Source organism: Pseudoliparis swirei, chromosome 18, assembly GCF_029220125.1.
Source record: "Pseudoliparis swirei isolate HS2019 ecotype Mariana Trench chromosome 18, NWPU_hadal_v1, whole genome shotgun sequence".
Lineage (NCBI taxonomy): Eukaryota > Metazoa > Chordata > Actinopteri > Perciformes > Liparidae > Pseudoliparis > Pseudoliparis swirei.
Window position 1 is genome coordinate 9075868 of NC_079405.1, and position 60948 is coordinate 9136815.

Here is a 60948-nt window from a genome sequence, read left to right on the forward strand (position 1 = left end):
ATTGCAAAAAGAAATGTACAAAAGCAAATCACCACCACAGCCCTGTGTTATGTCCCTCGCAAGGGTGTGTGTGTTCGAGATGAGAAGGTGAACCCTGAGATTTGGTTCATCAACGGTTGGCCATAATCCTGAATTGTGTTTGTTATACACAAAAGTTCTCGAGTCGGCACGTTTCCTTTGCCTGTGTTCATTCAATAGGCAGTTTAATTGAATTTCCCAACTCTGAATGATCTAAATGAACTACGCATGAGACAGCGAATGTATTTTGGAGGAAATATGATGCTTTCCTGCATATTACGGCGGGCCTGTGAGCTCAACATAATGTAAGTTAGGAAAACAGATGCAGAAAACAGATGCAGATAGACTCAACAGGAGCAAATAAAGAAAAATCCTCACCAACTTAACGACTTTAGAAAAAGTTGCTGCGAATAGAGAAGCTCGGTAACTGTTTCCAGGCATGACCGGAACGTGATGCCCACATCTGGGACACGCTTGTTGTCGTCGAGGTTTGTGGCTTTTGACATCATTTTACAAAACTATTAACTTCATAATCGACAACAATAAGCCCTACGTGGAAAAAGGTTGAAACCTGGAAACGGTTTCAATTCAATTCAGTTTAATCTGTATAGCCCAGAATCACAAACTACAAATGTTTCCTTTCTATTTTGAGGTTCTCTATTTGTAGAGATCTATTTTTCTAAAATGTGTCATGAAATTGATGAACCGGGGAAGATGTTTCTTCATTTGCATGTGGGCCGCCTAATATACAGTAAGTTTGTTTTCACCACTCTGGAACACGAAATATTCCCTGTTGTTATGTGACGTTAATTACACTGGCATTACACTTGTTTAACGTATAGTTCAGCATGCTCACTGCCAGCTGGACAATAAATATCATATACCTCATTCTGTTGCATAAGAACTTAGCATTTGAAAGAAGTAAAACCTTCTTAAGAAGAGCAGACTTACAACAATTTCCTTACATCATAATGTTTAATATCAGTTAAGAATTGTTTTCCTGAGCTCTCTGGCGACCGAACGCACTTACTAAGGAACTGGCAGAAGAGGACAGAGCGTCTGTCACTGAAAGGTCTGACGGAGGGCTTTTCAATGGCCTCTCTCCTGGATCCAGTTTTGCTGTTGCCGCACAATGTGAGAGGATGTGCCTTTACAGCTGTCCAAATTCTCTGTCACTGCTCACACACGGCTCAAAGCGCAGAACATTTCCACTCAGCTAACCTTAGAAACAGAATGAAAGAGACCATGGAAAGGCCTTCAAATAAAACTCCATGGTTCAAGTCCGTTTAAAGGCCTACAGCAGGAAACCATATAATATCAGCCACACCATTCTGCCACTTTAAGGGGTGAAAGTAAAAGGAGACTTGAACACATTTTCATCCCCATTTGAGGCTTTTCTCCTGTTCAAATTAAATCATCCATTTAGTTCATTAAATCTTTACCACCCCGCGGTGTTGTTCCTATTAGATGCTTGCATAATTAAATGTATTTCACCTTCTATCACCTCCAAATGCTGAAGCTGATCTACGGTGCAGCCACGTTGCTCATGCTGCCCTATATGTGTCTAGAAATTGGCAGAATTTCTAGTGCAAATGTATCAAATAGTGTGGAATCCAGCCCCGTATGGAGCCTCCTTCACAACATGTGCTTTTCGGATTCAATTTAAAAGAAAGAAGGAATTAAAATCGATTAAATGTCAAAGAAAACAAGAGCTTTCCTTCGATGCTTTCAAAATGTTCGCTGATCTGCTTCTCTCAGCTGTTCCGACGTCGAGGGCATGTTTCCTCAAACTTCACTGCCTGGCATGAATCCTAATGAACATGGCTCCCCACACAGTAAACAAATATTGCCTTTACAACAACAAAAACGCGAGTTAATTGATTTTCAGCATGGCATGATTTTAAATCATCAGCACACCAGTACATAAACGTTTGTTGGTTTAAATTGTTCACATAAAGCCTTCTGTGTGCTCATAAGCGACTAAAAAGACATTTAACAGCAGGCGTTCTTTGGTTTTTTTTCTTCATCTCGGTAGCTGGAGCGCACACCGGGTGGGAAGGATACTTTTGCCAGTTTTAATTACGAACAAATGCAGCATTATCTTGTGTACTGCAATTCTTACCCGTAGAAATCGTGTTTAATTAGGGAAACGCAACCTAAAATTTGCATTGCATTTGACATAATCAGCCAAAGGAATGAGGACGACCCAACAGGACAAACATTTCAATTTACCAAGCGGAGCATACAAGTGTGAACAAGACACTGGTGTGTCCTCCCCTGCCGGGAAAGAAGCAGTCGGGCAAGGTAAGGCTTTCTGAACACTGACAGAAGCAATCAGATCTGGATCTCGTGTCTCTCTAAGTGGTTCTACTACACAGAAATTTCACCAAGGACTGCTCTTAAATTTTGATGTTGAAACATAGCCAGATTTTTTTGCTTCCAGCTTGTCTTACATGCTTGGAAGGCCCCTAGAGAAACTACGGACGTAAGTGTACAGCCGTCATCATCCTGGCAGCGGTGACGCAGCCAGAGAATCAAAGAATGGGCAAAGAGGTGGTGAGTCAGACCCGTAATCTGGCAATCCATCGGAATAACAGCTACGAGCTGCGTCGGATGCCACACGCTGTGCTCGTTTCATGAACATCTCATCAGTGTGCCACCTCTTGATGTCGGTAAAGAATGGTGCAGCGATGACGTGTCTTTGGAGGCCACACTGGATGTTAGCATCGACCAGGTTCCCTCTGAAAAGATACAATGGGGTTTTCCCATCGGTATTTGGATTATTGCACAAAATAAGCTTCGTAGCAAACACAAGTTTATAATATGTACATGTTTTGTAGAGAGACAGATAATCGTCAAAGAACGAGGCTGTGAGGGCAGACTAGTCAAAGTGAGGGCAATGTGTCGTGTCATTCAACCCCTTGGTAGCAACCCCGTTTTTTTTAGACACTTTAAAGCAGGGGTGTCCAATTAATTTTCCCCGTGGGCCACATCCACAACATGGCCACCTCTCAAAGGGCCGGTTGTAACAGAAGTATATAAACGTATAAACTCCCCAACATATCGTGAAATAACTATCTTGTCATTTAATTATTGTTTATTTGAGTGTAGAAATATTGTACATAAAAAAAATATATATATATATTATAACATAAATCGATTTAATCGGAAACTTTCTAAATAAAAGCACGGTATAATTTTCAGAAATTTCTTGAAGAAAAGGCGATCGTATGTCTTTCAAGCCGTCAGGGGCCAGATAAAATGAAAAAGTCTCTAATATTAAAACATAAATCCATTTGAATGTGAAACCTTTAAAATAAAAGCACGCTATAATTTTCATAAATTTCTTGGAGAAAAGGTGATAGTATGTCTTTCATGCCGCCGGGGGGCACATAAAATGATGTGGGGGGGGGCCACATTCGGCCCGCGGGCCTTGTGTTTGACACCTGTGCTTAAAAAACTTCAAAATTATATAAAACATTGTCTTCAGCTTGTGTTAACCATGGTCTTTATTTCAGACATCTAACCAAAAACCTATTAAAAAAAAATTATAATTCAGACGAGGGAGTCGGAAGTGCAATAAAATGCCAACTCTTTTCTGATGCGCCAACCATAAGACTGAGGCTCTGAGCTGGAATGGATCAATGAGTTAGCCGGTGCACAAATCATAGAGTCGCACAGGCTTACAAAGAGCTGGCCGAGGACAGAGTGTGTGCTGCTCTGAGCGAACACAAATACCCATTCAACTTCTGTGGCAGATGCAGCTGAGCTGGGCGGGCGCCAGGGGGTGTGCATCTTTGCCTAATGTCCCTTCACAGAGCAGAAACATAGTTTGTTTTGGGCTGGGCATGGCCTGTTGGAGCTTTAATCGATGGTGAGATGCCTTAATACATATTGATAATCATACACTGATGGTAATGATAATAAACCACCTTTGTCACAGAGAGTAGGATGGATTATCCCGGGTACTTTTTTCCCTTTCTTCGCCATATTTCACTGCTGCTCTGAAACACCGAGCCAAATTCATTGGATTTTTTTTATCAAAGCACATATGGTGTTGCATTAACATTTGGAAGGTAAATCCAGAGTTATGAAGCGGCAGGAGCAGCACTTGGAGGCCCAATGTTGCAAAACAACTTAATGTCAGTCACTAATCTAGTTGCAGGTATTCAGAAGAGCAGAGCGCAATTAAATCAAATTGGCTTTCACACAGTTATTCAAATTAGTTTAGAATCAAATGCTCACAAACTAAATATGCTTACCTGGGCAGAATCGCCGTCTTCCCTCCAACTCCCTTATTGCTCCGATACAAAAACGCTGCAGGGAGGAGCTGGAATAAAAATGAATTTACATTTAAATCAGCTTGGTAGCCAAACAAAAATGTGATCAGGGTCCGCGCTTCTCCCACCGCCTAAATCAAAGTTCCGATGCGATGACACAACAACCCGTGAGAAGTTCCATGGCTTGTGTCTCAAGAGAGAGCGACGGTAATACGTTATTAACGTCCTGCCCGCGCTGCAATTACGCACCAATTAAGACCACAGGTGGTGTGTAAGGCACACGACCAGAGTCTGAGTCTGTTCAACTTCCTCCTGGAGTCGAGGTGCATGTCATGGATGAGGACGAGTGAAGGGCATGTGTGTGTGTCTGCAAAAAAAACACATTATTAATCAATTATTTTGCTTCTAATATAAAGATGTCGGACTGAAATAAATCCTCTTTATTATAAACATTCATCAATCATTGCGTCTGTACAATGTGGCATCGGTACAACTGTGTTGCTCTCCAGGATCATATTTGTATCGTGTGTGTGTTTGTTTGTGTGTGTGTGTGGGTGTGTGTGTGTGTTGATCCGGACTGCAGCTGCCTGACAGCGATACATAAATAGTTGTATTAGATTTGATGACTGTGTGAGGGCATGAGTTGTTTTGATTTGGGGCTATCGGTAAATTATCGTTATTATTATTGTAAATTAGCTGTCACTTTCCATGAATAGAATTATGCGAAATTGGTCGAAAAGTCTTCATTACTGGTATGATTATTTATTCCTCGAGAGGACATCATCACTCTTCTGTCGTGGTTGACAATGCAAAAATGCTGAGTCGGCCTCTGGATCTCGAACCACAGCAGCTGCTTTGAAAATTGTAATTGCAAGATTCCTATATTTCTCTGGGACCAAATTAAAATGAAACGTGATGAAGTGGGTGGTTTTGGATTAATAACATCAATTTAAAATGGTTGAGTCCACATTCGTTGGCAGGTGTCCAAATCGAGTTCAAAATGAGTTACTGCCATCGACTTTCATTCGAAACTCTGCCCATCTGTAAGATACAGCCGTTTTTTTTCGACAGGTTCAGATGTAAAACATCAAAGTATATCACAAAAGTGTGTTCCCATAAATGTTAGGAATAATACTGCATTTCCAGAGTCGAAATGTTCCTGCTCAGGGGCGAGGATGACAGAATAGGAAGTTTGACACTATATAGAGCTGAGTCTGACAACCTGAATCTGAAATGTCAGCCTCACTTTTACTGCTTTTTTGTTCCTCCTCAATTTTTAAACTCAGTTAAAATGTTCTCTTCCTTTTCTCTATATGCTTTTTGTTTTTATCTTGGCTTTTTTTTGTTCTTCCTGTCTGTCTCTGTATCTCCTGGTTCAGTGGAGTGGAAGATCGGTCAAACTACTCAATCCCTTCATACGGAACCGGATCTATTCTCCCTCCGTGTGTGTGTGTGTGTGTGTGGTCTCCATTATTTCAGCAGAGTCTCTAGTGGAGTGAAAGCAGGTCCGTCAAACAGACGTGTACATCTCATCCATATCCAATCAGACTATTTCTCTGTTTGATGTGTTTTCTTTGGTCCATGTGTGTGTGTGTGTGTGTGTGTGTGTGTGTGTGTGTGTGTGTGTTAGCGCAAGCAAGTCTTCCTATCCTTCTGTTTGTGTAGCTTCCTCTGTTTCTTCGGTCCAGTACACGGGGATCAGATCCAGTGGGAAGTGAACATCATGTTAACAGAGTGCAAAGCATCCGACGGAAGGCCAGTTGAGCCTAAGTGGGAGTGCCACTGACGACTGGGGGGGGGGGGGGGGGGGATGATCCGCTTCGTCGGGAACTGACACCCCAGGGTCCTGAGAAAATGTGAAGGAAATTAGAGCCAGTTGAGACGTACGGTGCGTTAATAAGTAGTTAATAACTCAGAATCAAAGATCAAAGACGATCTAGAGGTATTTAAGATGGACCCAGTGCAGATTAAACCAGTTATGAAACACACACACACACACACACACACTGTATCATCTCGTCACATGATCAAATACAGACTGGACATTGGACAATATCAACATCCTACCGGGCAAAAATACCAAATACCAAAGAAAAAATCATTTAATGTAGTTGTTTTTATATATTTATCGTTGTTCTACTTTATGTTCAATAAGCACATCATTTTCTTATCTCTACTGACTATTCAAACAAGCATATTTAACAAATGGCACCATTTTAAATTGAAGTTATCTTTACGGGCGTTTCTTTCCTCGATGGCAATCTTGATCATAAGTGATGATCCATGTGATCCGGCCCACGGGCCCAAGTGGAACCGCACCGTCTACCACGCCCATGACTAATATAGTGGATAGCGATGAGTGAGGACAAACTGGGAGATACCGTTATGTAATGAATCATTAGGTAATGCTTAGTCCATAAAAGATATGTAAATCGACTTGCTGCCGACTTTCTTTCCGAGTCATTCCTGATTAACTATGAATGAGCCACTGAGCGGCGCACAACCATTAACAATTAATTAATTACGCATTACTTTAAGGTGCAACATTCAAATTCCAAATGTAAAGCATTTATATGGCAGCAAACATCTTGTCGCCGTCTAAAGATGGAGTGGAGTACGGCGTCCTGACCGCAGCGTGTGCATGTTCAATCATAAATCTTCAATCTTCAATCATTAGTTACTTTTTTATGCGCCCTCAAGTTTAGTTTAGTTTAGTTTATTAAGGATCCCCATTCGTCTACACCGTAGTGGAGACTATTCTTCCTGGGGTCCAGGCAAAAAAACATTACAATACAATACAAATACATAAAATGCAGTACAGCATGATCAATTATCACAAAAACACTTAGACTTTGAAAACAACATTTACATAAAAAATAAAATAATAATACCCAAATACCTTAGATACCTAAAATAATAACCTAATCTACTATTATTTCCGTTCTGATTATTGCTGCCTTGGTAAAGTGATACATCACACCGACGACTGAATACACACTAAATGGCTGTTTCGCCATTTCTTCCTTATTCTGCTCGTTGTTTTTTTGGTGGTTGGCCAACAAGGACGTTGTGCGTTCGCGGTAGTGTGGATCAGGACCCTACATTTAAGGCGCAAACACGGATAATAAATCAAACAAAAATCAAGTAGGAATAACCAAGAATACAACAATATCATATCCTGTCAATCACATGTGCTCTCCTCAACCATGGAAGCAAAAAATATGATATTAAATCTCCTGACGGTCTTTTGAAAATATCACATAAATCAAAGTTCCTACTGATTCCGGTCTCTACTCTTATTTTCATATCTTTGATTTTAGAAATCATGACATATTCTCAAGTTTGTTTTCCCCATCCAAAAGTCACATCTTCCTGTATTGTGTTTTACTATTTCAAAGAATGTGCTGTTTACCAAATATGAATCTGGATACCATTGCTCAGACTTTTCTTTGAATTATAAACCATCACTCTGTGTTCCTCCTCCCACTGCTTCTGGCATCTTATCTTCAATCTGGGCTTGATTATATTCTTCATTGAAGTTAACTATCATAAAGTTTTTTTTTATGTGCCTATTTTATCCATCCAAGTATTTTACAAAAAATACTGCACAGCATAATCACAGTGGCTGCTTTTATGAATGTAGCTGATAATTCATGTTCTTCTATTCTAATGTGTGCTGGTATCCATAGAAATAGCACGCTCAGTCCCACCGTTCAATTCTGTGTGATGCCTGCAACCTTAACCCTAACCAGAAATCCCCAAAATATCTGCCTGTTGAATATCTCTCTTCCAACCAGACATCTCAGTACATTTAGCACTTTCTTATTTGTGTCAATCATTTTCTGGATGGGAAGAGCTCATGTTATAGATCATACTCAGTAGTTGCTAAGCAGTGTCTTAAGATGTGCAAAACTAAACAGAGTTGCATGTTGAGAGATTTTGCAAGAACACTGTTTTTTAGGGAAGGATACATGAAGTGATTACAGGATAGGAGGCTATGGGAAGACGTATGTGGAGTGTTCAAGGAGAAGAGGTGAGGAGAATATGGACATTGCTAAAAAAAAATAGAAATTGTGAGAGTAGTAGGCTAAGTCTGTATGTGTTTCTGTAATCCCTGAGTTTTTCAGTCAGGCCTTTTATTTCACTTCCTCTTCAATGTCGTGGCACAAAAAAGGTGGCAAGTGTGGAGGAGATCGCAAATGAGAAGGTTGTGAAGATGAAGTGCGGAGTAAATGTTGTAACTGCCGAGATCAGCGCGATGCGATGATTGAGTCGGGAAAAGGGAAGTGGAGATTCAAGTGTAAAATCGCTATGCAGAGGCAGAGAAGATGCTGCAAAGTCAAAGTCAAAGTCAAAGTCAGTTTTATTTGTCAATTTTCCATATGTGCAAACATACAGAAGATCGAAATTGCGTTTCTCTTCTGTCCAACATAAAGTGAATTGTGCAACATAGAGTGCAAAAATAGTAAAAAACATGTGAACATATAGACAACATAAAGTGCATAGACAACATAAAGTGCTAAAATAGTAAAAAACATGTAAACATATAGACAACATAAATTGTGCTAGCAGCATTCAGACATGTGAGTCTGAGAGAGGACGGAGTGGGAGGATGGGGAGAGAGTTCAGCTTCCTGACCGCCTGGTGGATGAAGCTGTTGGACAGCCTGGCGGTGTGAGCCCGGAGGCTCGGTATCTCCTCCCAGAGGGCAGGAGGCTGAAGAGACCGTGTGAGGGGTGGCAGGGTCCTTCACAATCGAGGTCGCTTATGGGTGAGGCGGGTGTTGTATATGTCCTGCAGGGATGGGAGGGGGAGCGAGAGAGGCACCCATGATCCTTCCAGCTGCCTTCACTATGCGCTGCAGGGCGTTCCTGCTGTGCTCTGTGCAGCTTCACAGTGATGCAGTTGGTCAGGATGCTCTCGATGGTGCCGCGGTGAAGGTGCACATGATGGATGGGGGCTCCTGCTTTCCTCAGTTTCCGGAGGAAGTAGAGGCGCCTCTGTGCTTTCTTTGCCAGCGATGTAGTGTTTGCTGTCCACGAGGTCCTCACTGATGTCCACCCCAGGAATTTGGTGCTGCTGACCTGCTCAATGTCCGCACGTTGATGGTCAGTGGTGGGTGATGGGTGTGGCCTTTCCGGAAGTCAACAACGATCTCTTTGGTCTTGCTGTTGTTGAGCAGGAGGTTGTTGGCTCTGCACCACGTGGTCAGAAGGTTGACCTCCCTCCTGTAGAGGGTCTCGTCATCCTTGGTGATGAGACCTATCAATGTTGTGTCGTCTGCAAACTTCACCATGTGATTGGTGCTGTAGCTGGTTTTGCAGTCGTGAGTCAGCAAGGTGAAGAGCAGAGGACTGAGCACACAGCCCTGAGGGGCCCCTGTGCTGAGTGTGATGCTGCTCGAGGTGTTGTTGCCAACACGTACTGCTTGTGGCCTCTCACTCAGGAAGTCCAGCAGCCAGTTACACAGCGAGGTGTTGAGCCCCAGCTGGTCAAGTTTGCAGATTAGTTGTTGTGGGATGATTGTGTTGAATGCTGAGCTAAAGTCTATGAACAGCATTCTTACATAGGAGTCTAGCTTGTCCAGGTGGGTGAGGGCTGGGTGGAGAGCAGACCAGATTGCATCCTCCGTGGACCGTTTGGCCCGGTATGCAAACTGGAAAGGGTCCAGAGTGGGGAGAATGGATTTGATATGCGACATGACTAGTCGTTCAAAGCACTTCATGATTATGGGGTCAGTGCCACTGGACGATAGTCGTTGAAGCAGGACGGAGTGGATTTCTTTGGCACAGGTATGATGGTGGTTACCTTGAAGCATGATGGAACAACAGCTTGTCTCAGAGAAGTATTAAAGACATCCGTGAAGACGACCTTAAGCTCCTCTGCGCAGTCTTCAGCACACGACCAGGGATGTTGTCTGGACCTGTTGCCTTGTGGGTGTTGATGGACGAGAGTCCTCTTCACGCTGGCAGCAGACAGGCACAGAACCTGATCGTGGGGAGGGGGCGGAGTCTTGTGTGGACGAGTGCTGTTCTGTGCTTCAAACCGGGCAACGAAGCTGTTGAGGTTGTTTAGCAGAGAGATGTTGCTGTCGCAGTTCTGTGGCGTGGGTTTATAGTCTGTGATGGTCTGAATGCCCCGCCACAGGCTGCGTGTGTCTCTGCTGTCTTTAAAGTGCCGGGTTATCTTTTTTGTTTAGGAATTTTTGCTTTCCTGATGCCGTGGGACAGGTTGGCTCGCTGTTTTCAGGTCCGTTTCGCCCCAGCTCTGAAGACCCTATTTCTAGTCCTCAGCAGCCGATGGACTTCTGTTAGCCACGGCTTCTGGTTAGCCAGTGGTGATGGTCTTTACATGGGTCACATCATCAATGCACTTGCTAATGTAAGAAGTAACAGTGTCTGTGTACTCCCAAATGTCTGTGTGGTCGTTGTATGTGGCTGCCTGTTGAAACATTCCCCAGTCTGTTGAGTCAAAGCAGTCTTGGAGGGAGGCCCCTCTGGCCACGCCTGTACCTGCTTCAGAACCGGTCTGGAGGCTTTCACCTGGGTCTGTATGCTGGCATTAGCATGACGGTGATGTGGTCAGAGCGACCTATGGGGACCTATGGGGAGGCCTTGTACGCCTTTGTGGGTTGTGTAGACCAGATCCAAAATGTTGTCTCCTCTTGTAGGAAATCAACATGCTGGTGTAGTTTGGGAAGGACAGTCTTAAGGTTTGCATGGTTGAAATCTCCAGCAAGATTGTGAAGCCGTCTGGGTGAGCCGTCTGTTGTTCGCTGATGGCCTGATACAGTTCACAAAGTGCCGCATTTCTATCACTGTTGTTGGAGGTCGGGGATGTAAACAGCGACTAGCAGAATCGCCGTGAATTCCTCGGCAGATAAAAGGACGGCACCTTACGATCATAAACTCCGCCAGTGGTGAGCAGTGTTTACATACCACGGCAGCGTCCCGCACCATGCGTCCCGGATGTAAACACATACCCGCCGCGAGTTTTCCCTCCATCAGCGAGGGCTCTGTCCGCCGGTAGCATGTTAGCTGCTCCAGTCTCACAGCAGAGTCGGGATGTTGTCGCTAGCCATGTTTCCGTGAAGATAAGCACACAGCAGTTCCTCACGTCTCGCTGCTCCGTCTGCAGCAGTCTAATGTGGTCCATTTTATTGTCCAAGGATCGCACATTAGCCATGATAATGGATGGTATGGCTGGACGAGTTGGCTAGCCCGCTGCAGCCTACGCTCAGCCGCTAGCCTCTGATACCTCCGCCTACCCTCTTCTGCTTCCTCTCACAACGCTTTGCGCCTCCTTTCTGGGGAGGAGTGGCAGTCGAGTCCGTGTGGTCGGTGTGGTCGTGAGCCGGCAGAATCCGTCGCTCGCGAGTGTTTCCGCTTGTTCAGCGTCCAGAGTGCCGTGTAGTTTGGTCCTGCCGATGGTTAACAGAACCTGGCGACTATATTTGGGTTCCGACGTAGACAGACGAGGCGAAGACGAACAATTTTTGGACGAACTTTTGCACAAACATTTAGAAACAGAACAAAACACCAAATGGTCAGGACAGAGAGGGGCCGCTGCGTCCGTGCGCGCCGCCATCAATATTGCGCCGCCATCAATCAATATTGCAGGGAGAGAGATTAACTAATGTAGAACTGAGTGTAAGCGGATTCACTGCTGCTGGAGGTAACTCGACCCATCAAGTCAAACTCAAAACAGATGAAACTAATAACTATAACTGTAGGTCGTGGTCACCAACCTTTTTGAGCCCAAGATCCCTGACATCCGCCTTCGTGACAGGCAAGATCTACCTATTGAGGCGTTGAGAGAAAACGACTGTCCAGACTGGATTTACAGCTTGAGGCTTTTTATTTGGCCTAATTCTAATTGAATGAAATCAAAACACTTTGGTCTTTCTGCATTTCCCCTGCGCCCCATCTGTAGTACCACTTCTCCCCCACTAGAGGGGCACGCCCCACCTGTAGGACCACTGTGGACTACATTCCCCTCTTTCGGGGCACATCTGATAACACAGCTGTGTATACAGGAGAACCCGTTGTCAGGCGTTCATTAAAATCAGGCGGAGATCTTTTCTGACGTCGATCTTCCAGTCAGGAAGAAAACATTTCAGAAGACACTTCAGAAAATGGTCGAGAATGAGGAACAATGTGTTTCAGAATTTATTTTCATTTTATTTTGGAGAGCGACTGGGAAAGTCTCTGAGATTGACCGGTCGATCGCGATCGACGGGTTGGCGAACCAATGATATAATATATCATATAATATATCATATAATAAGATTCATTACTCTTCCAAAGTGATTTAAAAAAAACTTTCTGGCTTAGTTTTCCCATTAATGCATTTCATTAATCGGGACTACAGAGGAACAATAGCTTCTTGGCTAACTCTGACACATTTACAGAAATGTTTTTTATGAATGTGCACTGTCCCTAAGTAAAAATTAAAAAAAATTCCCGCGGAATTGGGCTACTTTTGACTTGTTGCCGCGGGTTGAATTTTTTGTCCGCTGGTTCGGGTAGACCTATTTTGCATGCAAATTACATGAATATCTTTAAATAAAAATCCATATTTTAAATGAAATAATTTATTTATACCCAAATCCTATCAAACTGACTCCAGATCAGCACGTACACGCCGACACATCCGCGCAGTGCATTCGATCTCCGCGACCTTGTCCGTCACCATGGAAACATTGTCACGTGACATCTAAGCGCTTTGGTGCTAGTGACGTCACGGAGCCCCGAACCAGAGTCTGTAATAAGTAGAAGTGGTTTCCAGCAAAGCAGCAGGGATTTGTGAATCTCACAGGAGCGGTGGGCGATAGGCGGTTCAGAATCGCCTACACGGGAGGAGCGATTCATAGGCGAGTCTGATTATGTGTAGCGTGAGACATTCTTGCAGCTCTCTACGTTGTTGCAGTCACCAAAGTGGTTAGCTAGTAGCTAGCATTCACGGGAGAAAAAGGACAGACGACCAACGTCTCTTCAGTCCGGGAACTCAACCGGTGTTTTTATTCTGCGCAACAGCACCTCAACGGACACAGGTACACATGAACTTACAGCACAGAGCACTCAACATGACTTTGCTATTCAGGAATATACTCAACATTATGAATCTCCGACCTCCCCAACGGGGTGGGACGGTTTGGCGAGAATCACCTCGTGTGATTACTCCTACACCCCATCCCGGGGTGGGTTTGGTTCTGTGGGATTCACAAATGGGGCCCTTTTAACCCCTTAGTTTAGTTTAGTTTAGTTTAGTTTATTTCGATCAGCAAAATATACAACAATCAGAATTCAACAAAAGAAGAAAGTGGCTGACCGAAAGGGTCGAGGCTGAAGCTATCTAGCTTATAAGTGCCCTAACCTATGATTTCTCAAAACAACTTATTTCAAAGAACCATATATATATATATATTAGTGCTGTGACAAATAACGCGTTATGATTAAATTACAGGATTAATTAGTGAATTTTTTTTAACGCATTTAACGCATGTGCAGAATGAGCTTCCAATACGTCTGTTGTTGGTCGTCTCTCCAGCAGCATGTCATTCTGTCTCTACGTGTCGCGTTAACACGACTCCGATCTCCGTCTCGCGCGCGCCGCAGAGAGCTCCGGCGCCTGACGAAAAAAAGTCACTTTCGCCCCCCCCCCATCATGAAGGAGTTATGCTTAGGACACCAACATGGTTAGCAGCGGTACTGGACATGGATTTTAAAAGCAGTGTATATGGTTTGGCACGGGCATATTTTGAGTTCTGATATTGGGCTGGTTTTAATTGGCCATTGGGCTGGTTTTGTCACACAGACCTGGCAACCCTGTCCGCGGCGCTCACGAGCCCCCCCTCCTCTCCCTCCCCCCGCCAGACCAGAGCGTTGAGTGGTTCAGGAGGAGTTGAGGTTATCTAGCATTTGTTTGCTGGCTAGTTAAACCGACACGGCCCCAGAACCAGGAAGCTCATCTTGGGCTCGAATAGTGTTTCGATTAGAATAGAATAGAATAGAAAAGAATACATTAGAATAGAAAATAGAATAATAGATTAGATTAGAATATATTAGAATAGAAAATAGAATAATAGATTAGATTAGAATATATTAGAATAGAAAATAGAATAATAGATTAGAATATATTAGAATAGAAAATAGAATAATAGATTAGATTAGAATATATTAGAATAGAAAATAGAATAATATATTAGAATAGATTAGATTACTGATACCATAAGTATTATAAGTAATACCAAAAGTCATCCTATAAGTAATACCATTAGTAATACCATAAGTAATACTATAAATTATACGAGCAGTAATACCATTAGTAATACCATGAGTAATACCATTAGTAAGACCATAAGTAATACTATAAGTAATACTTTAACTAATGAACTAATACTTTAAGTAATACCATTAGAGGTGGATGGCGAACTCCAAAGCAGCGCAGAGGTCTTATATGCTCCTCCCCCTCTAAGGGGCCGGAGGGGTTTGAGTCGCCTGCTCGCAGACCAGAGCGTTGAGTGGTTCAGGAGGAGTTGAGGTTATCTAGCATTTGTTTGCTGGCTAGTTAAACCGACACGGCCCCAGAACCAGGAAGCTCATCTTGGGCGGCTCGAATAGTGTTTCGATTAGAATAGAATAGAATAGAAAATAGAATAATACATTAGAATAGAATAGAAAAATAGAATATATTAGAATAGAAAATAGAATAATAGATTAGATTAGAATATATTAGAATAGAATAATAGATTAGATTAGAATATATTAGAATAGAAAATAGAATAATAGATTAGATTAGAATATATTAGAATAGAAAATAGAATAATAGATTAGAATAGATTATATTACTTATACCATAAGTATTATAAGTAATACCAAAAGTCATCCTATAAGTAATACCATTAGTAATACCATAAGTAATACTATAAGTTATACGATAAGTAATACCATTAGTAATACCATGAGTAATACTATAAGTAATACCATTAGTAATAACATTAGTAATACCATGAGTAATACTATAAGTAATACCATTAGTAAGACCATAAGTAATACTTTAACTAATAAACTAATACTTTAAGTAATACCATTAGAGGTGGATGGCGAACTCCAAAGCAGCGCAGAGGTCTTATATGCTCCTCCTCCCCCTCTAAGGGGCCGGAGGGGTTTGAGTCGCCTGCTCGCAGACCAGAGCGTTGAGTGGTTCAGGAGGAGTTGAGGTTATCTAGCATTTGTTTGCTGGCTAGTTAAACCGACACGGCCCCAGAACCAGGAAGCTCATCTTGGGCAGCTCGAATAGTGTTTCGATTAGAATAGAATAGAATAGAAAAGAATACATTAGAATAGAATAGAAAATAGAATATATTAGAATAGAAAATAGAATAATAGATTAGATTAGAATATATTAGAATAGAATAATAGATTAGATTAGAATATATTAGAATAGAAAATAGAATAATAGATTAGATTAGAATATATTAGAATAGAAAATAGAATAATAGATTAGAATAGATTATATTACTTATACCATAAGTATTATAAGTAATACCAAAAGTCATCCTATAAGTAATACCATTAGTAATACCATAAGTAATACTATAAGTTATACGATAAGTAATACCATTAGTAATACCATGAGTAATACTATAAGTTATACGATAAGTAATACCATTAGTAATACCATTAGTAATAACATTAGTAATACCATGAGTAATACTATAAGTAATACCATTAGTAAGACCATAAGTAATACTATAAGTAATACTTTAACTAATAAACTAATACTTTAAGTAATACCATTAGAGGTGGATGGCGAACTCCAAAGCAGCGCAGAGGTCTTATATGCTCCTCCTCCCCCTCTAAGGGGCCGGAGGGGTTTGAGTCGCCTGCTCGCAGACCAGAGCGTTGAGTGGTTCAGGAGGAGTTGAGGTTATCTAGCATTTGTTTGCTGGCTAGTTAAACCGACACGGCCCCAGAACCAGGAAGCTCATCTTGGGCGGCTCGAATAGTGTTTCGATTAGAATAGAATAGAAAAGAATACATTAGAATAGAATAGAATAATAGATTAGATTAGAATATATTAGAATAGAAAATAGAATAATAGATTAGATTAGAATATATTAGAATAGAATAATAGATTAGATTAGAATATATTAGAATAGAAAATAGAATAATAGATTAGATTAGAATATATTAGAATAGAATAATAGATTAGAATAGATTAGATTACTTATACCATAAGTATTATAAGTAATACCAAAAGTCATCCTATAAGTAATACTATAAGTAATACCATTAGTAATACCATAAGTAATACGATAAGTAATACCATTAGTAATACCATTAGTAATAACATTAGTAATACCATGAGTAATACTATAAGTAATACCATTAGTAAGACCATAAGTAATACTATAAGTAATACTATAAGTAATAAACTAATACTTTAAGTAATACCATTAGAGGTGGATGGCGAACTCCAAAGCAGCGCAGAGGTCTTATATGCTCCTCCTCCCCCTCTAAGGGGCCGGAGGGGTTTGAGTCGCCTGCTCGCAGACCAGAGCGTTGAGTGGTTCAGGAGGAGTTGAGGTTATCTAGCATTTGTTAGCTGGCTAGTTAAACCGACACGGCCCCAGAACCAGGAAGCTCATCTTGGGCGGCTCGAATAGTGTTTCGATTAGAATAGAAAAGAATACATTAGAATAGAATAGAAAATAGAATAATAGATTAGATTAGAATATATTAGAATAGAAAATAGAATAATAGATTAGATTAGAATATATTAGAATAGAAAATAGAATAATAGATTAGATTAGAATATATTAGAATAGAAAATAGAATATTAGATTAGATTAGAATATATTAGAATAGAAAATAGAATAATAGATTAGATTACTTATACCATAAGTATTATAAGTAATACTAAAAGTCATCCTATAAGTAATACTATAAGTAATACTATAAGTAATACCATTAGTAATACCATAAGTAATACTATAAGTTATACGATAAGTAATACCATTAGTAATAACATTAGTAATACCATGAGTAATACTATAAGTAATACCATGAGTAAGACCATAAGTAATACTATAAGTAATACTATAACTAATAAACTAATACTTTAAGTAATACCATTAGAGGTGGATGGCGAACTCCAAAGCAGCGCAGAGGTCTTATATGCTCCTCCTCCCCCTCTAAGGGGCCGGAGGGGTTTGAGTCGCCTGCTCGCAGACCAGAGCGTTGAGTGGTTCAGGAGGAGTTGAGGTTATCTAGCATTTGTTTGCTGGCTAGTTAAACCGACACGGCCCCAGAACCAGGAAGCTCATCTTGGGCGGCTCGAATAGTGTTTCGATTAGAATAGAATAGAATAGAAAAGAATACATTAGAATAGAAAATAGAATAATAGATTAGATTAGAATATATTAGAATAGAAAATAGAATAATAGATTAGATTAGAATATATTAGAATAGAAAATAGAATAATAGATTAGAATATATTAGAATAGAAAATAGAATAATAGATTAGATTAGAATATATTAGAATAGAAAATAGAATAATAGATTAGAATAGATTAGATTACTGATACCATAAGTATTATAAGTAATACCAAAAGTCATCCTATAAGTAATACCATTAGTAATACCATAAGTAATACTATAAGTTATACGAGTAGTAATACCATTAGTAATAACATTAGTAATACCATGAGTAATACCATTAGTAAGACCATAAGTAATACTATAAGTAATACTTTAACTAATGAACTAATACTTTAAGTAATACCATTAGAGGTGGATGGCGAACTCCAAAGCAGCGCAGAGGTCTTATATGCTCCTCCTCCCCCTCTAAGGGGCCGGAGGGGTTTGAGTCGCCTGCTCGCAGACCAGAGCGTTGAGTGGTTCAGGAGGAGTTGAGGTTATCTAGCATTTGTTTGCTGGCTAGTTAAACCGACACGGCCCCAGAACCAGGAAGCTCATCTTGGGCGGCTCGAATAGTGTTTCGATTAGAATAGAATAGAATAGAAAAGAATACATTAGAATAGAATAGAAAATAGAATATATTAGAATAGAAAATAGAATAATAGATTAGATTAGAATATATTAGAATAGAATAATAGATTAGATTAGAATATATTAGAATAGAAAATAGAATAATAGATTAGATTAGAATATATTAGAATAGAAAATAGAATAATAGATTAGAATAGATTAGATTACTTATACCATAAGTATTATAAGTAATACCAAAAGTCATCCTATAAGTAATACCATTAGTAATACCATAAGTAATACTATAAGTTATACGATAAGTAATACCATTAGTAATACCATGAGTAATACTATAAGTTATACGATAAGTAATACCATTAGTAATAACATTAGTAATACCATGAGTAATACTATAAGTAATACCATTAGTAAGACCATAAGTAATACTTTAACTAATAAACTAATACTTTAAGTAATACCATTAGAGGTGGATGGCGAACTCCAAAGCAGCGCAGGGGTCTTATATGCTCCTCCTCCCCCTCTAAGGGGCCGGAGGGGTTTGAGTCGCCTGCTCGCAGACCAGAGCGTTGAGTGGTTCAGGAGGAGTTGAGGTTATCTAGCATTTGTTTGCTGGCTAGTTAAACCGACACGGCCCCAGAACCAGGAAGCTCATCTTGGGCGGCTCGAATAGTGTTTCGATTAGAATAGAATAGAATAGAAAAGAATACATTAGAATAGAATAGAATAATAGATTAGATTAGAATATATTAGAATAGAAAATAGAATAATAGATTAGATTAGAATATATTAGAATAGAAAATAGAATATTAGATTAGAATATATTAGAATAGAATAATAGATTAGATTAGAATATATTAGAATAGAAAATAGAATAATAGATTAGAATAGATTAGATTACTTATACCATAAGTATTATAAGTAATACCAAAAGTCATCCTATAAGTAATACTATAAGTAATACCATTAGTAATACCATAAGTAATACTATAAGTTATACGATAAGTAATACCATTAGTAATACCATGAGTAATACCATTAGTAAGACCATAAGTAATACTATAAGTAATACTTTAACTAATGAACTAATACTTTAAGTAATACCATTAGAGGTGGATGGCGAACTCCAAAGCAGCGCAGAGGTCTTATATGCTCCTCCTCCCCCTCTAAGGGGCCGGAGGGGTTTGAGTCGCCTGCTCGCAGACCAGAGCGTTGAGTGGTTCAGGAGGAGTTGAGGTTATCTAGCATTTGTTTGCTGGCTAGTTAAACCGACACGGCCCCAGAACCAGGAAGCTCATCTTGGGCAGCTCGAATAGTGTTTCGATTAGAATAGAATAGAATAGAAAAGAATACATTAGAATAGAATAGAAAAATAGAATATATTAGAATAGAAAATAGAATAATAGATTAGATTAGAATATATTAGAATAGAATAATAGATTAGATTAGAATATATTAGAATAGAAAATAGAATAATAGATTAGATTAGAATATATTAGAATAGAAAATAGAATAATAGATTAGAATAGATTAGATTACTTATACCATAAGTATTATAAGTAATACCAAAAGTCATCCTATAAGTAATACCATTAGTAATACCATAAGTAATACTATAAGTTATACGATAAGTAATACCATTAGTAATACCATTAGTAATAACATTAGTAATACCATGAGTAATACTATAAGTAATACCATTAGTAAGACCATAAGTAATACTATAAGTAATACTATAACTAATAAACTAATACTTTAAGTAATACCATTAGAGGTGGATGGCGAACTCCAAAGCAGCGCAGAGGTCTTATATGCTCCTCCTCCCCCTCTAAGGGGCCGGAGGGGTTTGAGTCGCCTGCTCGCAGACCAGAGCGTTGAGTGGTTCAGGAGGAGTTGAGGTTATCTAGCATTTGTTTGCTGGCTAGTTAAACCGACACGGCCCCAGAACCAGGAAGCTCATCTTGGGCGGCTCGAATAGTGTTTCGATTAGAATAGAATAGAATAGAAAAGAATACATTAGAATAGAATAGAATATTAGATTAGAATATATTAGAATAGAAAATAGAATATTAGATTAGAATATATTAGAATAGAAAATAGAATAATAGATTAGATTAGAATATATTAGAATAGAAAATAGAATCATAGATTAGATTAGAATATATTAGAACAGAAAATATTAGATTAGAATAGATTAGATTACTTATACCATAAGTATTATAAGTAATACCAAAAGTCATCCTATAAGTAATACTATAAGTAATACCATTAGTAATACCATAAGTAATAATATAAGTTATACGATAAGTAATACCATTAGAAATACCATTAGTAATAACATTAGTAATACCATGAGTAATACTATAAGTAATACCATTAGTAAGACCATAAGTAATACTATAAGTAATAAACTAATACTTTAAGTAATACCATTAGAGGTGGATGGCGAACTCCAAAGCAGCGCAGAGGTCTTATATGCTCCTCCTCCCCCTCTAAGGGGCCGGAGGGGTTTGAGTCGCCTGCTCGCAGACCAGAGCGTTGAGTGGTTCAGGAGGAGTTGAGGTTATCTAGCATTTGTTTGCTGGCTAGTTAAACCGACACGGCCCCAGAACCAGGAAGCTCATCTGGGGCTCGAATAGTGTTTCGATTAGAATAGAATAGAATAGAAAAGAATACATTAGAATAGAAAATAGAATAATAGATTAGATTAGAATATATTAGAATAGAAAATAGAATAATAGATTAGATTAGAATATATTAGAATAGAAAATAGAATAATAGATTAGAATATATTAGAATAGAAAATAGAATAATAGATTAGATTAGAATATATTAGAATAGAAAATAGAATAATAGATTAGAATAGATTAGATTACTGATACCATAAGTATTATAAGTAATACCAAAAGTCATCCTATAAGTAATACCATTAGTAATACCATAAGTAATACTATAAATTATACGAGCAGTAATACCATTAGTAATACCATTAGTAATAACATAAGTAATACCATTAGTAATACCATTAGTAATACCATTAGTAATAACATTAGTAATACCATGAGTAATACCATTAGTAAGACCATAAGTAATACTATAAGTAATACTTTAACTAATGAACTAATACTTTAAGTAATACCATTAGAGGTGGATGGCGAACTCCAAAGCAGCGCAGAGGTCTTATATGCTCCTCCTCCCCCTCTAAGGGGCCGGAGGGGTTTGAGTCGCCTGCTCGCAGACCAGAGCGTTGAGTGGTTCAGGAGGAGTTGAGGTTATCTAGCATTTGTTTGCTGGCTAGTTAAACCGACACGGCCCCAGAACCAGGAAGCTCATCTTGGGCGGCTCGAATAGTGTTTCGATTAGAATAGAATAGAATAGAAAAGAATACATTAGAATAGAATAGAATAATAGATTAGATTAGAATATATTAGAATAGAAAATAGAATAATAGATTAGATTAGAATATATTAGAATAGAATAATAGATTAGATTAGAATATATTAGAATAGAAAATAGAATAATAGATTAGATTAGAATATATTAGAATAGAATAATAGATTAGAATAGATTAGATTACTTATACCATAAGTATTATAAGTAATACCAAAAGTCATCCTATAAGTAATACTATAAGTAATACCATTAGTAATACCATAAGTAATACGATAAGTAATACCATTAGTAATACCATTAGTAATAACATTAGTAATACCATGAGTAATACTATAAGTAATACCATTAGTAAGACCATAAGTAATACGATAAGTAATACTATAAGTAATAAACTAATACTTTAAGTAATACCATTAGAGGTGGATGGCGAACTCCAAAGCAGCGCAGAGGTCTTATATGCTCCTCCTCCCCCTCTAAGGGGCCGGAGGGGTTTGAGTCGCCTGCTCGCAGACCAGAGCGTTGAGTGGTTCAGGAGGAGTTGAGGTTATCTAGCATTTGTTTGCTGGCTAGTTAAACCGACACGGCCCCAGAACCAGGAAGCTCATCTTGGGTGGCTCGAATAGTGTTTCGATTAGAATAGAAAAGAATACATTAGAATAGAATAGAAAATAGAATAATAGATTAGATTAGAATATATTAGAATAGAAAATAGAATAATAGATTAGATTAGAATATATTAGAATAGAAAATAGAATAATAGATTAGAATAGATTAGATTACTTATACCATAAGTATTATAAGTAATACCAAAAGTCATCCTATAAGTAATACCATTAGTAATACCATAAGTAATACTATAAGTAATACCATTAGTAATACCATTAGTAATAACATGAGTAATACCATGAGTAATACTATAAGTAATAACATTAGTAATACCAAAAGTCATCCTATAAGTAATACCATTAGTAATACCATAAGTAATACTATAAGTTATACGATAAGTAATACCATTAGTAATACCATGAGTAATACTATAAGTTATACGATAAGTAATACCATTAGTAATACCATTAGTAATAACATTAGTAATACCATGAGTAATACTATAAGTAATACCATTAGTAAGACCATAAGTAATACTTTAACTAATAAACTAATACTTTAAGTAATACCATTAGAGGTGGATGGCGAACTCCAAAGCAGCGCAGAGGTCTTATATGCTCCTCCTCCCCCTCTAAGGGGCCGGAGGGGTTTGAGTCGCCTGCTCGCAGACCAGAGCGTTGAGTGGTTCAGGAGGAGTTGAGGTTATCTAGCATTTGTTTGCTGGCTAGTTAAACCGACACGGCCCCAGAACCAGGAAGCTCATCTTGGGCGGCTCGAATAGTGTTTCGATTAGAATAGAATAGAATAGAAAAGAATACATTAGAATAGAATAGAAAAATAGAATATATTAGAATAGAAAATAGAATAATAGATTAGATTAGAATATATTAGAATAGAAAATAGAATAATAGATTAGATTAGAATAGAAAATAGAATATTAGATTAGAAAATAGAATAATAGATTAGATTAGAATATATTAGAATAGAAAATAGAATAATAGATTAGAATAGATTAGATTACTTATACCATAAGTATTATAAGTAAAACCAAAAGTCATTCTATAAGTAATACCATTAGTAATACCATAAGTAATACTATAAATTATACGATAAGTAATACCATTAGTAATACCATTAGTAATACCATGAGTAATACTATAAGTAATACCATTAGTAAGACCATAAGTAATACTATAAGTAATACTATAACTAATAAACTAATACTTTAAGTAATACCATTAGAGGTGGATGGCGAACTCCAAAGCAGCGCAGAGGTCTTATATGCTCCTCCTCCCCCTCTAAGGGGCCGGAGGGGTTTGAGTCGCCTGCTCGCAGACCAGAGCGTTGAGTGGTTCAGGAGGAGTTGAGGTTATCTAGCATTTGTTTGCTGGCTAGTTAAACCGACACGGCCCCAGAACCAGGAAGCTCATCTTGGGCGGCTCGAATAGTGTTTCGATTAGAATAGAATAGAATAGAAAAGAATACATTAGAATAGAATAGAATAATAGATTAGATTAGAATATATTAGAATAGAAAATAGAATAATAGATTAGATTAGAATATATTAGAATAGAAAATAGAATAATAGATTAGATTAGAATATATTAGAATAGAAAATAGAATATTAGATTAGAATAGATTAGATTACTTATACCATAAGTATTATAAGTAATACCAAAAGTCATCCTATAAGTAATACCATTAGTAATACCATAAGTAATACTATAAGTTATACGATAAGTAATACCATTAGTAATAACATTAGTAATACCATGAGTAATACTATAAGTAATACCATTAGTAAGACCATAAGTAATACTATAAGGAATACTATAAGTAATACTATAACTAATAAACTAATACTTTAAGTAATACCATTAGAGGTGGATGGCGAACTCCAAAGCAGCGCAGAGGTCTTATATGCTCCTCCTCCCCCTCTAAGGGGCCGGAGGGGTTTGAGTCGCCTGCTCGCAGACCAGAGCGTTGAGTGGTTCAGGAGGAGTTGAGGTTATCTAGCATTTGTTTGCTGGCTAGTTAAACCGACACGGCCCCAGAACCAGGAAGCTCATCTTGGGCGGCTCGAATAGTGTTTCGATTAGAATAGAATAGAATAGAAAAGAATACATTAGAATAGAATAGAAAATAGAATAATAGATTAGATTAGAATATATTAGAATAGAATAATAGATTAGATTAGAAAATAGAATAATAGATTAGATTAGAATATATTATAATAGAAAATAGAATATTAGATTAGAATATATTAGAATAGAAAATAGAAAAATAGATTAGAATAGATTAGATTACTTATACCATAAGTATTATAAGTAATACTAAAAGTCATCCTATAAGTAATACTATAAGTAAAACTATAAGTAATACCATAAGTAATACTATAACTAATAAACTAATACTTTAAGTAATACCATTAGAGGTGGATGGCGAACTCCAAAGCAGCGCAGAGGTCTTATATGCTCCTCCTCCCCCTCTAAGGGGCCGGAGGGGTTTGAGTCGCCTGCTCGCAGACCAGAGCGTTGAGTGGTTCAGGAGGAGTTGAGGTTATCTAGCATTTGTTTGCTGGCTAGTTAAACCGACACGGCCCCAGAACCAGGAAGCTCATCTTGGGCGGCTCGAATAGTGTTTCGATTAGAATAGAATAGAATAGAAAAGAATACATTAGAATAGAATAATAGATTAGATTAGAATATATTAGAATAGAAAATAGAATATTAGATTAGAATAGAAAATAGAATAATAGATTAGAATATTAGATTAGAATAGAATAATAGATTAGATTAGAATATATTAGAATAGAATAATAGATTAGATTACTTATACCATAAGTATTATAAGTAATACCAAAAGTCATCCTATAAGTAATACTATAAGTAAAACTATAAGTAATACCATTAGTAATACCATAAGTAATACTATAAGTTATACGATAAGTAATACCATTAGTAATAACATTAGTAATACCATGAGTAATACTATAAGTAATACCATGAGTAAGACCATAAGTAATACTATAAGTAATACTATAACTAATAAACTAATACTTTAAGTAATACCATTAGAGGTGGATGGCGAACTCCAAAGCAGCGCAGAGGTCTTATATGCTCCTCCTCCCCCTCTAAGGGGCCGGAGGGGTTTGAGTCGCCTGCTCGCAGACCAGAGCGTTGAGTGGTTCAGGAGGAGTTGAGGTTATCTAGCATTTGTTTGCTGGCTAGTTAAACCGACACGGCCCCAGAACCTGTAAGAGGTTATTTTTCAGTGGAATCCAAGAGGTATTAGCCAGGAGCCTAAAGGATGTATTAAAGAAGAAAGAAAAAAATCAAGTTGCACTTGCATTTAAGGAATTTGATTGGAGGCTACATTAGAGCTTGTGATAAAAGGTTATGTCTTATATTATAATACATTATACATCTAATAATTAAGAGAATGGGACGGGAGTTTGATGGGTGCATTTAGACATATTGACTTCACGGAAAAAGTTGAGGGGTGTATATTTCAGTGGGGTGTTTAAAAAAATTATTTACAAGAAAAAAGAAAACTCGGACTGGAGAGCATCAACAAAAGACACACAGAAAAAGACAGTGATAAGCCGATTGTCTGGTCGGGAGTAAATGGGAAAGCATTGCATTAAGGACCATCTTTAATCCAAAAGAAGAAAATCAGTTTATTTTGAATATACAAACTGTTCAAGACCTAGTTGGAATTGCATTCTCTGTTGCAGGTTTTTTTAACCTTAAGGTGGAGAACAAAAGGAGCAGTGGTGGCTCATCAAGTGGAGAAAAGCTGGCCTTCTTGTTAGCATGAAAATGCTTTGAAGAGACCTTTGAAAGCAGTTGTTTGTTCATTTTGAGATGCAGACATCCAACAAGACATTTGTAAGAACCACAACTGACACTGCGCAGAGTTCAAATGACGGGACCGAGCGTGCCATCTCGATGGAGACCAGCACATGTCGGAATCAAAGGAAATTAATTAGCGATACAGTTGCGAAAGAAGCCTCTGCAATGATGCGGTGCAGGAAGAAAAGTTTAAAAACAACTTCCATGTAAACAACCTCTCATTTATTATTTAGCCCCGAGACATGTGGTTCATCGCACATTGAAGGTGTGGAGGTAACACGGGATGGTGAAGGCTAATCTTTAAGTAACTTTGGTTTAGATCTTCTGCTAAAAGACCCAGGCTGCTACACATGGCAGAGAGCATCCCGTGTTGGGAAGGAACCTTGTGCTCAACTGCCGTTGCTGATGAAAAGCCACCAAGGGAACAGTAATAAGCAATTTTCCGATAATGCAACCTCCCTTCCCCTTACAGCCAACGGAATACCAATAGTTTGGTGATTATAGAGCTTGTTTCATTTTCTCAGGGCCAGAGAAATTGTTTTTTTTGGGACAACATTTATACCTGCAAAGAGGTGAACATGATTTCATCAAAATATAAAAAACAAATAAAGGCATTATGACTTTCCGATGTTATTGCTTCAGACCGTGGGTGCATGGCATAAACAAAATATACACTTTAAAAAAAGGATTAAACAATAGCATCTTCAAATCACATATTGAATTCATCAATCTTTATTCAACTGTTTGGCTCACGCAGCATCAAGTGGTTTAAACTATGGAGATGATACAAACCAGCTGTAACGGTCTTCTCCGTCACCCTGTGAGTCTCGGCCGGAACAGAGGCACCAACACTGAGTCATGGTTCAGAAAACCCTTTTATTACCTTTGCATTGAAAATGCCGGAAGGTTATGTTTTGATCGCCGTGTATTTATTTATTTATTTATTTGTATGCGTGTTATTCGCATTACAAAAAAAGTTTTAAACCGAATCGCATGAAATTTGGTGGGCTGATTGGTTATTATCCGGGGACCATTTGATTATATTTTGGGATCAATCGGGTCAAAGGTCAAGGTCAAGGTCATGGATAGGTCAAAATCTTCTTTTTACCATAGCACGGTCAATTTATATCCAATTGGCATGCAACTAATGCCAAAATGTTCATAATTCAATGCCCAATGTTGTGATATGCGAAGGCATGCGCTCTACCGAGTGCCCATTCTAGTTCATATATGTAACACTCGAGCGATGTTATGGCGACCGACCGAGCTCTCGCTTCCTGCTCCTCGGTCAATACTGCTCCTTTATGGGGATAGACGTACACACAGATTAACAATCAACCAACAGCTGAGGACGATTAGACCTCGTCCCGAGACCGTTCCCTGAACCACACCCCCACTCCACCCACTCTGCAGCCGAGCCTAGACACACCCCGCTGCCACACCAGTCAGCATCCACCCTTTCTGGATGCAACTACTTACAGTGGGTACGGAATGTATTCAGACCCCTTTAAAATGTTCACTCTTTGTTTCATCGCAGCCATTTGCTAAAATCAAACAAGTTAATTTTATTTCTCATTAATGTAAACTCAGCACCCCATCTTGACAGAAAAAAACTGAAACGTAGACATTTTTGCTAATTTCTTAAAAAAGAAAAACTGAAATATCACATTGAAGTACCTCTACCCTACGAGTCAAAATGACAACACCTAGGGTTTAAAAAAGTTCATGGGAAAAGACGTTGGAAAATGAAGAAATTAAACTCATTTGGAAAATGTTTGACCATTTACATCACATGTATATCTCTATTGTGCGTTTCTTCACAAATTGTGCAGGTTAAGTAAAAAGACTTGCTCTTACTAAATTAAAAGCCCTTTTGCATTACATGAGGGAAATGACACCTTTGCTTCTGTCAAGCTTTTGTGTCCAGTTTCAAAGAACTTTGTTGAGAACAATCCTCTAAATCAGTGGTTCTTAACCTGGGTTCGGTGAGTCACTCTCAGGGGTTCGGCAGGTGTGAAGAGTGAAGACACACACAGCACAGCCCGGTTCACACGAGAAATATCAGGCCATTTTGTCGGTCGTAAACAAATTGGCTGCCGAAATTTTGGCAACACACCATTTTTCTTCTTTACAATCTTTTTCGAGGATGGTAGACATGAAAACTAAGAAAAGGAACAGACTTTGTTGTGAAAATGATACGAGAGTGGCACTTGCTGAGGTGAAGCCACTCATTTCTGAGCTTGTGTCTGAAAGTCACATTGATTTGCAGTTAATATTCATTAAGTTATGTTTTTGTTCTTTGAACACAGTGATTTTGTGCACCAATAAAATATATGCCTATGTTTTAAAGAAATCATATTTTATTTTTCCAATTACAAAGGGTTTGGCTTGCAGGGTTCAGTGCCTCTAATAAGGTTAAGAACCACTGCTCTAAATGATAGCTCACTGTAGTTTGAGTTTGTCACGATTCATAGTTGAACAGGCTCATTTCAAAATGCTCTTGCTGTCACTTGTATGTTTTGTTGTTGTGAAACTTCCCGTTTCAACTCTTTTACGTTGCATCTGGAGTAAATCATTCTTTTTCGTTTCCATTGGATGTTATGAATATGTATTTCTAAGTCCACCCGTCCTAAACTCGTTCACTTTCACAATTTGACTTTGAGCTCGTTGACAGTGGAAAGAGGGTCGAGGTGACACGATACTGGTGTGTCAGTCGGGTCCCATTTAAACGTTGACCTCTGGTCCAGTGTCTGGCTATTCCAGTCAGAAACATGAAATATAATATCTCCCTGTGTGTCAAATGTTCTGCATTTACTAGAGAGCAAAGCTGTTTTTTAATGAATGAATTATATAATTGGGACATTGTTCTTTCTCCACTGACAAGAAAGTTTGATTGATTTTGTCCCTTTGTCTGTTAAGGACACGTTAACTGCCTCCAACAGCTTCCCCGACACGTCTTTGTTGGGAGTTTTAAAACGTGATGCTGACTTTGCTGTAAGCGTTTGAACCCTCACATTGCCCGCAGTTATTTATCCTCACACATCTCCGCTGGGCGTGTCACATCCTTTTCGTTTACATGGGGCCTTTTCCCAGTCTCATCAGTTCTGGTCGAGAACGTAAAAGAAACCACACGAGGGGGGGGTGGTTGGCAACTCGGTAGTTCTATTGCGGGGTCACACGAGCTGAAACTCTGAGGATAACATAAAGCCACCTGACGTGATGGATGAGACGGTACACTCTGTAGGATATTACCATTTTTTGTTGTTGCAGTGCTTCCTTTTGTCCAGCTCTCTCTCAGCCGGGTGCTTGAATCCTATATAAATACTGAAGGAGTGGCACCTTTTTTTTAACAGTTTGCTCAATTCAAACACTCGTCGTGACAGTGCATTTTTGCTATTCTCCTCCCTGCAGACAACGCAGTATGCGTTGGAGCCGGTTTTGTGACAGGGACGCATTCATCATGTAATAAAGGGATGCAAAATGAAACTCGGCGAGTGTACAGTAGTGAAGAGGAATGGTGGCCATTTGAGGGTTCTTTCTTTGGCTTAGTTGCCGATGATGTCCTATTAGGGACTGCAATAAACTCTTGTTTGCACAACTGTAAGTGTGTGAGAATGAAAGAGAGAGCAGGGTAGGAAGTACAGTATTTAATGTAATGGTGAGGATATATATATATATATAATTTTGCCTGCTGAATAGCAACTCTAAAATGATCTTGACGTGCTGTGTCTACATTAGTTTTTCTACAAATGTACATGCATGTAGAACAAGTTACATGTTGATCATTTCGGCTAAGCTTAATGCCGTCTGCCTTTGAAGGATCATATGGAAAATGCAAACTTACATTTTAACTCCAATTATATTAGAAGAAAACTTCTCTTGAAAGGCCATGATCTCCCAGCTGGTATTTCTTATATTATGACATGTGTGTAAAATTAAGACAAGAACGGGCGAATGGATTAAAACATGTTTTATTCCATTTGAGCAAGCTGTACAAATGATATATCATGCTATTTCTCTGTTGGTTCTTTAACAGTGTTTTACTGCCACCTATTGTTCAACAGGACAACTGTTACTTACACAAATGCAGCAACGCTGTGTTTTATAAAAAAACACTACCTACCATGTCTGAACCAGGAAGTAAATAAACATGTTATCTTCATTGAAAAAAAAGAAATCTTTTAACTGTGTCTGATCGCCTTTTGAAAGCACTCATAACAGTCCAGGACTCTGAAGGCAACAACACACTTCTCTAAGACGGCTTGTTAAAAGTCAATCGGATTGAAGTTTTCAAGGTTGTTGGCCTCGGACCAAGCAGCATGCAGCGCCCCATCCATCTCTGAGGCGACTTGGTTGCCCCCAGCCAGCGTGTGATTGGCCCCACCAATGGTCGCTTCACAATCGGTGCAGCGTCGACTCTCCGTCGCCCCTCCGCACTCGGTTATAATGTAGACGTGGCCATTGGGACATTTGTACCAGTGTCCAGGCTCCATTTGCAGAGCGGAGACGAGCATCTTTTTCTCCTCCTCGGTGATCCCCAAGCCAGAGGGTGGGAACTTCGTGTCGAGTTCCTTCATGGCTTCTCTCACCAAGTCTTGAGCGTGCTCCGTGAATTGGCCGTTCTTTTTCAAAACCTCTGTGATCGCGTGTACCTCGGATTGTATTTTGTCACTTTGTCCTCGCGCGTCTGCCATGTGGCAACGGGCGTGGAGCTCAGTCAGGAGGGCGATTCTCTGCAGCTCCCTTTCCAAATCAAAGACCTGCTGTTCGGTGAATCGTTGGCCCGGTTTATTGAGCCAGCGCACAAACTCCTCGACATGCTCTCCTACTGTCGCGCTTTGAGTTTCCGACAGTTCTTCCCTTTGGATCTTCTTCAGCTTTGCAACTTTTATGAGGAAATCTATCTGGTGTTCCAGGACCAACAGGCTCTTTACCAGACGAGACGTTTGGAGCTTGTCATCGATTTGCTGATAGTCCTTTCGGCAATGCATTTTTAAGAGGAGACGGTTGTCCACCCACTGTTTTTGGAGGGTCTTCCTGTGCATTTCAAGATTCGCCTGACATCCATTTATCTTTTCCTTTACCATCTCAATCTCAGCCAGACAGCGGTTGATGTGAGATCCATAGCGCAGATTCTTGCGGATTGGAGTTTTACACTTGGGACATTCCTTCAGTTTGATGATCACATCCTCTTCTCCACTTGCCTGCTGGTTGGCGTCCATCCCCATGTAATGGTCCATGGCTGTGTATTCAAAGATGTGTCCGCAGTCCTCTAGCTGAATGTAGAAAGCCTCGGGCTCATCCTCGGTGCCAAAGAAAATCTCGGTGACCTCATCGTGATTGCAGACGCGACATTTGCTCGGACATTTATCTCCACACAGACCGATGCATCGGTGGCCGCATTCGAGGGTCTCGGCACAGGGCTCGTTGCATGGCGGACGGTCGCACGGCTCGTGGCAGAGCTTACCGCAGCTTCGGTGGGGGCACTGCCAAGAGCAGGGCTCGACGCACGGAGCGCACGGCTGTCCGCATGGCTTCGCGCACCTGCTGTGCACGCAGCAATTCTCACATGGTCTCTCGCAGGGGGGGCAATGACGAGTGCAGGGCTCGCGGCACATGTGAGAGCAAATCAGGAGACGATCACAGGTGGAAAGACATTGCCAATGGAAGCGCCCCTCGAAACACTGGCCACAGCTGCCGCGACAGGCGTGGCCACATTTGAGCTGCTCCTCGCAAGGGGTTCGACATTCAGGCTCCTCTTGTGCGTGGGTTTTGAAATAGCATTTGTCTTGTTGACTGTGGCCACACTTCAGTTCCACGGTGACCGTCACATTGCACAGACTGGTGCACGGCTCTCCACACGCCAATTCACACGGATGTCCACAGGGGAGCAGCTCCGCGCAGGGCTCCTGGCATGTGAACTTCTCGGGCTCCTGGTGGCACGGAACCATCTGTGCGTGTTGACACTTGGGCATGATCTTCTCAACCCTCACTGAACATTTCTCCGCGCATTTTTCGTGGCACGAAAGTTGGCACTTGTGTCCCAGATCGCATAGAATCTTCTGGCACTTCTTGAGACACTGGTACTCCTTGTGCTCGGGGTCGTAGGGGTGGCAGACACGGACGCACACGTGGCCGCAATCCAAACGGAACTCGCAGGGCTTTGTGCAGCCTCCCTCGGGGGCTTGATTGAAATCCTCGGCATGAGCCGCCTTCACCTTTCGCTCTGGATGATTCTGGCAGCACAGCGTCAGAGCGTTTCCAATCTGGTCCTTCTCCCTCAAGGTGTGGAAGATGTTGCTCCACAGTTTGACTTTGCCCAGCATTGCGCCATTGCCAATACAGTAGAGGCCTTTCTTGGCACGAGACAGGGCTACACAGACGCGATTGGGAATGTTCAAAAAGCCAACGACACCCTGCAAGTTGCTGCGAACCAGAGACAACAAAACAATGTCATTCTCTTCCCCCTGGTATTTGTCCACTACGTGCACTTTGACCCCTGTGAACAGTTTGGCAGGCATAAGGTTGCGCAGGCAGTAGAGCTGCCCGGTATAGGTTGTGAGGATGGTAATTTGCTGTGGTTTGTACCCTTGAAGAATAAGATAGCGGCAGAGAGCGACGACAAACATCGCCTCGTGTTTGTTCTGATGGCTTTTCCCATCTTTGATCTCTTCTTCTGGGTTGGTGTGCTCCACGAAGAATAAATTGGTTTCAAGGCCCTGTAAAACAGCATTCAATAAAATATGTTCCATGTTATTCTTTGATATTTACCATGCACTTTTAGCATATTTTTCTAAATCTTGCCCACAGTGACTCCAAACAAATAAAATACATACACATATAAAAGTAAATGGATATCCAGTGCTAACAAAATAGAAAATAATCAGAATGGAGACGCAGCAAGAGAGAAAATTAAATCATGCACCTTGATGCTGTCGTAGTCCAACACAGACGGATGGTTTTCCAGCTTTGCGTAGATGTGTGGGGTCAGAAGACAGGCAATTTCTGGCCTCATACGATGCTGAAGAAACAAACCAATTTACAAACACAGATTAAACCCGGCATATAGAAACAGAGGCATACATCCAAACATACTAATTCATGCATAATGATTTATATTTGGAAATTAATGGATGCAGAAACACAAACCTGGTAGTCGAGTCTAACATAGGGGAGTTCCATTTTCACCAGCCGCTCAAACATGGATATCTCCAGGTTGAAGTTCTTAGCGAGCTCATATACTGTGGCACTGGGGCGCAGCTAAAAGGTTTAAAAAAAACACAGGTTCACCATATGCTTTAAACTCATCCGTTTTTTATGAATTATTACAGGATAAAAAATAATAGCTTAGTTTCTTTCTTTTTTTTGGACTGAGAACATGTGGTCTTCTTGTATCCCAATGAATAAATCTTGTTCCATACAGTGGTAATAAAGATAATTTGGCAGGTTTATTGTACTGTATTAGCATATTTAAACCATAGAAGTGAGGAATAGAGCGAATACTTTCATGGCCACAGGCCTATGGTGATCAGACCATTTACAGTGATGTAAATGCTCGTGAATACTTATTGCACAGTTCCTAGACACAGGTGGAGGCAACCATCTTTACAATAGTAAGCCTGGAAGGGATTAAAAATATTCTGCTATGAGTTTCTGTTTTGCGGCGGTGCTGGATGGGAATAAAGAATGTATGCAAATGCACTCTTAACTTTCTTTTCTTCTCCTGTCGAGTGTCTCACTGTTTTGACTGCAGAAATGTCTGTGCAAGTGTCTGTGTGTGTGCAAACCTAATTTAGCTGGAGGACAGAGTGTGATTGTGCATGTATGTAGGAGGGCTGTGGGGGAGGATAGACACATTCCGGTATAAATGCGATGCATTGTGTTCAGCTCGATGCAACACCGAACCTGTGATTAATGAACAGCACAACCATGCCAACGCTTATTTTACTCGGAAAGTGTGATGCAGGTTTGGTCTCCGCAAAAAACAAAGCTCTGAACACTTGGTCATAGAATACAAATGAAATATATTATCAAATTAATTGTGCGGTCAGAATATTTATTCTTGATTTCTTGGCTCACTTACTTATTTTTGTTTTTAAACACACCTGTACTAATGTAATTGTTCAGTCGCTGAAATTGATTAATAAGAGATACTTTAATATTCGTTTTGCACATTAAATTGCACTTTTTATAAAACAGTGAAGGCAGCCTCAGGCACAGTGGCAAATACATTTTAGAATAATCCAATATACCTACAAATTACCAATGATTTCAAAGCTTGGATGATAATAAATAAAATATTATAATCAACCTCTATTTTGAACTCCATTCTTGTACTTGCTACACTTGCTGTCCAACTGTAAGGAAGTCAGGCTTGTTTGTGTATTCAAATGCCTTCATACATTCATGAATAAACACAGTAAAACAAGCACATATTAGGAAAAGAGCAGACAGAAGTTACACAAGAAGACGAGAGCAGGACAGAATATTGAGATGTGTGATAGAGCGGTGTGCCGTGCACATTGCTCGACAGGCTGTCTGGCCATATGTCCTTGGCAGGCCTTGACAAGTTGTCGTAACAGTCTCCTGATGTCCAGCGCATCACTCCTCTCTTCTCCATCTTTGTTAATGGCCGGGATGGGACGTTAATGTTTGCCATTTCCCTCAAGGCAACATGCCCAAACATACTGCCGACCACACAAAAAAACAACCTCTGAACAGGTTGTCCTTTATATTTTCATCCAGATTTCAGTCAGAAGAAGAGAGCTTCATAAAATACACCAGTGCACAAATCGCCCTGCAGAGTAGAATTCAGGGACACACGGGAGTTTCGTAATCACTGCCCTGTTATTGGTCCGTGCGGGGTTGGTACCTGCTGGTGGTCTCCGATGAGGATGAGGTGCTGGCACGCTTTGCTCAGCGTCGTGATGATGTGAGCCTCCAGAACCTCCGCGGCTTCTTCCACAATCACCAGGCGTGGACGCACTTTCTGCAGAACACTACGGAACTTGGCTGCCCCGGTTGTTGTCATGCCAATAACCTGATGGATGGAGATTAGAATATGAAGCTACAGCCAGCAGCCAATACATTTATCTTTGCGCAAAACACTGGGAACAGGAGGAAACGGCTAATTTGGCATCTCCGGAAAAAAGAAAAGGGAACACAATTGGCCCAAAGCTTGCTAATTAGCATAGTTTGTGTTGTTTGTTTAATCAGCACAAAAACTCAAGTGTAGAAGTGACAGGTTGCAGTTTTATAGGGGAGGGAGGGAGGGATTCATTTTTTTCGGACAATAGTCTCGCCTGACTGGCTGGCAACCTCGCCTTAGTAGCATTAATATCAACGTTCAGAGTGGTCCACTGAGGCCGCGCTGAAATGTTTTCGCCAGCGTCTTTAGTTTGAGCATTGCGAGCAGTATTCCCGAGGCTGGACTTAAATAAATGTATTGAATATTCAGAGTGCATCTTTCAGGCAAAAAGAAAAAAACGTCATAATAGTGAGTGGAAGTAAAGCAATGCGCTTCATTATCCTCTCAGCATGTTCAGCTGAAGACGGCATAAAGCTGACCACCCATGAATTCAAGAAGTTTTTCTTACTTAAAGTTTAGGTCGATTCATACTATATACAATTTGGTGACCTCGACTGTTGGTTGGCTGACCTGGACGGTAACAGAGAGCTTTTGACCAGAGCGGTGACGTCCGTTTCCCGGACTCCCGACCAAGGGTCGGCGGCTGTTCGGCGGTTGACAACCAAAGGATCCTCATAAACAACAGGTAAAGACAACCTTTTTAATAAAATGTCTGTATTGAATACACTAAATTAGGTTGTCAACGGCGGATAAGCCTCTACCCATAAATTAAAAATATAGACAGTTAGAAATTGTTACTGATCACATGTAAAGTATAAACACATAAATCACACTGTTAGGGATATAGGGAGTGTCCATTGATAGGGTATAGTGAGGGAATCTAGAGCTGTAGTTGTGTTAACAGTAGGGAATTTGCAGACTAGGGCCTTTAGGTAAATGCATAGAGTTTCGGAATACTTAGGAACACTCTTCGGAGATACTAAGGTCGGCTCTTAGTCGGTAGAAATCCATGTTCCATATTTTAGTGTGAGGGTCGACTAAAATAAAGTGAACCGCTGGTCCTGACTGCTGGGTGAGTCAGTGTAGATTAGAAATCCATGTTCCATATTTTAGTGTGAGGGTCGACTAAAATAAAGTGAACCGCTGGTCCTGACTGCTGGGTGAGTCAGTGTAGATTAGAAATCCATGTTCCATATTTTAGTGTGAGGGTCGACTAAAATAAAGAGAACCGCTGGTCCTGACTGCTGGGTGAGTCAGTGTAGATTAGAAATCCATGTTCCATATTTTAGTGTGAGGGTCGACTAAAATAAAGAGAACCGCTGGTCCTGACTGCTGGGTGAGTCAGTGTAGCTAAGAAATCCATGTTCCATATTTTAAGTGTGAGGGTCGACTAAAATAAAGAGAACCGCTGGTCCTGTCATCTGTATTAAAAGAGGCAGTGTGGTGATGAATTAGGGTGAATCCGTGTTAAAACAGGGTAATTCCGTTTAATGCGTATGCCGCTGGATGTAGTCACCTAGTGATAGGGGAAATTAGAGAATACAGTGTATCTAGTGTGTATTCTGCGAGATGCGATGGACACAGGGAGAGATTTTTTGTTTTCAATAAACTGTGTGGGGGGTTTGCTGTAGCTCGTGGCGATTTTAACGAGACCTGAACACCGAGCGTATCGGGACACGTAAGTGCCCTGAGAATTCCTCGGAAGAAGGTTCTCGGCCAGACTACGTCTCTGTGGGGCATTGAAGAGGGTAAACGGAAATTCATTTACGAGGGTACTAAGAAGTGAAGGAGAAGTAAAACAATATTTGTGAACTGGTGTTATCAAATCCTAGCGGACGAGCGCTGTATCCTTATGATACAGTAGAAGCTTCTCGCCCGAGTTCATAGTATTGGTTATGGCAACTTTTCTCCTGGCTTCAAAGGATACGTGCAAAAATCACATTTTTGCTTGTTTGGAAGACAAATGGAGAGCGGATCATTGTGTGTGGGTGTATGTGTGTGTGTGACTTGCTGTGACCTTGGGGTGCTCACACTCCTCTCGAGAAAAAGGGAAAAACGATTTTGTTAACAAAACATATTGATACATATATGACGGTAAAACCAACATAATTGATAAAGGATATAGTTTAAAATCTTGAGCTCAAGTGATAGGTACATAAAAAGATATTCTGCAATATAAGGAACGCATGATAAAGATTAGAGAGTGTGTGAGAAAAGCTCCTGTTATGTTGCAGCTGTGAAAAGTGTGTTTTTCTTTAAATCCCAGCTGTGCTTGATGAACTGCGTGCTTATTGAAATGAAGTTGTCGTGAGTTATGGCCATTAACTCACGTTCACCCTGACCTGTGTATGTTGCTTTAACGTGTTATAGCTTAATAGATAAATAACTGAATATATGACTTTAGGGGACCCCGAACTCAGATGACTGACCTGGTTTAAGATAAGGAGTAAAGACGTTTCACAGACCCCTGACGAGGGTCTACGGCGGTTTGGCGGTTGACAACAAGAGGCCTCATAAACAACAGGTGTGCAGACGACCTTTTGTCTTAAGACTGTCTGTGATTGGAGAAACTAAATGTTGTTGTCAACAGTTAAATAAGCCTCTACCCATTGTTTAGAAATAGCTTATAAAAAACGGGGACCGATTGATTAGAATTGTATCATATAAAAGACAGAACTGTGTCACAAGCTGCAGACAGGAACCTTGGGGAAGCCAAGAGTGTGTGTGAGTGTGTGTGTGCGCGCGCTCTTGGAGCGTGTGTCATTTGTTGTGAACTTGGATGTGTTTCTTTAACTATTTCGAGAAAAAGGGAAAGCGTGGATGAACAAGGGGGAGATTAATAAAACTGGGAACGCTACCTACATTATTAAAACATTAAGACAATGTGAATCTGAAGCTGGAGAGATGGAATTAAAAGGAATAAAAGTTCCGCTGGGGAACAATTAAATATCATTATATATAAACCAATGAGCATTTTGTGAATGTTCTGTTGATGCGCTATACGATAAATATAATACGCACTTCTTAGCTGATAAGACAGGAGCGAAGGGACAGATAGCATTGAGGCACGAGGGCTAGCCTTCAGCTAACCACGTGGAAGGACGAGGCAGGACATAGAGAAAGATCAGACAAGAGTGCCTCAAGGTACAGGATAGAAGGGAGACACAGTGGTCAGGGGTGGTACTGCACCCACAATACGAGATAGGGCCTCTAGAGGTAGGGAGACTCATACCCCAGTGGGCAGATAGGCTACTGCAGGGAATTAACCCATGGACACCATCGTGTTGCCAAAGTTAGGTATATAAAATAAAGATTAATGTGCACACACATACTTCATTAACCAACCAAGGCCATAAAATGGAAGAGAGTAGGTGAGAAAGCATTAGACAAAATAAATAGAGCAGTTACGTGCAGGAAAAGCTAGAAAAATTTAAAATAATGAAGATGCATGCTCCAACTAAAAACTGAAAAGTGCTCAGCTGCACTCTGCTGCGCGCCCCCACAAAAGCGCTGCCTTCACAGGACGGAGAGCGGCCCCTCCCCTGGCCCCTCCCCTACCCACTTCGCTGCGCGCGCCGCACTCACAAGTCAGAGAGCAGCCCCGCCTCCACCCAAACTTGAGCTCTCCGCCGTGCGCGCTGTCGCTGTGCGCACCACCGTTACAGGACAGGAGAGCCAGAACAGTGACTGAAGACATCGTTTGATGATAATTATTAATTGAGAGAGTGCACGACCATATGTTTATTTTTTACATTTTTTTAGAGATATGAATTGTTAGTTAAAAGATATATTTTTATTATCATTTTTTCCTTACCCTCTTAATGATTTGACCCTTTTCAATCATAACTGCAGTTTTTGTTCAGCCACAAGGCACCTCCCTAAGCAGTTAAGATATGGAGACAACTAAGATAATGGTTAATGTTTCTAAGCTAATGACGATGCCACCACTGGACGGTGAGGGAGGAGCAGCCTATTTAGGTAGAATCAGAGAGTTGTGGAACAACAAACTAGGGGAAGATTTTCTTGAGGATAACTTGACTGAACTGTTATTCAGGATGTCAATAGAATCATCTGTGACTGTGACCATAAAGACTGAGCTGAAAGGGCCAGGAGGACTAATGGACATGAACTTCAATGACTGGGAAGCTCAGGTCAGACGCCATATAGATAAAAATAAACAGAGCAGGGAAAAGATGAACCTGACCAAAGCAGAAGCAAAGCAAATGTCACAAACCTCGGTGCAGCAGACTGCAGCACAGTCACCTGGACCTTATGTCCCACATAATCCGTATCCAGCCCCTCCGCCGGATCCATATGCACTGGTCTATCAACAGCCACAGCAAGCCGCGTTAGCACCACCTCAAGCCCAGTTCCCGCAACCATATTATCCGCAACAGGCGGGTCAACAACCCATGATTGGGGCCTCACATCAATGGGAGAACAGCACTAAAAGAAGAGGAATAAGGACTAAGAGGGGTAACAACTGGGGCTTCAGAGGAACTAGACATAATAACTGTTTCAACTGCGGTCAGCCTGGACATTGGGCAGATGCTTGTAGGTTTCAGTCACAGGGTCAGCAATCTCAGTCAGGACCACAGCAGTACCCCTATAATATCTATCCCCCGCCCCCACAAGCACCCAACACACAGCCACAGCCACAAGGCAATAGTGGTCCGTGGCACCAGGCCCCGGGCCAGACACAAATGCCATAGGGGTGCCCAGATCCAACAGCTGACAGCAAACTGTACTCACTGAACAGAAATGTGCCACACCCACTAGTCACCCAATGATTCAACTGGAGACTAAAGAGACACTGAACAGGGAGCAAAGGGTCCGGTGGGACAGAGTAGATGATGATGATGACATCACACCTCTGCATGACACCAGCCAGCAGTGGAGACTTTGGTTCAGAGTCCTGCATCCCTACTCGCCACCAGGGGACCAAAGACATTGTGCCCTTAACTGCACCTTGATACAAGATGAGATCTGAGATCCTGGGGGAAGGCCTGCAACAGGAGAGGTTCGTGAAAACCCAACTGTGGAGGCTTGGAGATCTATGCAGAGAAGCAAGGAGTAGCAGCGGCTGGTGAATGAACACCAGAGTTGCAGATTGTATGCAGTCATTGACACCGCAGCTCCACATCACAGTGTTGGTCCAGAGTGGAGGCACAGAGAAGAACAATGGTGAAAGCAGAGGTTGAGGCTACGGACTGGGTGCACACACAAAATAAACACTTGCATTACTCCACATTTGAGAACATGTACAGAACTGCACACACATCGGAGGTCCAGTTAATATTAGAGACACATGCTTAGACGCACACATAGTAGAGAGAACACTGATCATGGGGACACTGACAACATGCTTAACTTATCTCCAGACACTTTTAGGACTGAAGGGTGAACTGATGTGTGACTGATTCCGATAGCTCCCGTAGAGATAGAGTTAAAACCGCGTACAATTCCAATTTAATCATCACCAGCATCCCTTGAGGATGGAACAGACTTTAGATATATTTTTTTAAACCATAGAATGGTTGTTATAGGCAAGTGTACTGGAGAGGACGAAGGCTCCCTGGAATACATTAATTAATTAATTTCCTAAACCTTGAAAATGGGCCTTGATTTGGGGCCAATAAATAAATTTGCAACCCGTTCTTTACTAATTATACCGACTTATTATGACATTCCTAACCCAAGCACAATGATGACGCTGTGAGTTCAGACAAGACATGGTTCTCCTGCATTGATTGGACAGACGCATGCATTTTTATTTTCTCTGTTTTCTTCTTGATTTTGACTGCTTATTAGTATTATTATTATTGAAAAGGACGGATTTAGGAATTCCATCCTATTTCAAAAGGGGGAAGGGAGCGACTTAACATGTGTTTTAGACAATGAGAGAGAGAGAGGAAGATAAAAGGACAGAAAGCAAAGGTTGTTTTTGACCTAGAAGCTGGCTCGACAATCTATGTTGACGCCAAAGTACGCAGAGGAGGGCCAGACGAGTACAGACTCATAGATCAGATAGCAGTAGGTTTAGAATCAGAATGTGGACTGTCTCAACTATGGACATTTCAACAACTTGACATGACCGACAGGAATGCAAGGACAGCTAATGACTTATTAGAGCTTTTGCACTCCATGATGTTGTTAAATGTGCCGCTCACGGTACTTCTTTTGATTTTGTATTGTATTGTGATATATCAGGCAGGAGATGTTCATGAACACTCCGTGAAGGGAGTGAGGACATTGATCCTGCAGCCTCCACGAGGGCTCTCGTGGAGGTTAAGTCGACTGCCTCTCAAGAGGAGCAGTTAAGGTTAACAGGGGGGTCCGGTCTCATACGGGTTGGTGGTAGCACCTGTTTCACTCCTTCCTCAGTTGGTTTTGGTGGCTCATGGTGATTCCCATGGAGCCAGGGGGGAGGTGGTGGAGGCTTTGTAGGCTACCTGGTGGTCTCGATACAGGTTACCCACAGTCAACAATCCTGTGCGATCAGGCGTAAGTTGCGGAGCGCGACAAAAAAGAAAATCATCGCCGATAGGCCATATTCCAGCTCCAGACGGCCAGAGTGTTATTTGATTTCATTGATATAACCAGACAGGTAAACAAAACAATATGTGTTGGTGGTGATTGACAGATTCAGCAGAGGGGGGGAAGCCGCCCAGCAGCCAAAGCTGAGGCTATAACTGTAGCTTAGTTTCTAACCAGGGAAGTAAGTCCAATAATCAGTTCTGATAAGAAGTGCTAATCTGTTTTTATCCAAGGTATTGTTGGAAAAGTGTGTTTTTAGGTTCCGGCGGAGGATATAGAGACTTTCTGCTGTCCTGATGTCAGTGAGGAGCTCAGGCCACCACTGAGAAGCCAGAACAGCAAACAGTCTTGATTTTGTCAGGTGAGTAATTTGTTGTGTCTTTTGACAACACGATAATGAATAAATATGTCTGTCATTGAGGGTCAAGCAGAGGTTAGGTTGGGGGCATCATCCCCAGTCCCAGAGAGCTAGTGGTACGCTGAAAGAAAAGCTATCCAGAATCTGCAGGGAGACTAGAATGGACTGGTTGACAGCATTAATGAGCATGAGAATACAAACTAACCGTAGTACACAGTTAACTCCCCATGAGAGGCTGACCGGACGGCCTCGGCCCGTACCAGGGAGACCTCATAAAGGTCCCCGGGGGAGCTGTTAGCCAAAGAAATACAAAGCTATGTCCAGGGAGCGGCAGGTAGGCAGGAAGCACTGTTTCAACAGGTGGAAGGAGCCACGGAGGAGAGGCACGTTGGACCAGACCCACAGGAGGAGGAGGTCCATCCGAGGAAGGGGGACGAGCCACGGCAGACTGGACCCCACCTGATGGGACTGGCCACGCCCACCGCAGTGAAGAGAAACCACACTGGAACCACCTCACACACTGCACCAAGGCAGAAGCACCTGAAGGAAGGCCAGAGGAGAGGAGACCATCACGGCAAAGCCCTGCCGGCCACAGAGGAGAGGAGAAGCAAGGCGTGGCCAATCCACACCAGAACACCAGCAGACGGCTGAGGGAGCTGGAGAGGGGGATGACCTTCACACTCACAGAGAGGAGGAACACAATATGGGGAGCCCAGCTGAAAGAACAATGCCCGTCTCATGGAACCCCAAGAAGAAGACGTGGTCCCTAGCAATAGGAGGTAACAGCCATTATCGGACTAAAGGTCAGATTGACCTGCGATGATGTCGGTTCATCAGGGTGTCTCTAGAGAACCCTGCGATTGTGATAAATGTGTTTTATAACCTAATATGGTTGTGACTTGCATTTCTTATCAGGTCTAACCACCTGAGAAAAACAGCCTATTCTGCCATTGACTAGTTGAGTTGCCTTAAGTGACATTAGTAGAGTGTAACCCTTATAAAAGGGCATTTCTGTTTTCTTATGTGTTATGATAATAATCGATAACCAGATATAAGCAATAACACCCCAAAGGACCCAACCCCTAAGAAGACCTGCAGCAGCTCATGCATTCATCCACCAGGTGCTAGTAACCTGATGCATGAGTGGTTCCTGCTGTACGCAAAGTACATGAACCAGAAGAGTCACAGGAGCAACAACATGTTCTGTCTGGTGAGAGACCTCTGTCTCCCAAGGGGGGAATGTGCTGGTTAAAATGGTTCAAATTGTGTGCTTCCACAACAATAGGGTGTATTAAATTTTTACATTGTGTTATATTAGGCTTAAATTACATCTAAAAGATGATTGAGAGGGCACACACAGCTCTCTCCCTCAGACAAGGGTCAACAACGCCAGACAGAGATAGACCCAGCGGCCTTGTGCTGCTCCAGTCTTAACCGGTAGAGAGGAGACTGAGAGGACCAGGAGGCTCAGACACAATAACGATAAGAGAAGTAACGGAGTGCAGCAAGAAACCTCACATTCCTTAAAGTAACCGGCGTGGACTGGGACCGAGGTCACACTGAGTGACGAGAACTAATGGAGAGGATGGGGACGATGGTGAGCAGATAAGTATCAACGGCGATGGATCCGAGGAAGAAACCGAATTGGACGCTTCCTTCTTGTACACATAACTTGCTAAGGTTTGACCATATCCCATATAGTGCACACACTTAAAGAGGCGGGAGACTGTTATGATAGGGAGTTTTTTCCATACTGTGTTTGTATTAGCATACTATGTGCTTAGAGGAATATCCAGTAGAAAGGAGAGGGTTACAAATACCTGGAGACAACGGTTCTCTAGTACGAGGAATATAAAGATCCTGGATATAAGAGGGTTCAGCTTAGCTTCTTATGACATCTTTCAAGTTTTTGGATATCACACAACACTTATTTCTACTTATAATGTTCAGATCTCCACCCTGTCACTGATCGAGCCAGTTCTTCTAGATTTATATTAAATTGAGTTACATAATGAATTATGTAAAAATGGGGATTGTTAATATTAATCTGATTTATTGAAGGGACCGTAATGTCTAGGTTCCGGCAAAGCATCAGAAGAGACGGCAATTTGCCTGTGAGGAGACAGAGATATTGTGTCTGCAGCTCAAGGGCAGCTCCACGCCTGACAGTATTCAACATTCACACTTGTTATCAATATTTACACATACCAAGAGGGGCACACGGCCAACAGACAGCCCCCACCCGGGGGTACGAGGGATGGGATATGCACCTGTGACGAGATCTGGGTATAAAAGATGGAATCTTGATGTGCTAAAGGAGTGTGGTTTTCGGGCTTCAACTTGCAAGTTGAGGAGAGCTCCCCGTGGTTTGTACTTTGCTTTTGATCAGTGAATAAACGTCTCCCTAAATTGAGAGAACTACAGCGGACTCGTATTATTGGAGAAGCTCTTCCAGGCTGTTCAATTCTGAATTACGTTACAATTACTGTACCGTGGCTTTGCTGAGGAGACAGAGGTTCTCGTGACGTTTTATATCAGCCAATCTGTCCGATGCGTTCTGATAGGCCTCTTCAGAACTTTGGATTATGGTGCGGAGTCTTACTCTGTAGCGCGCCACCCACAACCTGCACACACGAATGAATAATAGCAAAATATTATGATGAATGACTGTCTGGCTCGGAGAATACTTGATGCCGAGCAAATAATGAGTCTTACGGCTTTCAAGATAATGAATAAATAAATAAATGATGCCGTGGTAGTTGTTACTAGTAGTTAAACAATTACAGTCGTATCTATCAGTCTTCGAAAGACATTGCCCTATTTATCAGTTTAAATACCAATTACGACTTTGTAAACAACTCTCCTTATAGCCCGTTACGTAGTTATGTCTTTGCTCTCGGAGGTGAGAAGATCCTCCGGGAGACATTTTCATGGTGATTAGTTGACTTAATTATACACACTGGGAATAGACTACTCCTATCAGACTGAGGTTGCTTTGGGGATGAATGGAAAGAGGTGAGAGAAATGAAGGAGGGAGAGAGGACAGTAATATAATAGAAAGGTATAGGAGAAGTGATGAGAAGTAATAGTTGGGGGGGAAAAGGCACATTTTTAGCAAACAAAGGAAAGCAACATACCGATAGAGTCTCCATCGGTCTGGCCGGCTGAGGGTCCAAACATCCCAGACAGCAGCTTCCTCCGTTTCAGTCATAGCCGAGCTCTTCCCGAGCTCTTTTCTGATTCGGTTCTTCAACTTCTTCTTCTGGGACTTTTGTATCTACACACATCAGAACAAGGTCAGCTTTGCGGTTCAGAACCTCAATTTATTAAACGTTTTAAAATCCTAGCAAAAACCTTTTGTTGCTCTTCAATCGAATTCATTCAATCAAAATGGAAATGACCATTTAAGAGGATGCTGTAATTTAATGGGGGGCGAAGTATGACAATGAGAGAGCATGACGCACAAGGAGTGTATTTAGCAATGCTGGAATTAAACAGTTTGAACTTAGTGTGGATATGGATTTGTGGTGGAGGAATGCACTCCGCACAGTTGTTAGACCCCGAGGACACGCTCACACTAAGCATTTTTTTAAAGAAATATTGAGCGTAAAACCACAGGGTGAGTATAGTGCAGCACCTGATACGGTTCCATTGGACAGCTCTAATATATACTAGCATACAGTCCGTACTCCTCTTCAACCAGTCTGCTCAAAATAATTGCGTTCATCATCAAATTGTCAGATTAAACAGAGATTGCAAAAATACTGATGAAATGTTAAATCCATTACAATGAAAACTCTCCTCTTCATTTTACCTGCCAGTGCCCTCCCTCGCTCTGCTCGGGCTGCACTTCATCTGCATTCAGGTTTATAGCCAGCATCATTTCCTCTGCTGCTCTAACAGCCTCCTCAATGTCTCCGCTCCTTTTGCCATCCCTGCCACCTCTGGGACCGCCGCCGTCTTCAATGAACCGCTCTTTCTGATTCAGATCCGCTTCCTCTGCGATCACAATGAGGTCGTCCTCGTCCTCCAGCTCCGCCGCTACATCCGACACATTGCCGCAAAAAATCAGTACGAGGCTGCGTTCATTCACCAGGACAATGCATTTAAATAAATTATAAAAAAGCAGACATGGAATCGTAATAAGTCGAGAGAAAGGACACTAAAATATAAGATTGACAATATCAGTCTATAAACTGTACATTCCATGATAAATGGTGCAGGTCATGGTTTATGTCATTTCCACAGACTGGTCCATCTGAACTTGGTTCTGGATAGTCACTTGAAGACTATTCTTCGGACAGATTGGAACCAGAAGTTACCTGAAACAGTTACTTCATGACTTGGACATCTGGCACTGACCGCATCAATGTACTTTGAAGAAGATGGATAATTAGCGGGAGAGCTTTTATTTTACGAAAGTCATATTTTCAATATCATACTTTTTTTCCCTCAAAACAGTTTAGTTAAATATTATAAGTGAAATCCAGGTGTAGTGCTTTCTCAGCAGTTTATATCTGTTATGTTTGGGTGCAAGGTAAAGGGAATGACAGTAGAGGTCTTACGTGTCTCATGGGCTGATAACTCCTTTGATGCCATTATTTCATTCATAATAATTATGTGATGCTTTTACCTCGTCAGGCAATTACTTTTTCACTGAATGTTAAACAGCTTATTTAGAACAGTGCTATACTGGTGTTCACTTGTTTCATTAAAAAGGGAAATGTGTGGAGGGAATCGGTCGTGCCGTTAAAAGTATCCATTCAAGTTTTTCTTCTGAGGTGAGAAAAAGAAACCAACTATCGGATCTTCATCGATCGGTTTTAGAGGAGAGACGAATACATGCAAAGCCTTACCGTCATCTCTACCTGCATTCTCTGTCTCCCTCTGCAGGAAAACGTCGGGACCCAAACCCAACCACTCCACGATCAGACTGGACTTCTTCTCACCCCAGATCCGAAAACCATCCTCGGTCTACAAATGAGATCATAACCACAAACTGATGAGTCTTCATTTCTACAGACGTGCTCAGCGAACACACACACACACACATATACATATACGTTCAATGTTTGGTTTATTCCCTCACAGGTGGTTTCCGGCACAGACTCTCCCAGTGTTCGGGTGAGATGGCGGTCTCTAAGAAGATTTCCCGCAGGATGCCTTTCAGAGAACACTCCAGCTTCACACTCTGAGTCTGGATGGCCCTCTCCTCCTCACACAGCTGCCTGTAAACCTGATTAACAGGTTGTGGAGACGGTGATTAAGACAAAAGAACGAGACAAACTCATTATGCATGTGCCGTGTTGCGAGTGAGTTGTTGTCCTCCCTTAGCCTGCACCTGATTTCTTCTGTAGGAGTGGAGTACCTGTGAATGACTCAGAGAGAAGGAGGCGGAGCCACGCCCTGCCCCTGCATGTTTTGCCCCAGCATCAGTTAAAAGTGTTGACTGTTGTTACTTTAAATTTGGGAGATAACTGGAAGTTCAGTTATTGGGTTTAGTTTAGTGTTAGATTACTCTTTCGGTAGTTTTGGGGATATGTCTTTGAAGATTGTAAAGTTCCAAAACATGTTTCACAAGTTTTCTGAAATGCTGTGTTAATAGAGAAGGCATGATACAATGCCAGGTTTTGGTGAATGTGGAAGAAATGTAGATACAAAAAGACAAGTGTCATAAAATAAACAACTAAATGTGTATTTTGGATGTTTTCTTTCGTATGAAAGTGGACTTGTGGGAAAAGAAAATGCCCAAAATGTCCCAGTGCATGAAAATACTGCTTTTGCCTCCCCTTAAACTTGGAGGAGGGTGACTATGGTGAGCTTGTCATTTTACTCCCAGTAACAGGTCTTGGCATCCTCATGTTTTGGTCTACATTAGAGCCTTTGTCTGTTTGGAGAATCAGCAACAGGAACATACTGCAACTTATAATAGAGCTGAAGTGATAAGAATATGAATGCGAGACAAACAAATAGCGGTACAACACAAAATGACTTTTTTCGGGATTATTGAAACGCGTATCCTTTCATATATTCTCAACAAGTTGCACGAGCAGCTCACCTGACCATGCGCGCGATGCAAGTCAGCCGGCAGCTTGTATTTGAAGCCAGGTGCGCGGGTCAGCTCCCTGAGATTGAAAGGCTTCAGGATCTCACTGTTGCTGCGCATTCCTACTCTCACTATTCCATCTGGTAGAAACTTATGAATACCTTAGATGCAGAGGGAGAAAAAAAAGCTTATTAATCTAACATTGCCCAGTAAAAGGCCAGTTTGTAAAGATAAATAATCAAATACAACTTGAAAAGATTTCAGCATGTATACGTATAATAGACGTCTTCATATTAAATCCCAAACCAGTTAAACCACATGGAAACCAGAGCCGATTGTATTGGCATCCACGCTTACCCTCAAGGAACTGATCCAGGGCATGGTTAGTGTAACACACTACCAGCATTGGAGCCTTGTCAACACCATCTCGCCAAAGCTCCTGATTGGCCAACAGAGCCTGAGCAATCTTGAGGCCAACGTAGGTTTTTCCTGAGCATTAATGGATGTCATTTTACAAAAATGTGTGAAAATACACTTCACACTTTTTTTGGATTTCATTTACATATCAAGGAAGTCATCCTTCCAACGATGTCTTTTCGATGTCTCACCCGTGCCAGGAGGTCCCTGGATGATGGTCAGCTCCTTTGTGAGAGCCAGCTGGAAGGCTCTCATCTGAGACTCATCCAGCCCCAGCTCCTCCTTTCTGGGCCAGGCCTGTGCCTCCATGCTGTGAAAGGGCTGCATGGTGTGCTCATGGTCAGGGTGAGCAACCGATGACAGGTCATACTCATCGCTTATTTGCAGATAAGCCGGGGGTTGCACATCTGGGTTGCACTCCACGATGTACCTGGACACATAATGGACGAGAGGATTACTTTGAGCCGATACCATCCGCGTGAAAAGATGTAGAGACGTCTCATTAATTAAGACACGTGTTAATGTTCTTTCGCCAAAAACTATTTCCAACGTTCCATTAAACTGCACTGCTATAAACGGGATGAAGCTCAATCATTACAGTTCAGCGATGTAACTCTAGCTTAACAGCGGCCACATTTACAGATTCATGCCGGATGATAAAAATAAAAAATATTGGTGCTGCCGTATTAAAAATCTTTACAAACGGATATTAGAATATGAACATAGAATCCGTAGGCAACGGGGAAATATTTTGGTATTTTCTAAATAGTATTTATTAATCTCATTTAAGCACGCTTTGGTTGAATGCAGGTAAATAGACCGTTGAAGAGCAAATGAGGCAGAACGCATTGACCGACCGGTATGCAATTTCAGAACCCACTGGCTATCATATGACAATGATTTAGCTTTTTAATGGTTTGAATTCAGCTTGTTAACGGGCTACTTCGATAACAGTCCTGTCACAAGCGGCGTCTCCAGTCCTGCAATGAGTTACAATGAGAAACTCGCAGCAAAGGGAGTCTCAGCCCGGATATCCAACGGGATACACCGGAACGCCGAGAAATATCACCCCTCGTCAGACTGATGGCCAATGGGTTCCGAGATGGATTCATATTAGTTACACATCATAAGCTACCTGTCATAACAGACTCACTAAGGCTTTAGCTGCAAACGTTTGCTCTTCATACGTCCTTGCTTTTTGCAAAACCGTGGTGATGTAATTAAACTCATACTCGTAAAAGCGTGGTTGTTGAACTCCCTTTGTACAGTTGTCATCCCACAACCCTCGCTTGCCTTTAAAAAAATGGTGGATTGTATACAGAAATATGACCTTGAAGGTAGAATGTAAAACTTATCTTACACACACACACACACACACACCTCTGAAAGGGCAGGTCGTCCTCCTTCTGCTCCTGCAGACCCTCTAGGACATACCGATAAGCCTCAAAGTAGGCAGTGGCCTCAATCATCAGGAACAATTGATCATTCTGCGAGAAAAAGTAAGTTTAGTTCTTGGTATATCCGTTTCATATCAAAGGCATGAATCCCCCCCACCCTGTATGTATCCCGCATGTTAGGAAGTTAACATGAACAGCCTCGGGGAGGTGTTGATTCACCTCGTTTTGGACGCTGTAAGTTTGTGGTGCTATACAGTTATACTGGGAGGCGTTTTGAATATTAAGTTCACGCCATATACCTCATAATTTGGGAGATATTAAAATCTAACGACATGCATACTGCTCACACTTCACTGCCCACCTCAAATCTGGCCACCTTGCTTCTGCTCTCTTCAGTAAAGGCAATCTGGACCAGCCCCTGCTCTAAGGTTTTGGGATCCCGATCTGACACCGTGGCAAACAACAAGGTCTGAAAATGATCACACGACAAGCAGACCAGGGAACCGTAGATGAGCCTCTTGGAGCTCTGCCAGCACACAAACTGTAGGATGGATGAAGGAAAGATTAATATACGCGTTAATAGAGGCATTTTCATTTGCAAGTCAAGCCAAACAGCACTCTCTTGAAATATGTTCTTGATTGTGTCAAATGCCATGAACGCTAATTGCAAAACATCTAAATCCATCTAGAGACCAACCTTGAGCGGCTGAATGTCAAACTGGACGATGTAGGCGATGCCAGCAGACGTGCACTTGGGCACCACCAGTTTCGTGTCAAAATATACTCTGATGTCATCAAACTTCTTCTTCTTCAGAGGATGATCACCCCCATCGGCCCTGTCCATTTGGCGAACTAGTTGCTGGATGCCCTCACGGAGTGGCCGCACAAAGTCCTCTCTCAGCAGCCGGAAGTGCGTGTCGAGGTAGAGGTGGGTGTTGGTGTAGCGCTGAGAGGTGAGGTTGGCTCGGAGGAAGGGTCTCTGCTCCTGCTGGAACTCCTCAGGTGTTGGGTAGATGGGTATGGTCCGGAAATCTTGTTGCATTTCATCACCTGGTTTAGAAGCATTGAGAGTTTCTCTCGTGAATATGACATTGAGTGGCAACTGTTCAATCAAAAGATGTTCTGAGGCATGGGCTTGAGAGCAGGGTATCAAACATGTTTGTCGGAAAGACATCTGTAAAGGTCATCACCTGCGATGGGCAGGAGGGCGTAGGTGTCCTTGTCCGAGCGCAGGGTGCCCTCCCTGGATCTCTCCTGGAGGTGCTTAATCAGACCCTCGAGGTTCTCCACGCTCTCCTCCGTTTGAGGCTGGATGACCACCCCGGATGCCCTCAGGTGGTTGATGGAGGCTTTAAGCAGTGTCAGGAGCAGACTCGCAGCCTGGGCCGTGCTGGCAGGGAAAATGCCGAGGACCTGATGAGCAGAATATTCAGGATAGTTGGTAAAAGGTATATTCAACTACAGATGGTTCAATTTACATATTCCATATTGTTTTACAGAAATAAAGAAGCACAGTCTGGTAAAAACAAGGAACATGACATCTACTGTGACACACATTGGTTGGGTTTTGTTTGCGTCTTCATTGAAAGCCGCTCTATTGAGCGTTTTTCATGTATTACATCGTTTATCCTTCAGCTGAATTACCCAACCATTCATCCGTTCCACTATTTACCTTCGACAGAATAGTCGCGATGTGGTTCAGGTGCAAAGGGTAGTTCTCCATGCGGACGGCTTTGGACTCGGACGCCATGCCGCCCAGATAGTGGGGCAGGATGGTGCGGAAGAACCCGGAATCTTTTATGATGCCAGCCAAGTGCTGTAGGGTGCAGCGGTCTGCCTGAGAGTTGAAGGCATTACTCAGCACCAGGCAGAGGACTTCGATATGGTCCTGCCTCATTTCTGTCACACACACGACCTCTTTCAGGGCGGGGTGCGCAGACAGGGTGATGGCCACGACAGACGGATCTTTTCCAGAGAGTTCTCTCAGTGTGTTGTAGCCCAGGCCACGACCCTGTGGCACACAATTCCAACCTTCATCTCTGTTCTCAAGCCAAATTCCTCTCCATCCACCCCGGACTATTCCTCTGCCTGCTGCACCCTCTCCTCTTCTTCCTCCTCCTCTGTATGCTGCTGCTGCTCCCTCTCCTCTCCCTCTTGCTGCACCATCTCCTCCTCTTCCACCTCCTCTTCCTCTGTTTGCGGCCCTTCTTCCTCCTCTTCCTCCCCTTCCTGCTCCTCCTCTGCCTGCTGCTGCTGCTCCCTCTGCTCCTCTTCGTCGCCACCCTTCAACTCCATATGTCTCCTCCTTTCCTCCTTTCCTCACACCTCCTTCACCCCCTTTTTCTGGGCCTGCACTTCCTCCATCCATCTCCTGCCTATTAGCACTGGTACTCCTGGATCTTTGTGGGGTTTGTTCACAACTTGTTTCTCCTTTCCCTCCACTAGCGCTTTGATTTTGGCCAGTATCTGCACCTGGGGGAGCAAAGAAGACAAAAGATACTTACACCTTGAACATTATCACAATGGCTGACATTGTACAAAAGAGTTTGGCTGGATTGCCTTGACTGGACCCAACAGTTACCATTGTTAGGTCCTCACCTACCAGTTATTTCCATGGTTGCTGAAGTTCTGGTCGGCAGTACAGATGATTTCTGTATGGCAAGAAATATTGAGAGTGAAGGTACATAAAACACATTTGTGCATGAAAACCAAAACGTTAAGTATACCTAATTTATGCATTTAACGAACGGCCCTAGTGGAAGAAGTCATGTTTCGACACCGCGCCGCCGCCGGCTTTATCACCTGTGCCTGCCTTATAAGGGCAGCGCCAGGGAGCGAATTGGGCACGCTCAATAGAAGGTGTGGCCGGGCGGACTATGACATGAAATAACAGCCCATCCAGAGGGAGGACAATCCGCTATGGTTGCAGAGAAAATAGTTGTTTACTGCTATATTCCTCCTGGGAACTGAGGGGAAAATAGCGTTTTCAACTTCTTATTTTTTGAAGTTTTAGAGTTTTTTAGAGTGAAATAAACATCTTACAATAAAAAATTATTTTAAATTCCAAATTTCACAGCATGTCTACTGTAGTGAACGGGGACCATTTTCGTGTGAAAAGAAAACTATTAATTGAAAAAAAAAATTAAATGCTTTCAGAAGTAAATATATCATTCCTGACATGTTAATAAACAAGAAAATATATTAATATCATAGTGAAAAAGACAATAATCAAGCAATGTTTGACTGATACAGATGCCATCTTGTGTCAAAAGAAAGAGGAAGTTGTCATCACCCCACCCCGACCCATGTGCAATCACTGGAAAGCCCAGCATGTCGTCTTTAGAGTACAGCAGGACTTGATAGAGGAACTCAAAGGAGTAAAAGAAGAAATGCAAAAACCAAAATGTCCACCACAGAGGACACAAATGAATGGGCTGGGTCTCAGGAGGATATTAATCCTCTGGATGTCGAGTAGTTCTCCCTGAAGTGAAGAGCACTAATGTCACACAGGGCCAAACTACGGCCTCTTTAGTCGTTCATATTTTACAGTGCACTAATTGATATATATTTTGTAAATTATTATCTGATTCCGGAAAGTAACTAAAGCTGTTAAATGAATATGGTGATGTAAAAAGTAAGTTATTTTCCTCCATAATGTAAAGGGGTAAATGTATAATAGAAATGTAACTAAAGTACAATAGTACCTCGGAATTGTAGTAGCAGCCTACACTACAGTACTTGTATGTACTTAGTCACTTCCCCACCACAGGACACATTTTCATATGCACTCAGTTCTATGCATTTCTCAAAGTATTTTCAATATGATTTGTTAGATGAGAAGTGTTGACTTTATTATAACTTCCGGGGGTAATCGAAGCAATCGTTCTGTGTGCGTGCCCGTCTCTTATAATCCTTCTCTGTTATTTGATGTTGACTTTAAATTGTATTTGTGAAATTGTGTTGTGGTGTTTGCTTATAATTCAAAGTCGGAGTGTGCCCTCTGCTGGATGCTGGTTCTTATCGCTTAGGTATCATTTCTCCAGAAATCGGATGAGAACTTGTCTTCCTGGATCTTCTAAAAACATCCGGAGTATTTACCTCTTCTTCACTTGTTATACTGACGGATTCATTTCATTTTCAGTACGGATTTTTTAAATTATCAATCCTATATTTCATCCACATGTCCTAATAATGTAGCAAGCTGCATGCGATCTATATACTTCCGCCCCTCGTAACAAACGCAACTCAACGAATAAAATATAGAACTTACCTAAACTATCCACTTGACATGAACACTTGCGCACAATTGGAGCTTTACAAGGAAAGCGAGCCCATTTAGCTCTAGCATCACAGAACCGAGCCTCCTCAGCCGAAAGTATCTGGCTCAGCGGTGTCTGCGACTGCGACTCACACAGCCCGACCCAGACAGCTGCTATTTAAATGGGATGTCGTTTTCGTTTTCGTTTCTTCAGAACAGACACGCCACACCTTAAATGGCAAAACGTCAATGCAAAAAAAAACACACACCACACATATGAGTAAGAGGCACGTGTTTAACATCTACGCACACAACTAAGTATATGCCCTATAAGCTATGTTCACTACAATTTAGCACGCCATTGCAGGTAGACGCAGGTATAATTAATCGAAATGAAGTATGGTTCCATCTAGGTAGGACAAGGCCCTGGTATTATGAATGACTGCTCACTGAAAGGGTTGTGACGCACTAAAAAAAGAATACCATACTAATTGTATCGATATTAATCTGCATGTAAACATGGCAGCTGTGAAAGCGGCATATGTTTTGTGTCTAGTTTTTAAATAGTGAAGGCGCCGGTTGCTGTGCGCATATATTTTACAATAGTAATAAAGCAATAACACTCCGCAGTCTGCATACGACCGCAACCACTGATATTATTAACACACGCTGCACATTTCCGCTCTCCTTTTTCCGTTTTTCCCTTCACAATAAAAGCCCCAGACACAAACAACCCGGATACTGCTTCCTGGACGTGTCGAGTCTTGGCCAATCAGCGTTAAGATGTCGACAGCGTTTGGGGGGTTCGGGTTAGCTTGAATGTACGCCACATGACTACCGCTGTAATGCTGCACGGTATATGATACTAACAAGTTATGCGTATGTTAAAAACAATACGATTTAGCTCCGCTCCATGTCATGCTGTCTGCACGCATTGAGTACAAGGGGCGGGGCTGCCGAGCGCTCTCACAGGCAGCGCTCACACTGAGTGACCTCAAGTGCCGACCGGCGTCGACTTTAAAAAAAAAAGATGCCAGAAGTGTAAAGTACTTTTTCAACATTGCAGACATTAAGGAAAGCCCACTGACACACAGATAGTGAAGGAAAGCCAACTAACATCCAGACATGAAGTCTTTACTCGCCCGCCTATTTGTTTAAAAGCGTAATACGCGTCGGTGAGGGGGCGTGGCTTTATTCAAGAGGCAACATTTATAAAGATTTGTATATATATAATATACATATATATTGTATATATACAGCCTATACATATGAATACTATTTATTATTTAATAATTAGTATTTAATAATGATAAATAATCATTATAAATTAAATACAAATTATAAATTAAATAAAAAGACCGTAGTTATAAAAGCTTAAGGTTTCATCAAACAATGTGGATGTGGTGACAACAACAAAAAGTCAGCTAGATATAATATACAGTGCATATGTATACAGGAGCAAATGTAAATGTCAAATTAAATCAATAGATTAATTATTTAACAAGCATTGTTGAATATTTAAAAAAGTTGCATTATAATGATAATTATTTATATTAATATTATATTATTGTCTCTTTCTTTTTTTAAACATTGTTCGATTCGATACACTCCTCGTCGCCTCCAATGCGGTGTGGTCACCCCGCGTCATCTTGTCGTCATCATTCAGCCTGAGTGGGGAGGCTAGCTAAAGCGGATGTGTCCTATTGGTCGCTTCCGTCAATGTAAACATGTAGCCGGTTCCCCAGTCAATGGCGTAACCGCACTGCTATTGAGCCGCGTTTCCTAAGTGTCAACACCTGTGTCAGTAGGTCGGATAGTGATGGATGTGTCGCTGGAAATAGCCGTTTCGGAACCGTATCAATGTTGTGTTAACTTGATGACTAGCTAGCAATGAGTAGCCAGTTAGCTAACTACCGGTCTGTGTTTGTATGGGCTGGCCTTGCTAATTAGACAGCTAGTTAGCTTCCAGTTGGCAGCCACGAAGGGCTACGTTGATGACGGCCAAGCAAAGGAGGATAGCAAGTCATGTAATTTAACGAGGACTCGCGTCAAGAAACGGAGACTACCCCCAACAACAACAAATGAGTAAATCTCGAGGTGCTGGTGCCTCGTCACCGGTGACCGGAAAACAAGGGACCGGTAAGTTTGACATGTTGCTCAGGTTGTTCACCGCAAGCTTTAGCTGTTTTCATTTAGGGCAATCGTGTGTTTTCAGGCAATTGGGCAGCACGACCAGCCCCCGAAATACTTTTTAATGTCATAAACATGCTCACTTTTCTCCGTTGTTGGAGTTGACTGACTAACCATTCCCACCGCAACCTCCACGCATGCGTTAAGCGAAGTTAACGTGCATTGCCTTGTCCAAGACGAAAGTAAGCGCTCGCTTGAACACGTGTCTGTTTGCTGTGTCTCAGACTGGGACACCAGACGGAAAAGGAAAGCTGCGGACATCACACATGCCCTCGGTGCGAGTCCAGTGGACGTGGCTGCTTTGAGGAGGATGGCCATCAGTGAGGGGGGTCTGCTGACTGATGAACTACGCTGTCAAGTTTGGCCTCGGCTCCTCAACGTCCCTCCTCACGTCTTGGAACAAGAGCCAGGTATCATGTTGCAGAGATGTGTGTGCACAAGCCGAGAAATATACGTGACATATCTATATGTCATCGCACTTATCTTCCTGGTCCCCACTGTGCATGACACATGTGAACATGCAGAGTCTTAAGCAGGTGCAACATCTACCACACGCAGTGTTTGATTCACTTTGTATGGTCATGCTGATTGTGACGTGTCTTGTCCAGAAACGGTAGAGCGGGAGAATAACAAGGACTACAACCAGGTGCTGCTGGATGTCCAGCGCTCGCTGCGGAGGTTCCCTCCTGGTGAGTAGAACCCATACCAGAGGGCAAAGGTTCATGAAACTCTGCTGTGTATATTGTACAGAACAACTGGCCCATGTATACAGGAACACACTGGAAATTCACTGAAATGCAAATTACAATTTGTAAATCATAGGGTTTCCAACCAGACAGAAAGCAACATATTTGCTCAGGGGTTAGTTTTCATCCAGAACTTGATAACCAATGTCGTTACATTGAGTTAAATACCAATGATGAATGCTACATCTTTGACATGGTGTTTACGTAGAGTCATTTCAGCTCTTTTTATAAAGCCACCCACTTGATGATGATGAAATCTAGGACACATATACATGTTATTCTACTGACCAATTCAATGTCAAAGCTTCACCATTACTAATTTTTTCTGCTTGAAACATGTCTGATCTCTGTGAAGTTTGCTAAACTGTGACGTCAGTCAGTGATCAGGTGGAAGTCAAAGGCTTCTGCCTTCAAAACAAAACTGTAAAATGTGTTATTGTTACTTTTAGAGAAAGAAAAAAAAAATTGATGTAATGTGGTTTTCAATCGTTATCCTTTTAAATATATATGAATGTGCATTTTTATTTAGAGCACAGCAGCATTTGTACTCTTGGGCCTTATCTCCATTTTATTTTATTTTTTATTTTTTCTGGTGGCTAGGTGAAAGCCAATATAAACTCACGACTGTATTTTACTTTGGGTGGACTTGTACAGGTATGCCAGATGAGCAGAGGGAGGGTCTCCAGGAAGAACTAATTGACATCATCCTTCTAGTTCTGAAACGCAATCCCCAGCTGCACTACTACCAAGGATACCATGACATTGTTGTCACCTTCTTACTGGTCCTGGGAGAGCGCCTTGCAACGGCTCTGGTGGAGAAGCTCTCCACGCACCACCTCAGGTACTTAATACATACGTAATATACAGCTGTTGTTTTACGAATTTACATACTTTCTCAGTTTTTCTTTCTTTGTTATCTGACAGAATGAAACGTTCCACCACTACCCCCTTCACCACCTCATTAATGGTCTGTTGTGCTCTCTAAAAAGACTCTCCACTTTGTCTTTTTCAGGGACTTCATGGATCCAACCATGGATAACACAAAGCACATTCTTAACTATTTGATGCCCATCATTGAGAGGGTTAACACTGAAGTGCATGACTTCATGCAACAGTAAGTATCTCTGTTTCAGTGATAACACCCCCATCTCATGAATAGATGAAACTTTCCAAAATGTGAAATCCATTCTCGCTGTTTATGCAGTTTGGAGATAATTTGCAAGGTAATATCAGCTATAATTAGGGCAGAACTGAAAACATTGAAAGTCCTCGTAGCCTACATGACTTTCCCTATGACTATGAAATGTAATACTATTTATATCTACTCTGTAAATAGTGTCTGCTATACTTTTAATTACAAGTTAATTTCGTGTGTTTCTGTCTTAAGAAGCACTGAACAATAGTGCTATCACTGTCAAGATCTTCTTCCATGTTGTGTTATTGTTGTAAGTGAAGGAACATGGTGTCTGTGCACCGACAGCATACTGAGCCTATTATGACAGCTCGAGTTAAGTCTGTAAAGATTCAACATGACGGTGTCATTAAGTCTTCTGCTCAGAGTGCTTACATCAGTCACTTTCAGTTCCAGATACCATAGCATAACTGTTTTTAGTAATAAATGCCTAACAGGGTACCTAAAGTGAAGTGTTGGCAGACGTTACAGTTTTGTGCGTAAATGTAAGTCGATCTCTGCCTTTTTATCGATTGATTCTCAGGTCGGAGGTGGGCACAGTCTTCGCTCTCAGTTGGCTGATCACCTGGTTTGGCCACGTCCTGGCAGACTTCCGGCATGTTGTCCGGTTGTATGACTTCTTCCTGGCCTGCCATCCGTTGATGCCAATCTACTTTGCTGCTGTGGTAAGTTTATAATCTATAATCGGCTCTCCTAGTTTGCTATTTAGAGTTAGTGATTTAGGAACCCAGCTTTCATGAAGTGTGTGTGTGTCTGTGTGTCTGTTGATGTGTCTGTTGATGTGTGATTCAGAGGCCAGACGTTATGTTTTGTGGCAGTGGTTTTTTCCTTCTCTTTAAAAATAAAAAATGATTTGCCAGCCTCACTAGCTAATCTGAGAAGCCTCAGTGTCCTTCACACCAAACACACTTTGTGTAAGGAGGCTCTGGGTGTCCGGTTCAAAAGATAAGGCCTTGAACAAGAATGAGCTACAATGATAAGCAAGTGTGGGAACTGGGCCCTATTTCTTGTACGTGAGAAAGTCGACATCAGACAATAATGGTATAAATGTGTCAATGCATACAAGCTACACCAAGATCTTCTCTATCAGATTTGTGTGAAAGAAACTTCAAGGAAGGACAACGAAGGCTCATCGAGTTCATCCTGGTATTCATCGAAGGGAAGATTGACCTAAAGCACGAGTTATTTTCCTCTCCCCGTTGGTCACGGCCTCTTCGGTTATCGCCGCGTCAACAACCAACGTGGCTGCGTGTGTTTCTGGTTCTTCCGCTGCAGATCGTGCTGCACCGAGAAGAGGAGGTGTTGGAGTGCGAGTGCGACATGGCCATGGTTCATCACCTGCTCTCTCAGATTCCCCAGGATCTGCCCTACGAGACGCTCGTCAGCCGAGCGGGAGACCTCTTTGTCCAGTTCCCTCCCTCCGAGCTGGTCCGCGAGGCTGCCTCGCACGACAGGTACTCCACCCTCTCGGGTTTCCACCTCCGCCTTTTACAGATGTGCATCACTTTCCTTCTACTTCTCAACTCCAGTGGCTCACTGTTCTTTCATTTTCTGTCCCTTTCCCCCCCCAAAGCATGGCGGCCTCTACCTTTAAGGACTTTGACCTTGCGTCCACTCAACAGCGACCGGACTCTGTCCTCCGTCGCCGTCGGCGACAGAAACAGGCCGCGCTGGAGCGCTCGGCAGCGAGCGCGGTAGCGGTGGCGGCCCGGCCCTCGGCGGCGCGGCGCTTCGTCCGACTGGCCGTCATGGGTCTCACGGTGGCGTTGGGGGCGGCGGCTCTCGTCGTGGTCAACACGGCCCTGCAGTGGGCCCCCAAACTGAACTTTTTCCCCTGAACCGCTCCTCATTTACTCCGATGCGCCAGCACATCTGTTCGTGAATGCCGGTGGGTCCGTTTCCAAGAACCCTTTTCGATTCATGAACCCACAAACCACGCCCTCCAACCCGGTCCGGAGCGACCGCTCGACACCGAAGCGGCGACCGCTCCTCGTTTCCTCTCCCGTGTCTTAGCGCCCCATGTGTGGCCTCCACGGTCCTTTTTTATGACTCCTGAAGAGCGGGCGCCGGTCAAGCAGCTCCTCCGGCTGGTGCTCTGAGATGAAGAGCCCGCCTTGTTCTAATGAAGACGCTTTTTATAGGAACTATTACCGATGCTGTCACTAATAAAGCTTTATTTATATTCGGTATTAGGATAATCTGATATTGAGTTATGCTCACAGAGATTTATGCTGAAAGCTCGGTGGACTCATTACACTTGAAACGGCTGCCAATTGAGAGAGCTTGAGTGTGTGTGTGTGTGTGTGTGTGGTCGCAACCCATTGGTTATCTATTTGATAGCTGGACTAAGACCAAATATAGAGGACTGATGAAATCCTTTGTATTATTTGCTGTTCCTTAATTTATAGACATGTAAAGAGAGACGGTCGCGACACACAGGCACTTTGTTAGGTTAAGAACTGTTTTGTGTTCTCGGTAATTTTAAGTCTCAAAAAGTATTCTTCTTTAGATAAGTGTCTTCCTTTCTGGGACGGCGTATCTTTAAAACATGTCACC

General features: G+C 41.7%; 2 protein-coding genes across 2 annotated transcripts; one reads left to right on the forward strand and one right to left on the reverse strand.

Annotated features, from left to right (window-relative positions):
• Nucleotides 1–30118: 30118 nt before the first annotated feature.
• znfx1 (zinc finger, NFX1-type containing 1) lies at nt 30119–54855 on the reverse strand. The gene is made up of 19 exons (XM_056437166.1): nt 54277–54855; nt 52609–52657; nt 51679–52478; nt 51197–51419; nt 50704–51056; nt 50368–50547; nt 49990–50096; nt 48801–49039; nt 48550–48681; nt 48205–48353; nt 47236–47382; nt 47003–47120; nt 45961–46187; nt 45284–45423; nt 44638–44770; nt 35036–35203; nt 33313–33423; nt 33089–33184; nt 30119–32882 (listed from the first exon to the last, which is right to left on the reverse strand). Exons 2-19 carry the CDS (start codon nt 52619–52621, stop codon nt 30429–30431), a joined length of 5790 nt encoding a protein of 1929 aa, XP_056293141.1. The 5' UTR covers nt 52622–52657; nt 54277–54855; the 3' UTR covers nt 30119–30428.
• Nucleotides 54856–55960: 1105 nt separating this feature from the next.
• tbc1d20 (TBC1 domain family, member 20) lies at nt 55961–60579 on the forward strand. Its single transcript, XM_056437617.1, has 8 exons — nt 55961–56403; nt 56679–56864; nt 57063–57143; nt 57855–58041; nt 58213–58314; nt 58916–59057; nt 59668–59846; nt 59966–60579. Exons 1-8 carry the CDS (start codon nt 56346–56348, stop codon nt 60228–60230), a joined length of 1200 nt encoding a protein of 399 aa, XP_056293592.1. The 5' UTR covers nt 55961–56345; the 3' UTR covers nt 60231–60579.
• The last annotated feature ends 369 nt before the right edge of the window (nt 60580–60948 follow it).

What these genes read in the sequence shown, in the direction of transcription:
- tbc1d20 (XM_056437617.1), top strand. Translation starts at nt 56,346, where the DNA reads ATGAGTAAATCTCGAGGTGCTGGTGCCTCGTCACCGGTGACCGGAAAA. An exon ending in GACCGGAAAACAAGGGACCG is followed by an intron (nt 56,404 to 56,678) that starts GTAAGTTTGACA and finishes GCTGTGTCTCAG; the next exon opens with ACTGGGACACCAGACGGAAA. An exon ending in GCTGCGGAGGTTCCCTCCTG is followed by an intron (nt 57,144 to 57,854) that starts GTGAGTAGAACC and finishes GGACTTGTACAG; the next exon opens with GTATGCCAGATGAGCAGAGG.
- znfx1 (XM_056437166.1), bottom strand. An exon ending in TTGACATTCAGCCGCTCAAG is followed by an intron (nt 50,548 to 50,703) that starts GTTGGTCTCTAG and finishes TCCATCCTACAG; the next exon opens with TTTGTGTGCTGGCAGAGCTC. An exon ending in GACGACCTGCCCTTTCAGAG is followed by an intron (nt 49,040 to 49,989) that starts GTGTGTGTGTGT and finishes TTATGTGTCCAG; the next exon opens with GTACATCGTGGAGTGCAACC.